The following is a 72,089-nucleotide window of genomic DNA, read 5'->3' as shown; positions in this document are numbered from 1 at the left end:
TTGAGAAGAGACTTTTTATTTTTTTCCCTTTCATTTTTAGCAGCAGTGGTATGCTGTTCCAATTGGAGCCACATTATGGTATAGGAGTTGGGCTTAGATACTAAGATGGGAAATATTTTCAGAGGCAAAGTTCAGATTTGCAAAGACTAGAAAAACAAGTCAACGACTGGGGCACCTGTGGTTGCCAGAGTAACTGATTTGCCAAAGGTCATTTAGTCAAGAAGGGAGGCTGGGTCATCCTACTTTGCCACACAAGGAAGACGGGTCCTGAAATGAGTGCAGCCAAGACTGTTCCCAACTGTGACCATGAACTGTGAGCTCAGACTGACAGGGAACTGGGAGTTACACAGGCTCTTGAGCTAAATATGAATAGATATGGGCCCTGGGTCAGATCGATGGAGTAAACAGCTCATTGTATTTATATTTTTTACATTATAGTGAGAGCAAGGTCCTGGAGAGGCCCACAGAGGGCTTGGCTCACAGAGGCCTGCATTAGAGAGCCCAGGCTTGAAGCATGTACACAACCCTGAGAATGAGGGTGAGAACTTCCTTAAATCTCGCATCCTCAGCATCCCTCTCCCCTTACCCTAGTGCCCTGGTCTATGACAGCGTAGTCTGGTAATGAAGCCTCAGCCTTTGGCGAGAATGAAACACAGTAGGAAGGAACTAGAGAAGCATTTAGAAGAAGCCCATCACAGAAACAAGTTTAAAATTTTAAGATAAGCATTTTTTCATTCCATCATAGTCACCTGTATTAGTATTTGGAGAAAAAAAAAAATCAACACTTCATATTCACCCACTGATAAGCCTCAAATAGGATCTCAAATAGGAGTTATTGGAAACAAGCTATTTCTAGGGAGCCTGGCGGTAGTGCAGCAGGTAAGTGCAGGTGACGCAAAGCTCAAGTACCAGCATCAGGATCCCAGTTCGAACCCCTGGACCGAGGCAGCACCTCTTTGCGACCTGCGGCAAGAGATGAGACCAAAGATCACCCCAAGGGGCTATGGCAGCGGGTAACCAGTCTATTGAGCAGCAGAACAGAGTTTTTAAAGGGGGGTAGGGGGATGCAAAGGGTGGTAGGAGGAAGCAGTTTGTTTATATGGTAAGGGTGAGGGTTTTTCCAGTAACTGCTGGGTGGTCTAGCCGGTTCAGGGGAGGAGGAAGTGAGATTATCAGCAGGCGCATGGAGAGAGAGGGAGGGGGGTCTTTTTGTGGGCAGGTGGTCAGAAGAACGGGAGACAGGGAAGAGGTCAAGGGGTTTCTAGTAGCTGAGTAAGCAGACTACCCGGTTTGAGAACAAGGAAGTGAACCAACCTTTGGGCTTAGAGAATGGGGGGCCCTTGTGGGGCAAGGGAGTCTGAGAGGGGGACAGAATCCTGGAGGCTGAGCCCCACCCTGCTCGGCCCCAGGTGGGGGAGTCTGACAGGGCGGCTGTACCACCAGGCACCTATTTCATAGGAGGTCCACACCTTGCTGAACCTCAGCCTCACGGTTCCCCACAGCTCTCCACCTCCAGGCGGGGCCGCTTCACAGGCGGTGAAGCAGGTCTGCAGGTGTCTGTCTTTCTCTCCCCCTCTCTGTCTCCCCCTCCTCCCTTCATTTCTCTCTGTCCTATCAACAATGATGACATCAACAACAATAATCATAACTACAACAACAATAAAAAACAACGAGGGTAACAAAAGGGAAAAAATAAAAAAATAAAAAGAAGGAAACAAGCTAATTCTCCGTGTAGACACAGGAAATGAGAGACAGAAGAGGTCGGCCTTGCCTGCCTCCTACCCTCTTCCTACTGCCTGCTTCCTACTTTGCTGATTTTTTTGTGTCTCTCAGAGTATATTCATCTTTTGAAATTTTCTTTTAAAAATATTGTATTTGGGAGTCGGGCGGTGGCGCAGCGGGTTAAGCGCACGTGGCGCAAAGCGCAGGGACCAGCGTAAGGATCCCGGTTCGAGCCCCCGGCTCCCCACCTGCAGGGGAGTCACTTCACAGGTGGTGAAGCAGGTCTGCAGGTGTCTGTCTTTCTCTCCCCTCTCTCTCTGTCTTCCCCTCCTCTCTCCATTTCTCTCTGTCCTATCCAACAACAAAGCAACGTCAACAATGGCAATAATGACCGCAACGAGGCTGCAACAACTAGGGCAACAAAAAGGGGGAAAAATGGCCTCCAGGAGCAGTGGATTCATAGTGCAGGCACCGAGCCCCAGCAATAACCCTGGAGGAAAAAAATATATATATATTGTATTTATGGGAGTTGGGCGGTAGCACAGCGGGTTAAGCGCACGTGGTGCAAAGCTCAAGGACCCGTGTAAGGATCCTGGTTCGAGCCCCCGGCTCCCCACCTGCAGGGGCGTCGGGTCACAGGCGGTGAAGCAGGTCTGCAGGTGTCTTTCTCTCCACCTCTCTGTCTTCCCCTCCTCTCTCCATTTCTCTCTGTCCTATCCAACAACAACATCAATAATAACTACAACAATAAAACAACAAGAGCAACAAAAGGGAATAAATAAAATAAAATAAATATTGTATTTATTTTGTATAGAGAGAAATTGAGAGGGAGGAGGGAGGAAGAGAGAGAGAGAGGGAGAGAGAGAGAGAGAGAGAGAGAGAGAGACCTGTAGCACAGTTTCACTGCTCATGAAGTTTCCCCAGGCAGGTCGGGGCTGGGAGCTTGAACTTTACCAGCTGTACCACCACCTGGCACCTTAATTTTTAAAAATTTCAACCTAGCTCATTCACTAGCTTTAGTTCTTTCTATTTCCATCATGTTTTGCCACTGGATAATTTTAGACAACTAACCTTACCCTGACTTATCATGCTGTTGGAATGTCAGCTTTCCTGAAGACCACAATTCTCCTAATGAACGTTTCTGACAACTATTTTCCTTCTGATCCTAACCTATGGGTTTCCTCGCCAGTCCATTTGTATCCTAAATTCTCATGGCTTTTGTCCTGCCACAAATCTGAGGGTCCCCTACTGTAGTTTGGCCACCTCATCCTAACTCCCAGCTTGGTGTGTGTCTACAATTCATGTTTCAGTTCTATACCATTTTTAATTTTTATAGAATGTTTTATTATTTTTTGATTTAAAAAATTCCCCAATATATTTAAAAAAATTTTTTATTTATAAAAAAGAAACATTGACAAAACCATAGGATAAGAGGGGTACAGCTTCGCACAGTTCCCACCACTAGACCTCCGTACCCCAGCCCCTCCCCTGATAGCTTTCCTATTCTTTAACCCTCTGGGAGTATGGACCCAAGATCATTGTGGGATGCAGAAGGTGGAAGGTCTGGCTTCTGTAATTGCTTCCCCGCTGAACATGGGCATTGACAGGTCGATCCATACTCCCATCCTGTCTCTCTCTTTCCCCAGTGGGGAAGGGCTCTGGGGAAGTGGAGCTCCAAGGCACTTTGGTGGGGTTGTCTGTCCAGGGAAGTCTGGTTGGCATCATGGTAGCATCTGGAACCTGGTGGCTGAAAAGAGAGTTAATATACAAAGCCAAGCAAACTGTTGACCAATCATGAACCTAAAGGCTGGAATAGTGCAGATGAAGCGTTGGGGATTCCTCCATTTTGTAGATAGATAGCTAGTAGGTATATTTTAGTTATATTTCAAAGGGCCTGTAGCTATACTAGTGTTTTTTTTTTTTTTTTTGCCTGAGCCTGAAATCTGATATGCAGGTGAATCCTAATTATTGTCTGGGGAGATGATGTTATGGCTGGGAAATATATATTTTTTTGATGATTTAAATCACAGGAGAGAAAGGTAGAGAGAAGCCAGAGTGCCGGGATAGCCTGAGGGTACTTCTTCCCAAGCTAGTGCTCTCTGGGTTGGAGAGAACTCAACTGGAGCCGATCTAGGCTGCTGCGTGGGAGAGGAATCAGGAACTCGTGCCGCACCAATTTTGCAGGAGATACACTCTGGAACTCTCGGAGCCGGAAAGCAATTTCCAAGTGTCTTTAATCAGAAGAGCAGCTGTTTTTATACTCTCCAAGTAGGGTGGAAACAGGATGTGATATAGAGAGGGTGGAGAGAAAAGTGACTGGTGAAAATCAGAGTGTGACAAAGAGGGGCCAGATTAGGCGAGAATCCTATCACTGAACCACAAATGCCCTGGAGGGAGGGTGGAACTTGTTAACAGTGGTTATGTAAATAGAATGAAGTGGCTATGTAAATAGAATAGTGTTAAGCAGGGGGGATTTAAACCAAATGAAACAGAAGGGGTCTCATGCATACCAACACCAGAGCACCACTGTGACATATGCAGCACTAGGGGTTAGTTAAACTGGGAACCTCAGGCATGCAAGTTCTGAACTCTACCAGCTAAGCTATTTCCTTACTCACTAGTATATATTAACTATCTGACAGAACTAGTTGTTGACCAACTCTCCAAGATTAACTTTTAAAGTTTTTGTATAAAATTGTATACAAAATGGGGCCAGGTGGTGGTGCACCTGGTCGAGAGCACAGGTTACATGGGTTTGAGTCCCCGGTCCCCACCTGCAGGGGGAAAGCTTTGCGAGTGTTGAAGCAGTGCTGCAGGTATCTCTCTGTCTCTTTCCCTCTCTGTCTCCCCCTTCCCCTCAACTTCTGGCTGTCTCTATCCAATAAATAAAGATGAAGGAAATTTAAAACAAGAAATTGTATACTAAGCAAGGAAGGAATTTCACTGGGATATTACTGAAAGGCAATATAACAATTATTTTTATTTATTAATTATTATTTTACTTTAATAAGAGATATACAGAGAAAAATACACATACAGAGGCCAGAGCACTGCTCAGCTCTGGCTTCTGGTGGTGCTGGGGATTGAACCTGGCATCTAAGAACCTCAAAGCCTTATGCTATCACCCCAGCCTAATGTAGCAGAAATTTTAGCTACACAGGTTTTCGTGTCAAACTTAATCCAGTCTTCACACTAACTGCCTGTTTGCCTTTAGTCAAGTTACTTAATATTCTAACCATCAATTTTATCCCCTGAAAAACAGGGATAATGATAGTATCAGTTATTGCAAGAGCTTCAAGGATAATAATTATATTGTCTCCATACATTAACTTATTGTAAGTTTATATTTCTGCTATTGTAACTTACTTATTCAGGTTTATGATCTGTGGGTATAATTAATAAGGCTCATTTATGCATAACTAAAAGGAGTTTTACTTATTTATTTTCATAAGAGACAGGGAGAAAGAGGGGGGAGGGGAGGGGGAGAGAGAGCAGAGTAGTACTTAGCTCTGGTATATGGTCTTGCAGGAGACTGACGCTCAGCCATGCAAGTCTAGCACACTACCCTGCTCATCTTCCCGGGTGTGGCATTCTTACCTCTGTCTCGTCTCTCTGTCTCAGTTTTTCTGTCTGAAAAACAGATCTGGAGCAGTGAACCCCCAATACCAACGACAAAAAAAAGTTTTAGAAAAATGGAAACATGGGATATTTTTCAAAATAAATTAATTGAAAAAAAAAGAAATTAATTGTAAGGCTTGAACTCTCAAGCATAAGACCTCGAGTTCAACCCCTGGTGCTACATGTGTCAGTCAGAGTGATGCTCTGCTTCTCTCTCTCCCGCTCATCAACAAAGAAAGAAATCTGAGAAAAAAAAAAAATCAATTGCAATACTACCTATTCCATATAGGTGCCCAGAGAAGTGATTTTCATATGATTAGCTTTTTGTTTTTCCTTTATAATGTTTATCCCTTCAGATAGATTTCATGTCTTATTGCATTACCCTGAATCTAAGTCTTAGCCACATAAACATCACTGTCTTGCCTTTCTTCTGTTCACCCCATTCGATTTATTTTTTATTCTTTATTATTTTTTTCTTTACTGGGAGGATTAATGGCTTACAGTTAACAGTAAAATACAGTAGTTGGCACATGTGTAACATTTCTCAGTTTTCCACATAAGAATCGAATCCTCCCCCCCATCTAGATCCTCCCACCTCATTAGACTTGTATAAAAGTTCAGTGAGGACCAAGTTTAACTTGGGGTTTTGAATTTTCTTTCAAAATAAACCACAATTTACTTCCAACCAAAGGAATAATATCCCCCGTCCTTCCCCCCCACCCCGTGCTTCATGATCCACGTATCTAAGTCTATATGGTGTGAACCACAATTTACTTCCAACCAAAGGAGTAACATCCCCCCTCCTCCCCCCCCCCCCCCCGTGCTTCATGATCCACGTATCTAAGTCTAGATGGCGAGAAGTAGTGTCTCCCAAAGGACCATTCTTGTGTTCTAGCATGAATATGTTTTTATTTCACTAAATGCAGTAGTATTTTGATTTCCAATTAAATTACTAATAAAATAACATTTTAAGTATTTTTCTTAAAAATAGAACAGTTTTGTGGGTTGGGAGGTGGTGCAGTGGCTAAGGCACTAGACTCTCAAGCATGAGGTCCTGAGTTCGATCCCCGGCAGCACATGTTTCAGAGTGATGGCTGGTTCTTTCTCTCCTCCTATCTTTCTCATGAATAAATAAATAAATTCTTTAAAAAATAGAACAGTTTTGAAATATCCCAAATGCATATCAAATGAAGATAAATGGAAGATGGTTGGAGCTCAGCAAACTAGTAGGCACATTACTCGGCCACTCCGCTGAATACCACCATCTGACTTTCTTTGACTACTAGACACTTTTGAGTCGTCTTTATGCTCAGTCATTATCATTCTGGGTGGGTCCTCTGAGGGTCACCAGCTGTCAATACTACCACTAAGATTCTAGACAATTTCACAATGTCACATCGTAAAGTAGGGATAAGGAAAGGGTGTAGGCTTTATTAAGAGAAGAAGTCTCATTAGCTTGTGGAGAGGTGAGTAGGGCCAAAGAGTCCTACACCTGCTATAGGTAATTATATTCTTGTGAAAGGACCTACTACCTATTTCTTTCCTTACCAAGAAAGGTAAGTCATCGAGATAAACAAGTATATCATGAGGTGCTCAGCACTTGGAGACTTTGGGAAGCACAGGTAGTACTTTGTGTCAGGATTGAGGAGGATGACACTTGTCCCATGGGCTAGCCCTTCTTCCCAGGAGTAGTGGAGATCTGGTCCCAGTTACCTCTGTCTAAATAATTCAGCTTCCAAGGCCACTTTGAGACAATCTGATTGCACCCAAAATTTGACTAGAATCTACCCACTTACTACTTGACGGCAGAAAGTGTACAGAACAGTGATAATGAAATGAAGAACATCAGTGAGGAACTAAAACATGATGATAAATGGATAAATTCACATTGGACTGACCTTCACCAGACTTGAAAGTTGCTTTCATCTGATAAAAGTCTTACTTGGTGTATCAAATTGTCCATAAAACTAAAGTTAAAAATAGAAAATACAGTGACAATTACATACAATTTGGCTTTTCATTTATTGAGAATGAACTCCTTTTCATTTATTGAGAAACTCTCCACACCTGCAACGTGTTATTTGTAGAGAAGTACTTGCAAATATCAGCCGGAAACCTTTTCTTGCATCTTATCATTTAGAATAACAATTATATGTTTTTTTTTTAAAAAATCAATGCAAATTTCAGAATTTTAAATATCAGTTCATAAAAGGAGTTTTTGTCTTTTTTTGATGCCTTGCAACACAGTCAGATGCTGTCCTGAAACAGACTTCTTTTCTTTCATAAATAATTTAAAGCTGTCAGCTTGACATCATGTTAAATGGGGACAAGTTAAAACTTGTTTTAATCATAGGAAGTGTGTCAAGATCTTTGTAACATACGCCTAAACAAAATAGTAGTATAACAGAAACTTTTCTAAAGAAGTCACTTATTTATTAATACTGAAATAACTGAATAATTCTCAGGGATTTGCAGTAGTGGCTAGTGTTGTGAGAACCTCTCCTCCCCACTCTGCCCTGCCATTACTAGTTCTTTGTCTTTGATTTCCCTCATATTTGTAAATGGGGACATGACACTTTTGAATGCTTTGTATGGATCAGGTTCTCATCCATGGATTGTTGTTATTGATTCATTCATTTACCACATTTATTTGAGCTCCAATATTCTGTTGGTGTGGAGTTACGTATCTGAGTTAAAAGAACAGTCAGAACGAAATCTCAACACTCTAAGGTTAAAGATTATCATATTGTGAAAAGTATGACTCTTGGGCATACATTTTTGCCTAATTGATAAGGAAAGTACAATTTTCCTGATAGACTTATGCTGATAATAGTGGCTAATATTTACTCAGTGCTTCTTATGTGTTCAGAACTGTGTTGAAGGCTTATCTCATACTGCTAGTTAATGCTTCCTATACATTTGCAAGTGTGGTTTTTTACAGTATTCTTATTATAATATCCATTCTCCAGATGTAGAAACTGAAACCCAGAGAAATTAAGTAATAAGAGGTGTAACTGATCATTGATTCCTGGGAATTTGACCCCAGATCCCACACATTGCCCATTGGTCTTAGGATATGTTAAAGGCTAAGAGACTGAGAATTCTGGATATGAGAGTGAAGATTACGGACGTGATTCAGGAACAGAAAGCTTAAGAGTGGGATAGAGCTGTTTTGTTTGGGATAATTAACTGGGAAGCTGATGATGGCAGAAGTAAACAAGGTAGGAGTTTGGGAAGGGAGAAGTAACATTGGCAATGTGAAAGTACTTTATGGAAAAGATAAAATTACACTACAGAACACCAGTTTGTGAGGGTGGTGGTGATGAGAGGACATACAGCTATTTGGAGAATCCTGGCAGGCTAACCCATGTACTCAGAGTAAACACTAGTAAACACACATGGACTTTTATCAAAATACTGATCTGAGATAGCAAAGAGACTGCCTCAAACAGAAACAATACAGAAGATAAGGGGTAACATGAACAGGCCCATCACAGCTAGTGATATTGAAACAGGTATCAAAAATCTCCCCAAAAATAAAAGTCCTGGACCAGATGGTTTTACAAATGAATTCTACAAAACCTTCAAAGAAGAACTAATACCTCTACTTTTAAAAGTCTTCAAGAAGATTGAAGACATTGGAATACTTTCTGCCAGCTTCTATGAAGCTAACATCACCCTGATACCAAAAGCAGACAGGGACACAACCAAAAAAGAAAACTACAGACCGATATCTCTGATGAACATAGATGCTAAAATACTGAACAAAATTCTAGCCAACCGGATACAGCAGTGTATCAAAAAGATTGCTCATCATGACCAAATGGGGTTTATCCCAGGCATGCAAGGTTGGTTTAATATGCGTAAATCAATCAATGTGATCCACCACATCAACAAAAGCAAGACCAAAAACCACATGGTCATATCAATAGATGCAGAGAAAGCCTTTGACAAAATCCAACACCCCTTTATGATCAAAACACTACAAAAAATGGGAATAGATGGAAAATTCCTGAAGATAGTGGAGTCTATATATAGCAAACCTACAGCCAACATCATACTCAATGGTGAAAAACTGGAAGCATTTCCACTCAGATCAGGTACTAGACAGGGCTGCCCACTATCACCATTACTATTCAACACAGTGTTGGAAGTTCTTGCCATAGCAATCAGGAAGGAGCAAGGAATTAAAGGGATACAGATTGGAAGAGAAGAAGTCAAACTCTCCCTATTTTCAGATGACATGATAGTATACACAGAAAAACCTAAGGAATCCAGCAAGAAGCTTTTGGAAATCATCAGGCAATACAGTAAGGTGTCAGGCTACAAAATTAACATTCAAAAGTCAGTGGCATTCCTCTATGCAAACACTAAGCTAGAAGAAATTGAAATTCAGAAATAAATTCCTTTTACTATAGCAACTAAAACAATAAAATATCTAGGAGTAAGCCTAACCAAAGAAGTGAAAGACTTGTATACTGAAAATTATGAGTCACTACTCAAGGAAATTGAAAAAGACACAAAGAAGTGGAAAGATATTCCATGTTCATGGGTTGGTAGAATTAACATCATCAAAATGAATATACTACCCAGAGCCATCTACAAATTTAATGCTATCCCCATCAAGATCCCAAGCACATTTTTAGGAGAATAGAACAAATGCTACAAATGTTTATCTGGAACCAGAAAAGACCTAGAATTGCCAAAACAATCTTGAGAAAAAAGAACAGAACTGGAGGCATCACACTCCCAGATCTCAAATTGTATTATAGGGCTATTGTCATCAAAACTGCTTGGTACTGGAACATGAATAGACACACTGACCAGTGGAATAGAATTGAGAGCCCAGAAGTGAGCCCCCACACCTATGGACATCTAATCTTTGACAAAGGGGCTCAGACAATTAAATGGAGAAAGCAGAGTCTCTTCAACAAATGGTGTTGGAAACAATGGAATGAAACATGCAGAAGAATGAAACTGAACCACTGTATTTCACCAAATACAAAAGTAAATTCCAAGTGGATCAAGGACTTGGATGTTAGACCACAAACTATCAGATACTTAGAAGAAAATATTGGCAGAACTCTTTTCCGCATAAATTTTAAAAGACATCTTCAATGAAACAAATCCAATTACAAAGAAAACTAAGGCAAGTATAAACCTATAGGACTACATCAAATTAAAAAGCTTCTTCACAGCAAAAGAAACCACTACCCAAACCAAGAGACCCCTCACAGAATGGGAGAAGATCTTTACATGCCATACATCAGACAAGAGTTTAATAACCAACATATATAAAGAGCTTGCCAAACTCAACAACAAGACAACAAATAACCCCATCCAAAAATGGAGGGAGGACATGGACAGAATATTCACCACAGAAGAGATCCAAAAGGCTGAGAAACACATGAAAAATGCTCCAAGTCTCTGATTGTCAGAGAAATGCAAATAAAGACAACAATGAGATACCACTTCACTCCTGTGAGAATGTCATACATCATAAAAGGTAACAGCAGCAAATGCTGGAGAGGGTGTGGGGTCAAAGGAACCCTCCTACACTGCTGGTGGGAATGTCAATTGGTCCAACCTCTGTGGAGAACAGTCTGGAGAACTCTCAGAAGGCTAGAAAAAAAAAAAAAAAAAGAAGGCTAGAAATGGACCTACCCTATGATCCTGCAATTCCTCTCCTGGGGATATATCCTAAGGAACCCAACATACCCATCCAAAAAGATCTGTGTACACATGTTCTTGGCAGCACAATTTGTAATAGCCAAAACCTGGAAGCAACCCAGGTGTCCAACAACAGATGAGTGGCTGAACAAGTTGTGGTCTATATACACAATGGAATACTACTCAGCTATAAAAAATGGTGACTTCACCGTTTTCAGCTCATCTTGGATGGACCTTGAAAAATTCATGTTATGTGAAATAAGTCAGAAACAGAAGGATGAATATGGGATGCTCTCACTCTCAGGCATAAGTTGAAAAACAAGATCAGAAAAGAAAACAGAAGTAGAACCTGAAATGGAATTGGCGTATCGCACCAAAGTAAAAAGGGTGGGTGGGGAGAATACAGGTCCAAGAAGGATTCAGAGGACCTAGTGGGGGTTGTATTGTGAAATGGGAAACTGGGGAATGTTATGCATGTACAAACTATTGTACTTACTGTTGAATTTAAAACATTAATTCCCCTATTAAAAAAAAAAGATAAGGGAAATAGCATAATGGTTATGCAAAGAGACTCAATGTCTGAAGCTCCACTATCCCAAGTGGTTCAGTTCCCCACACCAACATAAACCAGAGCTGATAAATGCTCTGGAAAACAACAACAAAAAAAGAAAACCAGAAAAATATGTATTGAAAATTAAATATCAGATAGGCAGATACAGGTAAAATTAGATGTGTTGAACTTGGGATGATGTTCCTCATTAAAAAGCAACTCAGTATATTCTTTTAAAGGTGAGTCCTATAGAAACCAGTGATTTTTGCACAAGATGGTGACTCAGAAAATATCTGATTGGATGATATGTTGGGTGTCACCATGTTCCTCAGAACACAGGACTGTGGAATCCTGAAATCTCACTCCTATCATCTGAAGTTGTGTAGTAAGACTGGTACAGAGTGAAAATGGAATAACCAGCTAGACAAATAGAAGTACCCCTTTAAGGAATGTCACATTGAAAGTCAAAGTTTGAGAGGCATAGGATAGTCAAATTGTGTGCAGTATCAGCCAGGATAAGAAAAAACTGGACTGGGAGGGTTATGTCATTACTGGAGTCACCTGCACTTAAGTCAGTGCACATGGCTTCTTTGCATTCAGTGCTGGGATCCTTGGCAGTCTTCAGTTTAATGGTTGTTTCTGTAGTCATTGAGAGGAATGTATCTTAATGAGGACTATTAGGTTGCAAACCACTGTAACACTAGCTCAAACTAGTTTAAATTTTAAAGGGGTGGGGGGGCACTTTTGGCTTACCAGTAAAGTTCTTTGGTTCTACTGTTTTTAGGTGTAACTGTATCCAAGAATTTAGACAGCGTTGTTAGGTCGTTTTCTCTTTCTCTCACTCTCTCCTGCTCTTTCTTCTCTCCACCTCTCTCTGTCTCCCTCTCTACCTCTCCTACTCTTTCTTCTCTCTGCCTCTCTCTCCCGCCTACTCTTTCTTCTCTCTGTCTCCCCCCCCCCTTTTTTTTTTTTTACAGAGCATTGCTCAGCTCTGGTTTATGGAAATTGAACCTGACTGATTTTGGAGCCTCAGGCATGATGAGCCTCTCTTTGCATTATGCTACCTGCTCCACCTTGTTTCAGTTTAAGGCAGTCTCTGGCCACTCAATACAGGGTGGGTTTTTTTGTTTTGTTTTTTTTTTTGCCTCCAGGGTTATTGCTGGTGCTCAGTGCCCAAATTATATTCCTCCATGAGGATAATTTCTGGAACCATCCGTTCCACCCCGGTTCCATGGCTGCCAGTTCTTAGCAACATCGCCCCGCCAGATATTCGTCGGGATGCGGCATCATCTAAGTTCATTTCCCACGTCTACGCTCGACCGGACCTGCCAATATACGCGGATATCTTCGCCCACCCTGTCCAACGCTTGATGTCCCGTCACCCAATCTGGTCCCCTACGCCTACACTGAACTTCTCTGTTCCAGACTCTTGGAAACAGAGTTGGCAGTCAGCTGAGGCAAAGAACAAACACCTCATCACAGACCCCTGCATGCGTCAACCCGGCTTTGACCTAGCACATTATGATTGGGCCCTCTTTAATGGCTATCGAACAAGCCATGGCCGGTGCGCCGCTATGTTCCATCGCTGGGGAGCCAGAGACGACCCGAACTGCCCCTGCGGCTCCAGACAGACTATGACCCACATAATCAACGACTGCCACCTCTCCAGATTCAAAGGAGGTCTTGAAACTTTACATCAGGCTCAACCTGACGCTGTTGACTGGCAATGGAAGAAGGGCAAACGCTAAAAGAAGAAGAAGTGCCCCTACAAGGAATCCACTGCTCCTGAAGGCCATTTTTTTCCATTTTGTTTCCCTTGTTGTAATTGTTATTATTGTTAGATAGGACAAAGAGAAATTGAGAGAGGAGGGGAAGACAGAGAGGGAGGAGAGAAAGATAGACACCTATAGACTTGCTTTGCTGCTTGCAAAGCAATCCCCTTGCAGGTGGGGAGTCGGGGGCTCAAACTGGGATCCTTACGCCCTTGCACTTTGTGCCATGTGCGCTTAACCTGCTGTGCTACAGTCCACCCCCCTTTTTTACTTGCATACCTTCAAGTTACTTAGTTACTGTTGTATTTATTGTCAATCCATTTTTTAAATTTCTGACTAATAATAATTTACAAGATTATAAAATTACAGAGTATAGAGTTCCACACCCAACCAAACACCAAAGTTCTGTGCCCTTTCCTTCCCAGTGTTCACCACCATAGGCCTCATAAAATCTTAGAAAATATTTGTTTACTTCTGATTTGTTTTTGCAAGATGCGGGGGGGGGGTGTCATATGTTTCAGTGCTCTAAATTCCACATGAGTGAAACCATCTACTATTCACTTATTTCTTTAAGCATGACAACTTCCAATTTCACCCATCTTATTTCAGAGGACACAATATCATCTTTTTGATTGCAGAGTAGTATTCCACGAAGTATATTCCCCAAAGACCTCTTTATGTAGTTACCTGATGATGGACATTTAGGCTGCTTCCATTCTTTGACTATCATGAAGGATGGAGGTGTGGACATAAGGCTGTGAGGAAGACAGCATGGCCTAGTCTTTGGCATCTAAGATCTTTGAAGGGAAGAAGAAGCATACCATCAACTGTGTGGACTCCTTTAGTTACTAATTCACCTCAGAACAATCACTTTGGTGAAATAGATTATAATGATTGCAATGTCTGGGCCCAGTAAGACAAGGCTGGTGAAGGAGGACGCAGAGTTTGATACCTCAATTGTCCAGCAGAAGTTGTCCTTAAGAGACTCGCCAGTGTTGGCATACATTTGCCCTTGTTTCCTCTGAGCCAGTGTTGGACCATCAGCTTTGATGTTACCAGGACTCATCTAATCAGGCCTTCTGAGGATTGAATACTGGAATCTCATTTTAACAGCATTCGTGCTGATTTAATTATGCTAAGGTCTGAAAAACATTTTCCCACTTAGAGGGCTCTTTTCCAGTCTCTATATCTACTTCCTCAGTGGTTTTGTGAAATGTGATTAAAGCTTAGGGAAGATGGCACTCATAATACTAAGGTGAGATTTTTGTTCCTGACTGCAACAAAGTCCCAGAAATCCCTAACTCAGAAGATGCCATCCATCCAAGAAGAATCTCTTGCTAAGTATTTTATCCTTTCATCTTGGCGACTGAGAAAGAGCAGGGCATTTAGTATTCTTGTCTGGTAACAGATATCACTTTAGAAATCCATTTTATAATCATTTAAACTGGTTTGCTTTGGGTCTATTTACATAATTCCGTGAGGTGCATGGAAAAAAAAATGAGGCAGGGTGTTATTTTTCTGTGGTCAAATACATGGAAAGCCTGCTTTCTAAGGTAATTACCACTTCAGTGCTCCTCACACAGTTAGAAGGCACTAGGGAAAGTGTGCCTTCTGGGCTCAGGGCCACTGAAGTGTGGAATGTGCTTTCTACCTGGAAAAGAGAAGCAACACACTGTGCGTGAAGCCTATTTGCTTCTATGCATAGTCTGCATGATGGGAGCTCATCTCGGAACAATTAAGGTACTTTCAAGACCATAAGGGGTAGTGTCCTGGGCAGGGAGCTGAGTAAGGATACCTGACCTCCTGTCAGTAGGAGTTGAAATATAAGTCACTTTTGCTGAGTACCACATCACAGAGTTTTCTTTCCCTGTGGATGCCAATAGGGGCACTTAAGGTAAGGGCTACTATTCCAGGTATCAGATGTGATGTGAAATTTGCATTAAAATCATTTGTAGGTTTGCAAGGGATTAGACACCGAGCTTTCTCTAGGAGTAGAGAGTGAAGAATTACCTTCTAATTCTTTGGAGGAAAACTTTGTTTTCTGTACTCAATCTAGGATTCTAGTAATCTCCCTTCCTTTTCTTATCACCATGCAGATTTCACCATTTTTTTTTCCTGGAGGCTTTTGGTTACTGATGACCCTAACTCTAGTCCTTAAAAAGGCCAAGGACACACAGGTCTGATATACTGTCCATATCTTGCTAGCATCTTGAACAATGCGTGTCTGTCCCTGGAATGTTCATTGTCCCCCTATCAAATACCAGGGAGGAGTGGTTGGACATCAATGATACCAAGCTGAATAAAACATCCACTTAAAGAGCACAATGACATGGTTCATTTTAACTTGTGGTCTTGAAATGAACATCCATGAACATCTAATCTAAAGCAGGAGTCTGTATAACCTGGGACTCACAGACCTTCAAGTGATCTGTAGATAAAAATTCAGAAATGGACCATAGTGAGGTCAGTCAGGAGAGGAATGATTGATTATCAGATGATCTAACTTACAGGTGGAACTTAAGACACTAGGAGAGAAAGGCAAAACACAGGGTGAAACTTGGACTGGAAGTGGCGTGTTACAGTAAGGCCAAGGACATGGGGCTGGCGGACGAGGGTTAAGAGGACATGGGAGACCCAGTGCATAATGATGGAAGAAGACTTGGTTTAGCAGTGGGAGTGGTGTGCAGCCCCCTGTCACAGAAAGATGAGAGATTTCACCCAGGTTACAACTGGCTTGTAAATCATTAATAAATGATGAAATAATAATAATAATAATTTTAAAAAAAGAATTCAGGCATGGGGCTGGGTGGTGGTACACTCATTAGTGTGTATACCTTACTATGAATGAGGACTTGGGTTCAAGTTCCAGTCCCCACCCGTGGGAGGGGAGCTTCATGAGTGGTATAGCAGCGCTACATGTCTCTCTCTCTCTTTTCCTATTTCTCACTATCTCTAATATGAAAAAAATTAAAAGGGGGAAAAGGTCATCAGGAACTGTGGAGTTGTGCAGGCACCAAAGCCCCAGTGGTAAACTTGGCAAAGAAAAAAAAAGAACTTAGGCATATGTAAAGATGAGAAATCACATGTTTATTTATTTTTTATATTTTATTTATTTATTATTGGATAGAAACAGAGAGAAATTGAGAAGGGGAGGAGGAGATAGAGAGGGAGAGAGACACTCGTGAAGCTTCCCCCCTGCAGGCAGGGACCAGGGGCTTGATCCAGGGTCCTTATGCACTGTAATGTGAGTGCTTAACCACTTGCACCACCGCCTGGTCCCCACTTGTTTCTTTTCACTTACCCTTTGTTCTGGTGGCCTTTCTTAGTGAGCTTTCTTATCTCTTTAATTTTTATTTCATTTCCAAACAGTGATTCACAATTAAACCAGTGGACGCCGGGGCTGCTTGCCGTCCTTACGTTACTCGTGGCCACGACCTTTTATCAAAACGCCATTCCTCCTCACCATTCTTCTCACTACAATTGCTACCACCCTAGCCCCTCACAACCACTTCTTCCTGTTGTTGGGGGGCTGCCAGATTTTCTTTTTGGGATTTCAAGTTCTTATTAGGAAAAGAATAAGGAAGTCTATTAGAAGAGTAGACTCTTCAGAAGGGAGAACAGGCAGTTTCTGAAGAGGAGAAATGTGTGCAGGTTTGGGCATTCCTGGTCTTTACAATTCTTTTCTCCTTCTTCTCCTCCTTCTCCTTCTCCTTCTCCTTCTCCTTCTCCTTCTCCTTCTCCTTCTCCTTCTCCTTCTTCTTCTTCTCCTTCTCCTTCTCCTCCTTCTCCTCCTTCTCCTTCCTCTCCTTCCTCTCCTTCCTTTTCTTCCTCTCCTTCTTCTCCTTCTTCTTCTTCTTCTTTTTTTTTACTTTATTGGAGGAGCTTAAGGGTTTTCAGTGTGGTTGTTGACACATGGGCCCATCAACTCCCCAAGACCCTTCACACTCGCCTAGCCCCCCTTCCCCCCTGAGAATCTGTGGCTTTGGTGTAGAACAGCCCACCTGGGCTTTATGATTTTATTAGCACCCACCTCCTCTCCCAGTGTCCCTGACTTGTCAGTTCCTATCTGTGCAAGCCAGTGTATTTGTTGGTCCCAAACAGGTAAAGGCGAGCGCACTTCTGTCTCCACGTGGTGGGTCACAGTTCTCAGGGTCCTAGTCAGTTTTCCAGGTAATCCTCTATTAGCTAGGCACACACTGCGTCAGCTGCGGTCTCCTGCTGCCTCCTTTTTCTGTCACCGCAATGCTCAGGATCATCTTCTTGTTACTCAGATCCATGCGTCCTATAATTTGGGTGTTAAGTCTCAACTGACCCTTTTGGACTTGCTCACATGCCTGATTTACAGAGCCTGCCTTTCCATGTTTGTATGGCCTCCACTAACCATCTTTTCCCTTGGATCCAGGTAGAAGCAAACATGGTCACACACTGCCTTGGCTTCTTAGCTGTGCTGCAGTGGGCTAATTGCTTAATTTTTTCATTTTCTTTGTTCGCAAAATGAGGACACTAACAGTAACTACCTCATGTGTTTTATAGTTTACATGAGATAATGTCCACCTGGTTATGAGTGGTTGTATTTATAATCATTGTTATTTGTTAAATGAGTTTGTTAGAACCATTATTGCTAATGATCTGAGATATTGGATACAATATTAGTAAATTAGTAACTGTCACTTGGATAAGCACTTCTGAGCAATACAATAGGTATGTGGTAAAAAAAAAAAATCAGGGGCCGGGTGGTAGAACAGTGGGTTGAGCACACGTGGCACAAAACGCAGGGGCCGGCATAAGGATCCCGCTTTTAGCCCCTGACTCCCCATCTGCCGGCGAGGGGTACGGGTGGAGGTGGGGGTGGGGTGGGGGTGGCTTCACAAGTGTGAAGCAGGTTTGCAGGTGTCTTTCTCTCCTCCTCTTTGTCTCCCATTCCTCTCTCCATTTCTCTCTGTCCTATCCAGCAAGAACGATGATAATCCTGGAGGCAAAAATAATAATAATAATAATAATAATGATAATAATCAAAGAGCAAACTAAGTGGACAATAAAATGAGTTTTGAGAAACACCACATTGTTGTGAGGGTAGAGAATGATGTGTGGTTTGGGGTGGGCTGGGGGCAGGGCACAGCCAGCTCAGGCTGTAATGTGCTTTGCCTGCAAACCCACAAAGGGGACATCACTAATAAGGCAGGCCATTGAGACCTGAGATTCCCTTTGTGATGGAGTGTCTGAGTGGTCTTTACCTGAGTTCAAGTGTGCAGGCTTTTGAGTTTTTAGCTGAAAAAAAGAAAAAACAAGATCATGAGCTCATATTGCTTCTTATTCTTTGCTGTAATTCTTTTTTAATGTTCGATGCTAACCCATAGTAGATGATAAAAGACACATGGAATTGATATTATGTCCTCTACAACCACCAGTCACCACCAGTCACCAGTCTCTTGCTTCCCTTTCTCTTCTTTCTTCTCCTCCTTTATTACCGTCTTTATGATCATAACCATCATCACTGTCACTGTTGTCATCTTCCTTGTCATCATTTCTTCAGTTTTCTTCCTTTTTTTCCCCTTTCTGCCTTCTGTTACTCCTCATTTCCCTCCTTTTAGTCCATTATCTTAATGGATACATCCCCCGCCCTGCCCGCCCCAAGTCTTGTATTAAAATTAATAAATAAAATGTATTTTATTAGCATTTCATAAATGGCATTTTTACCTTTATGGAGCATGACTCTTGAAAACATTTTATAAGATAAAATGTTTTCAACATCTTTCTAACAGGGAACATTTGCATTTTAACTCCCAAGTATCTATTTTCACCAGGGGTTAGATGGAGATGACAAACTTCATGTTTTTGTATATCTTTTGACCAGAAGCCAGAAATGATTTTCTTAGTAGCAGTCAGTGCAGCTTACGGCTGCCTTTGGCTATGTTTTTTAAAATTGTTAATGATAAAAAATACACAAGTAATTCATGACTATGTTCTTGTAAAAGATTTAAATGATCCTGATGTATATGTTAACGTGACTATTCATTTAAATACCTACACCTTTGAGTACATTCTATCCCCCAGAGGTAACTATTATTAAAAATTGATGAGTAGGTAAGACAATATAGCTCACTTGACTAGTGCTTGCATATAGCCTGGCCCCACCATGCTGAAAGAAGCTTTGGTGCTGTAGTCTCTGTCCCCCCTCTCTCTCCTCTATCTCTTTCTATCTTAAATGACAGATGAGTGCTCTTCCCAGCCCTGTTTTTGAAACACAGACATTTAAATAATCTACATATTTTAAAAACAATTTTATTGATGAGTAATTGACCCATTATAAATTAATTGCATATATTTAAAATATGTGACTTGGTTGGCTTTGACATTTGTAAGCACCTATGAATCTGTCACCATAATGCAGAAAACACATATGCCCATCATCTGTGACTTGGTTGGCTTTGACATTTGTAAGCACTTATGAATCTATCACCGTAATGCAGAAAACACATATGCCTATCATCTCTAGCTCCCTCCATGTGCCCTTTGGCAATCTCCTCTCTTGTGTTTTACCCCATCCCATCTCTGCCCAAGTAACCATCAATATACTGTCACTATATAGAAGTCTGGACTTTCTACAGTCTAATACAAAGTGTATTCTTTTTTATTTTGCTTCATTCACTCAATATAATTATTTTTGAGACTAATTCAACTTGTATTTGTTGCATGTATTATATTGCTAAAGTGATGAATGACTTTATTACTTTTGATTGCCAAAGAATATATCATTGTGTGGATATTTCAAAGTTTCTTTATTCATGCACCTATTAATGGACATTTGGGGTGTTCTGAATTTGAGCTCTTAATAAATAAAACTAGTATGATGATTTGCATACAAATATTTATGAGGGTGCATGCTTTTAAATGCTAAGAAATAGACTAGGTGGAAGATAAGGCACAGTTTTAGCTTATTTTATTTTATTTATTTTATTTTTGAGAGAGATGCAGACAGAGAGAGACATAGAGAGAAATACCGGAGCACTGCTCAGCTCTGGTGGTGTTGGGGATTGGACCTGGGACTTTGGAGCCTCAGGCATGAGAGTCTGTTTGCATAACTATTATGCTATCTCCCCCACCCTAGTTTTAGCTTTTTAAGAAACTGGCAAACTATTCCTTACTTAACCACTATATGTGATGTTAACTGGAGATTTTTTTTTTTTTTAAGATTCCCACAGTCAGATTAGGGGAACTTTATTCTATTCCTAGCTTTGCATTTTAATTAGCAAAGTTACATCTCAGAGTGTGGCACAGCATAGAGTGCCGGCTCACCTGACCTCTTCAGCCTTCACGGCTTCCCTCAGAATGTTCCCTGTTTTGCAAAGAAGTTGGTTTTTATTATTATTATTATCTTTATTTATTTATTGGATAGAAACAGCTAGAAGTTTAGAGTAAGCGGGAGACAGAGAGGGAAAGAGACAGAGAGATACAGCAGCACAGCTTCACCACTTGCAAAGCTTTCCCCCCGCAGGTGGGAACCAGGGACTCAAACCCAGGTCCTTGAGCTTTGCAGCATATGTGCTCAACCAGGTGCACTACCACCCACTCTGCTTCATTTATTTTATCCAGTAGCGGTGGTACTTTGATGACTAAGCAGATGCCTGCTTAAAGATCACTGGAACTTGATGGCTTATCGGAATAAAGGGAATGTGAAAAAAAAAAAATCAAATCACTTCAGTTTAGCCAAGTAATAATAATAACAATAATAATGGTGACAACAACAATAATTGGGTGGAGGAGATAGCGTAGTGGTTATACAAAGAGACTCATGCCTGAGGCTCCAAAGTCCCAGGTTCAGTCCCTGTATCACCATTAGCCAGAGCTAAGCAGGGCTCTTGTAAATAAATAAATAAATAAATTATTTTCATAAAAACAGAAAAATAAAATAAATAAAATTATTTACGAAAGAATCTATGACAAAGACAATGATGAGTTCATTATTGTCTAAAGTTGAGAAATCATCAGAAGAAATATTTGACATACAGTGAATTTAAGTAGCATACAGGCTTGAGGTGACAGTAGAAAGTTTAAAAACCTCATTAATATCTCTCATGCATCATGATTTTTTAAGAAGAGAAATGCAGAAGATGAAAACTAATGACAAAAGTAACAAAACAAAACTGTTAGAAGAGGAGGGCTCAGCACTTTCTGACAAAGACATTTTCTAAAGAGACGCATTTGCTATGAACATCGACTGCTGCGTCTTACTGATCATATTTAAAAGAGCAGAAGTGTTTGCAATTAATCTGCCCAGTAAATACCAGATCATAGCACTAGATAGGCATGTACATTGATACAATTACTTGCAGCTAATTAAACATTCTACACACACCCGTCAGTAATCTCAGTATAAATAATACATCTCTTCTTGACTCTTTAATGCGAGTCAACATGTAGAAGATCTTGATTTATATTCTGTAACATATATAGCTCTGCATACTTTTAGCATTCATGGAGAGATTCAATAAAGCATTTATAAAAATTGTTTAAAAAGTATGTCTACAATGATCTTTTCACTTCAGTTCCTATAGATGTACTTCTTTCCTTCCTAATGGCTACATGTTGTATCGCATGCTAGAATAACAAACTTATAGTTATAATTGGTTGGACTTATTATGTGAGTCATACTAAGGTGTAAAATGTGTCAATCCTCAAGAGAGTAAAAGTCAAAACAATAGCTAGCTCAGGAATTAAGATATCGCATGATTAAATTATGTACTGCCCTGCTCATGGACATTGCTATGCTCAGTCTTACTATTACCAACCAACATATTTATTATGAACATTTTTGTTCCTATGTGACAAAGTATTTGGAAGACATTTCCTAAAAATGAAATGTCTGGGTCAAATCATGTGCACAGTTCAAATTTTGATAGATCCTGCTAAATTGCCTTGTAATTTATACTCCAGATAACACCATGTGAGAATCTTTGTTTCATAAATCTTTATCAATGCTGGTTATTATTAATCTTTTAAAATATTTTTAGTCTGATGGGCAAAAACTAATACCTTGATAATCTCATTTGCATTTCAATGATAACGCAATTATATTTGACAGATTACATTTTTCCTCCTATTAAATTCCTGTTTGAATCCTTTGCTCATTTTATAATGTAGACGCTTTTCTTAGTGATTTGTCAGAACTCTTCATGTTCTCCATCTTTATCTTCCCTCTGGTTTCTGTACTGTAATTGATATCTAAGACTCTTGCCTGTCTTTTTTTTACTGTGTTTATACTTACCTTTGCCTTTAAGAAGTTTTTAATTTTTATGTAGTCAAAACAGTATATATTCCTTTAAGGACTTTGGATTTTATCCTTTGTTTAAGAAGACATTCTGGATTCCAAGGTTATAAATATATTCTTTAGTTCTATTTGATCTCTTAATACCTTTATTTTTCACACTGTGCTTTCATCTATCTGTTATATGTGTGTTTATGTGGTGTGATACATTTTTAACTTTTTTTTTTTTCCCAGAGGAGATGTAGTTGTACTAATATCATGGGTTAGATAGAAAACATTGCCTTAACCCAAACTGAATTTCTATGTCAAAAAGTGATCTTTTCCAAGATACTATTGAATTGCACTGATTTTTTTCATCAATAGCAAGTCGTTTAATTGTTAGGAATACATGGCATGTTTTCATATTAGTTAGCTTAGTCTGTCAATTGTCACTCATTGTTTGAGTACAGTGAATGTGATGTGTGGTGCTATAAAAGTCTGAAGAAGTATAATGTGGTCAAGATGTCACTTAGTGGACTAGAGTATTAACTGTGAAGCAGTGGGAAAGCGAGGCAGAGAAATGGATCTTCAAATAGGTATTATCGCATGCCAGTGGATTTTGAGAGTCGCTGATGGATGAGTGGATGCATCTGGGGACCATCTTGTTAGCTTCTCTTGTGGATGTTATTTATTTAGCAATGAAAGATTGGGTTCAGGGCTTAGATGGTGATATTTAAATACAAAGGAGGGGGGGCAAAGACTATGACAGTGCTGGAGAAATCTTATCAAAACAATCACAATATATATATATTTTTGGCTACATTATGTACATCACAGTCATTCCCTCCAAATAATAAATAATTAAAATTACAGCATAAAATTAAAAGACATCATTAAGCACTACTAGCTCTATGGCATGGCACTTTATGCTCACTGTTTTAAACAATTTCTATAATAATACTTTTGAGGTAAGCTTTCTTTTATTCTCTTCATTTTGTAAACGACTAAATATGATTTATATTTTATATTAAAAAACAATAGTAATTAAAACAGCATGGTACTGGAATAAAAATGGACACTGGGATCAATAAAACAGAACTGAAGGCCTGAAATAAACCCACACGACATATACATATTCAACTACCACATGACAGCAGGGCCAAAACCATTCAATGGGGAAAAGAAAGCCTCTTCAGCAAATGATGCTGGGACAGATGGATAGCCACATGTAGAAAAATAAAACTAGATCACCAACTAGACCACCGTGCACCAAAACAGATCAAAATGGATCAAAGATCTACATATTAGGCCCGAACTCTGACATATATTGAAGTAAATATCAGTGAAACACTGCAGGATCTTAACACCAACACGTTTTGAGATTCGAGTCCGTGGGCATGTGCAAAAACACTCAACTCTTCTATTCCTCTTCCCTTAGCTTTCTCTGACACAGGTGAGGAAGCCATGCAGGTGGCACTCATTTCACCCCCGAGTCACTATTTAAGATCAGAGAGTTCGGCCTGTTTCCCTAGGAGGACAATGTGTCAGCAGTTCCTGACACTTAATAATATAGTGACCAGTATGCTGTCATTCCTTGGTCAACACACTCAAGAACTTTTGAGGGCTATTTACACTTTAACTTGATTCTATCTGCATGTTTACTGGGAAAGCCCTCTCAATTCAACAGACTATGGAAAGTGCTTGAAAATTTTAGCACTAACTTTGGGAGACTTAAAGTGGAGGGGGTTCAAAAGATGAGATGCCAAGTATGGTGGTGAACTGACTTATAAAAGATAGCGGGGGCTGGGTGGTGGCGCAGCGGATTAAGCGCACGTGGCATGAAGCACAAGGACCGGCATAACTATGCTGGTTCAAGCCCCTGGTCCCCTACTTGCAGGGGAGTTGCTTCACAAACGGTGAAGCAGGTCTGCAGGTATCTATCTTTCTCTCCCCCTTTCTGTCTTCCCCTCCTCTCTCCTTTTCTTTCCGTCCTATCCAACAATGATGACATCAATAACTACAATAAAACAATAAAGGCAACAAAAGGTAAAATAAATATTTTTTTTTTAAAGATTTTATTTATTTATGAGAAAGATAGGGGAGAGAGAGAAAGAACCAGACATCACTCTGGTACATGTGCTGCCAGGGATTGAACTCAGGACCTCATGCTTGAGAGTCCAGTGCCTTAGCCACTGCGCCACCTCCTGGACCACAAATAAATATTTTTTTAAAAAAAGGATAGCAATGTAATTTATATATGTGTTTAAAATCTTTTGTAGTAGTAAAAGTTTCCTTCCTGCCCTTTGGGATTTGAATCTGAGGACTTCAAGTTGACCATGCAAAACGGCAAGTGGGCAATCAGCCTGGTTCTACTGGCCACATCTTCTTTCCCTGTAACTTTCTCTGAGAGAAGCAAGAGTTGCAAAGGTGGTGCTCATTTCCCTACCTTTAATCACAGCTGCAGATAAAAATCTTGGTCTAAATCCTTACCTAAATACTCCTAGTACACCGACCAATATGTTTCCATACATTGTTCAACACTCTCGAGGACTTTTGAATGACGTTTCTTACTTTTACTTTACTCTTTCTTGACTTTTACTAGAGAAACAGTCCTTGAAGTTCACTCTCCATGCAACAGACTATAGAAAGTGCTTGAAAGTTCCAACAGAATATCTAGGAAGACTTGCACTGCATTAGGTTAAAATATATGCACAGTGTAGTTATAAATCTTTTTTTTTTAAGTTAACTATGTCATTTATATGTGAATTAAAAATATTTGTAGTGTTTTGAAGAAGTGACACAGTATGCTGTTGCCTGATGTTCCTTAAACAGAGATCTAGTCTAGTGGGAAGGGAGGAGGGGGAGAATCACAAACGCCTTATCTTCCCAGACTGTTCCTGACAGTGGGAACTCTGCTGTTAGGTCAGTGTCACTTGCAACCGCAGGGCAATTTGACCTCACTCATCAGGGTCTCTACGGGGCTGTGGGGACACCTTTAAGTTTGTCTGTTTGGCTTCCCTGTTACCACAGTGATAGTTCCCCACTTCCTACCTAATGGTTCCGATAGTTCCCTGTGGTTCACTCAAGGAGCTGCAGCTTCCACAGCTCTAGACAGCAGTCCTGAGCTCCTTTTTGAAAGGTACTTGCTTCCAGGGTGGTACCACACAGGCCTCTGAAATATGCTGCAAGGATATGAAGCAACTGAAAATAGGGCACCCACTGACATCACACACCGTGTCTGTTTGCTGCTCGAGCCTTTTTCTCCCTCCCCTCCTGCTTTGCTATCTGTATGCAATCAGATTTCAGGTTCAAAGAAGTTAGAACAACTAAATTGCAGAGCAAGAATCTGAATTTTCTGATTTTTTTTTTTTTTTAGGGGAGAGAGAGAGATTGAGCAAGAAACCATAACACCAAAGCTTCCTTTACTGTGGTGGGGGGCTGAAGCTGGGTCATGCACATGGCAAAGCAGCATCCTATCCATGTGAGATATTTCTCTAGCCTGATTTTTCTTTGCTGATTTCACCCTTAACTCCTCCAGCACCTCTTGATTATTTAGCAGTCTCATGTCTGGTTGTTTTTCAGACATTAGAGTTTTCTTTCTCTGTCTCTTGTGAAAATAAAAAAAAAAGTTCTTATCAAAGAACATAAACTCAAAATGTACCTGCCTGAAAGCAGATAGGTTTGTAGAGTTCTTACATTAACCTCAATATATGTTTCTGAAGGCTTTCGCATACTTGAGAAACTTGGAATTTGACATTATTGAAAAGTGTCTTTTATTTATTTTTTTAATCCTGCTTCTGCTAGGGCTTATACATATAGTTAGATCTTTGACTGACTCACCTTTGATAGAAACTCACTGGATTCCATGATACTTATTATTTTAGCCAGAGCACTGTTCAGCCCTGACTAATAGTGGTGCCTGATATGGAACCTGAACTTCCTGACATGCAAGTCCTGTGAGCCACCACCATGTCATCTCCCAGGTGCCATGATCTTGACTTACATTTAACTTTAACAGTCTAATTTTAACACAGTCGATTTCCTAAATTATCATACCTGAATGCTGCGCTTCCTCTGTGTGTACCCTACCAACATGGAAATTTACTGTCAGGCATTTGACACCAGGAACCAACTTTATAGTGCCTAGTTTTCTCCACAAGTTATTAAAATGCTGAGTAGAAGACTTACAAATAACTTTTATTTGTAAGTTAATGAGATCTCAGAGCACTGACCAAAAGTAGAAGGAACTTTTCTAAAATCATCTGATTTAAATATAGAATTGAAGCAGTAAAGCTTGCCCCACCCCATCACCCCCATAGGACCTCTTCTTGGAGACTTCCTCTCCCCACTACCCCCTGCCGGCCTCAGGGTTGGAATCTAGGAGTCATTTTTTAATCATGCACTCCATGTTCTGTTCAAAGATGATTGAACCCACATATTAAACTTGACTCTAAAAGGAACAGTGATTTTAAATGGACCAATGATATTCTTCTTTACAAGGACTGAGACTTAGATTTAGAAATGTGATTTATTTTCTGATAGCTATTTGAAATAAAAATATGTAAATTCGGGAGTCGGGCTGTAGCACAGCGGGTTAAGCGCAGGTGGCGCAAAGCACAAGGACCGGCATAAGGATCCCGGTTCGAACCCCGGCTCCCCACCTGCAGGGGAGTCGCTTCACAGGCGGTGAAGCAGGTCTGCAGGTGTCTATCTTTCTCTCCTCCTCTCTGTCTTCCCCTCCTCTCTCCATTTCTCTCTGTCCTATCCAACAACAACAACAACAATAATAACTACAACAATAAGACAACAAGGGCAACAAAAGGGAATAAATAAATAAAATAAATATTAAAAGAAAAAAATGTAAATTCAGGAGTTGTGGAAGAATTAGATTTGACCATTTGCTCTTTAAATCAGGTAAAGCTAGTCCAAGAAAAAGAATAAAGTGGACATGCAGAAGTAGAGATGAAAGGCCATCTGGTTCCATAAAGGGAATAAGGAAGGGATTAGTGAAAGGTAAAAAAGAGGGTGTGGGGTGGTAGCGCAGCTGGTTAAGCATCTGTGGTGCAAAGTGTCCGTGTCACTGTAAGGATCCCAGTTCGAGCCCCCGGCTCCCCACTTGCAGGAGGGTCACTTCATAAGAGGTGAAGCAAGTCTGCAGCTGTCTGTCTTTCTCTTCCCCTCTGTCTCCCCTCCTCTCTCGATTTCTCTCTGTCCTATACAACAACATCATCAATGGCAACAATAACAAGGGTAACAACAAGGGCAACAAAATGGGAAAAAATGGCCTCCAGGAGCAGTGGGGTTGTAGTGCAGGCACTGAGCCCCAGCAATAACCCTGGAGGAAAATAAATGGCTAGATAGATAGATAGATAGATAGATAGATAGATAGATAGATAGATAGAAAGAAAGGTAAGAAAGAGGGGAACTACAGTGAAGACACACACACAGAGAAGGGGGAGGGGGACTCTGTGGGTTTCTGACCACTTTCCAGCTCCTGTTTCAGTCTCTTGTTGGGAGGCTTGGTTGTACTCTCTGGCCTCTAGTTTCAAGTCATGCCACCTGTATTATTTTCATTTTCCAGTCTTGGTCTGAGATAACAAACAGAATCTTGAGTAAGACACACTTGCTCATTGGCACCTCTCCAGTGGTGGAATAGCAAATAAAAGTTTGTGAAAATGCTGAGCAATCATTGGCTATGGGGAGAGGGAGGGGGGGGGGAGGGGCCTCACACAAGTGCTTACCCTAGGACTGTTGACATCAGGGCATGAGTATGCAGATAGACTTTGTAAAAATATGTGCTAGGAAGTCTCTTGATCCCCACAGAAAGATGTAGCATCTGCCCATCAGAATTTCAGGTGTCGGGCTGTCAGGCCCGCAGGGAAAGAGGAGCTAGGACTGGTGTAAAGCTCTGGCACTGGAGGTGGTGGCGGGGGTGCTGTTTAGATCAGCCAAACGTGATTTTGTGTCAGGATTCAGATGCTGGGGATTGACCTTGGGAGCTCAGCTCAGAACCCCAGGCATGAAAGTCCCTTTGCGTACCCATTATGCTGCATCTCTAGCCCTAAGGAGATAATTTATGGTATTTTGTAGGCAGTGTCTTATATTTTTTCAGAGAGAAGACTACTTTTTAGCCCAGGTGCTAGGTATGAAATGAACTACTTTCTTCTGTTTCTACACTCATGTCTGCGGAATGTTGCTCATCACACAAATATTTTTTTAAAAAAAATTTGTATTTATTTATTTTCCCTTTTATTGCCCTTGTTTTTTATTGTTGTTGTAGTTATTATTGTTGTTGTTATTGATGTCATCGTTGTTGGATAAGACAAAGAGAAATGGAGAGAGGAGGGGAAGACAGAGAGGGGGAGAGAAAGACAGACACCTGCAGACCTGCTTCACCACCTGTGAAGTGACCTCCTACAGGTGGGGAGCCGGGGGGCTTGAACTGGGATCCTTACACCAGTCCTCGCTCTTTGTGCCATGTGCACTTAACCTGCTGCACTACCGCCAGACTCTCCATCACACAAATATTTTATCTAGCAAAGTGACCAAGCCCAAAGAAGTTTTTTTTAAGTGAAAATTAAATAAATAAGATCTACATAAACTCTCACATTTTATGTTGCACTGGCTACTATCACTACAGCTAATGTAATTTTGTATTTACATCCTTTTATTACCTTTTCAAACAAGAAGAAACTCTAGATTTTTCTCTTTTGCTCTTCAACTAAACCCTATGTGACTGACTGAATACTAATTCCACCAGGAGTGGACTCTTTGTGGAGTACCCCTCACCATGTCCCCTTATGTGGTGTGGTTCCTATAGGTGACACCTGTACAGAATCCCTGCACAGAATCATGTTAGTAAGACAGGGTTGCTAGAGGTTCCTTCCATGTGAGAACTAGCATCTCCTCTAAACTTCCCTGCTAAATATTCACCTCACTTACTCTCCCTCACTTTCTGGGATAGAGACCTTTCTCCTCAGCGCTGGCTAGTCCGGTGTTGGGTGCCTTTGATCGTTTCCAGCAGCTTGAAGTATGTACGCTTCACTGGAGTTGGAATCTGCAGCCTCTGGAAGCTCACAGAATAAATACGTTCTTTCTCCCAACAGGAGTCAGTTCATACTGGTCTGAGTCTACCTTGTGTGGCTTCCCACTCTTGTTCTTTCAACCATCCAATTTCTAGCATATTTTTTTCAGACATTAATATCTTGCTCATTCTTCCTTGGACTTGCTCCAGCATAGCCATTATTGAAAGATAGGTTGCTGAAAATTGTGCAGTTACTTCCTGAGCTGCTCAGATAGCACAGAACAAGTATGATTCTCACTTAATCAGAACTCTGCTTTATTTATGTTAATGTGATCTAAGTTTGAGGTAGCTTTTTTATTCCTTTGAAGTCATGTAGCATGCTGGCTCAATGAAAACTCTGAAATGCATTTCACATAAAATATATCATTCCATTTCCTCAACCCTGTGCAGTAGATCTTTTGAACCTATGCACATCAACCTAGTTGTTTCCATTATAAATGGACATTTCTTTTGTCACCCAAAGTCTGTTAAAAGTTTCACGTGAAAAAGGTCTAGTGACTCTGTTGCTTTGAGTGATAGAGAATTGCTCTCATAATTGAATGCTGGCATTGTGACCTAAGGCTCCTGCTCCTCCTACACTTTAGCCATTCTAAAATATCGACCGGTCACCAAGCACATTCTTCATCAGACTGCTTTATCATTGCACATACTGTTCCTTCTGCGTAGAATATATTTGCTCCCCTTAAATGCTGAGTGGACACTTACTTAGCCTTGAGACCTCAGTACAGGCGCCATTTCTTTCTTTCTTTCTCCTTTTCTTTCTTTTTAAATTTTTATTTATAAAATGGAAACACTGACAAAACCATAGGATAAGAGGGGTACAATTGCACATAATCCCCACCACCAGAACCCCGTATTCCATCCTCTACCCTGATAGTTTCCTATTCTTTATCCCTCTGGGAGCATGGACCCAGGGTCATTTTGGGGTGCAGAAGGTGTAAGGTCTGGCTTCTTTAATTGCTTTCCAGCTGAACATGGTTGTTGGCAGGTCGATCCATACTCCTAGCCTCTCTTTTTCCTTAGTGGGGTAGAGCTCTGGGGAAGCGGGGCTCCAGGACACATTGGTGGGGTCATCTGCTCTGGGAAGTCAGGTTGGCATCATGGTAGCATCTGGAACCTGGTGGCTGAAAAAGAGTGAAGATAGAAAGCAGAGCAAATTGTTGACTGATCATGAACCTAAAGGCTGGAATATTGCAGATGAAGATTTGGGGTCTTAGTTTTGGAAAAAGCTAGTAGGTCTATTTTAGGTCTATTCCAAGGGGCCCGTGACCCAACTAGTTTTTGCCTGAGCCTGACATCTAATATGCATGTGACCTAAGTTATTGTCTAGGGTGATGGTGTCATAGTTGGAAAAGGGACCAGAGAGCTGGATCAGGGAAGAGAGTAGCTCCCAAATATGGAGAAAGTATATGAATATTATTAACTGTAAACCCCATGGATTTGATCTGGGGCCCATATTCAGCACAGGAGCCTGTGTAACCTCTGCATCCCTGTAGGTCTGAGTTTACATTCAGTGGTCATGGCTAGGAACATTCCAGACTGCACCAATTTCAGGACCCATCATCCTCAGGTGAAAGGCCGAGTATGCTATCCAACCTCCCTTTGGAGAATGGAACATTCCTTACCATTGTTGATTCACATTGAGGGCCAGGTCTGGTAGGGGCCCACAAAGGGGTCCCTTATGTTATTTCTGATGTAACAATGACACAGTGACAGTGGTGCGAGGGATCTGTTAGAGGTCTAGGTCTAGGTGTAGGAATCCCAGGACTCCCTGACTAAGGCCCCAGGTGATGGTGGCCTAGTAGTAACTAAAGAGTCATCATTAAAGTATGCCGGTCTCTTGTCATTATCCAGCTTTTGTAGTCCTTAATTTGTCTGACAAGGTTAGCTTTGGAGTGATTGAGGGACATGCATCAGAAGGTAGATGAGGAGAGTATCTGGGTCTAAGTAGAAACTATTTGACTAGGTACTTTATGGTGTCTTTTTAGGCCTTTTCTGCTTGCTTGCTACCTTTATTGACTCACTGCAAACTAGCAGAACAAGCTAAAAAAATAACTAAACTGAAGAAGGAAGGTGAGGGTAGGGAAAGCAGATAAACAGAAGCAGAAAACATAATTAGCCAAACAGAGGATGAGTTAGAAAAATCTAAGAAGGAGGTAAAAGAACTAAAAAAGAGACTGAAAGACACTGCTAAGTACAACAGGGATATATGGGATGATCTCAAGAAGTGTCATTTCTTCCCCAGACCTTCCATCATTTCACCCTCTGCTTTTCCCAGGAAGTATATAGATGCAGTGACTTCCTCTTCAGCAGACAGTTAGGATCACAGCCAGATTCCTGTGTGGAAGAAAACAATTTTCCTAGATTTAAAACTTTCTAGAAATAATCGTCTCAGCTACTACTATTGAGTGTTTTATCTGTCTGTACTATTATTCTTTTGACTTTATTCAGTGAAGTGTAGCCTGGTGTACCCCATGTGCACATGATTTCTTATTGAAAGTATCTGTGGCTCTGGGCTTGAGGGCTTTGGCCTCCAGGGGGATAGATGCTCAGTCAGTATTGTTGAGGGCAAGCCTGAAGTGGCAGGGTGTTAACACCCCAGAACAGCTCACAATCAGTAATGAACAGCAGTTGGTGGAGACACATCCCAAATCCTTGCCTCTGGGGAACAGTCTACGCCACCTCCCAGAGGTTCCCAGAGAGATGGAGCACTGAGTGCCCAATGAGGACCTGCTCATGAATATCCTGCAAGGTGAATGGAAGGTTTCAGTTATGTTGGCAAAAACCAACTAGAACACCCATAGTTTTGCTTAATTTTTAATTAGTGATTTAATATTGATTTACAAAATTATAAGATAACGGGTATAATTTCACACCGTTCCCACCACCAGAGATCTGTGTCCCCATTTCTTCCGTTGGAAACTACAGTAGTTCTCCCAAGATCACAGATATGGGTTGACTATTATTTCTGTAACTATCTAGCTATATTTATATATATTTGCCCATTTTTTTTCTACGGTCCTGCCTTTTCTTCCTTTCTAAGTCACACCTACTACTTCTGAGTATCCTTTGTTTGTTTGTTTTTGTTTTTTCTCTCTCCTGGTCGGTCCTGATGGAATTGGAGTGCAGAGCCCTCTGGTTTATCCCCTAATGTTTTCCTCCCTCTGGGAGTATGGAGCAAAATTATTTGTGGGGTGCAGAAGGTGGAAGGTCTGGCTTCTGTAATTGACTCCCTCTGTACATGGACATTGGCAGATTGATTCACATCCCTAGCCTGTTTCTTTCCCTAGTGGAGTAGGGCTCTGGAGAGGTGAGGTTCTGGGACACTTTGGTGAGGTCATCTTCCCAGGCAGTTCAGGATGGAATCATAGTAACATCTGAAACTTGATGGCTTAAAGATGGTAAGATATAAAGCAGGACAAAATGTTTAATAAATAGGAGCTATATAGTAGAAATAGAGCAGATGAGAATAGGGATCTTAGGGTGAAAAGAAGCTAGGAAGTCTATTTTAGGTATGTTCCTAGGAGCCCATGACTTTGGTAATTTTTGCTTGAGCTTGATAGCTAACATGGAGGTGGTCTAAAAATATTGTTGGGATATATGGTGTCAGAGTTGAGAATAGAACTAGAAAGCTGGATCAAGGCAAAGAATAGCTCCCAAACTTGAAGAAAATATATAAAAACAACCAACTGTTTACCACATCAATCTGACTTGGGGCCCATATGCTCATATTTAGCACTGGAGCATGTATAACAGTTGAGTCCCTGTCAGTCTGTGTTCATAGTCCATGGTCACAGCTGGAGTGTTCTAGGCTGAACTCATTTCAGGACCAGTTTTCCTCAAGTGATAGAGCAGGATGACCCAGTCTCCCTTTGGAGAGTGGGACAGTTCCTACCATTGGTAGTTCATAGTGAGAATACAGTCTTGAAGAAGCCCACAAAAGGGCTTATAGTGATGTTCCTGATGGAAGTGACCAGTGATGGAGAGAGGGGTCTATTAGAGGTGTAGGCCCATTAATACAGAAAATTCTTGAAGGAGTTTAATTGTAAATAGAAATAAAAATGTCTGTGTACACTTATGTTCATGGAAGCACAATTACAAATAGCCCACACTTGGAGCAACCCAGTTGTCCATCAACAGATGAGTGACTAAGAAAGTTGTGGTATATACACATAATGCACTACTGCTCAGCTGTTAAAAATGATGAAGCCGGGAGTCGGGCAGTAGTGTAGCGGGTTAAGTGCACATGGCGCAAAGCACAAGGACTGGCGTAAGGATGCTGGTTCGAGCCTCCGACTCTGCACCTGCAGGGGAGTCACTTCATAAGCGGTAAAGCAGGTCTGCTGGTGTCTATCTTTCTCTCCCCCCTCTGTCTTTCCCTCCTCTCTTGATTTCTCTCTGTCTTATCCAACAACGACACCAATAACAACAACAGTAATAACCACAACAATAAAACAACAAGGACAACAAAAAGGCATAAATAAATAAATATATATTTTTTTAAATGATGAAGCCATCTCCTTTTACCTCATCTTGCATGGAATATGAAGGAATCATGTTAAGTGAGATAAGTCAGAAAAAAAAAAAGTACTGGATGATTTCACTTGTTGAGGAAACTTAAGAAACCAGAATAGAAAGGGAAATCACAAAATGAAATCATGACTGGGTGTGGTATATGCTGCAAAGCAAAGGATTATGGGGGAGGAAGGGTTTAGAGGAGGTGGGAAGGGCGTTTGGGTCCTGGTTCATGATGATGGAAAAGAATCTAAGTTGGAGATGAGAATATTTTGCAGAAGGGACCAGGTCATGGTGCACCTGTTTAAGTGCACACATTACAGTGTACCAGGTCGCAGGTTCAAGCCCCTGGTCCACACCTGCAGGAGTGGTGAAGGAGGGCTTCAAGTACCTCTCTGTCTCTATCTCCCTCACCCCTTTCAATTTCTGTCTGTATCCAATAATAAACAAATAAAAACATTTTTAAAAAGGAATGTTTTACAGATATCACAGGGAAATGAGAAATTGTAGCTATGTATCAACAAATACATTTTAAATTATTAATGCCCCAATAAAATGATAAAAAATTAAAGAAATAGGGTCAGCTGAATGAGAACTTCTTGGTTGGTGGTATACTAATCCCTGCTTATTCCTATCCACTTCTCACTGCCTCATTGCTCTACCAGTGTCTGCTAGTCTCACCTCCCAAAGTAATTATCTGCACCCAGATTCTACTCTTGTGGTCTACTTTAGGAAGGGCCCAAAGTAAAGTAGTTGTATTTGTCAGAGAAGGAAACTGAATCTCTCAAAGGTTAAATGACCTACACTATTCAAATCCCCCGTGCAAATAACTGGCAGAGTCACAATGAAAGTTCAGCTAAGTCGAAAGTCCACATCATATTTTCTCCTCCTGAGACCTGTGAGGAGAAGGAGTTTGGGCAAGTTGGATCTCAGCAATATCTCTGAGGAAAAATATTCATAGACTTGAATTCCAGACAAGACTACCTATCTCTGCCTTTATCCACCACTTGAAAATGAGCCAGTGCACAAGTCTCCGAAGGGCAGTAAAGTGACACTGAATAATTGAATTCTGAATAAGCCAGACTAATGCAAATATCTGACAAATTGATTTAATTGCATTCACATACAATAAAGCTAAGCTCTAAAAGGTCATCTAGAAAATGGGAAAGGACCCCTGGGAGCTTCTGGGGAGAGGCTGAGTTTAATACACATTCATCACATTTTATCATCTAATTAGTCCACACAATGCCACACTGATAGACAGAGACCTAAGCCAGTGTATTGATTGATCATTTGCTTGGCATCTATCATATCACCTTAAGGCCGTCACTGACATGGGCAGGCAGAAGTTATTTAGTGGCTCAGCAAAAATGGTTGTGCATTTGGAGAAATTGTTTTTCTATAAGGGATTTGAGGCTCCAGAAACATTCTATCCAGGCACTGAGGCTGCCTCTGAAGGTTTCTATTGAATAGTTTGTGACAAAAGCAGCCACTGGAAACCAACTTTCTTTTGCTTCCTCCTTTCTGCAGAATGAGTATTTATAAATTGTGTAGTATAGAAAACCCTTTTGGGCTGTAAAATACTTAATTCACATAATTAACGAGTATCAGCCTTGCATGTAAATACCTGGGCAGAGAAGATGTTCTGGAGAACTTAATGGGAAGCCAGTAGGATTATGCAGTTTTATGACACTGGAAATAAAAATACAAATTTCAGTGCAACATTTACATGGTGAGTTTGGGCTTAGGTGAAATGTTTTCTATCTTTTTCTCTCTACAAACATACTGAAACTGGAACTTGCTTGAGATGGAATTGCACTTAATATTTAATATGTGGTCAAAATGATACCTCTAAGATAATTTTTTTCTTTCTTATGATCTCTGGGAACTTTTTTCATTGTTATCTCTGAGCCTTTGTTACCTTTTCGGTAAAACTGAGATGCTTTAACAAGGTGAATTTGAAATGGGATTTTCAACACAACAGCTCCTTTGAATGAAATTTCTACATAAATGTGAATTATTATCATGATAAAGTAATCTGAAGTTCTGGCACGAATGTTTCTCTGTACAATTCCATCACCTTATTGATCTTTACAATCAAAGTCCTTTGAGAGCCTTCTGTGTTTACCAAACCAACCTTGAAGTTTTTCACATCTCAGCTCTTTGATGTTGGACTTCTGCTTCCACCTTTACTCCCCTCATCAGGTTGGCCAGTGACTAACCCATGTCACCTGTGAAGAGCTCCTACAAACTGGTCAGCCTCCTTGAATGCATCTTCCTTTTGGAATCACTCTCTGCCTTCACAACACTGCTTCATTTTCCTCTCACAAAATTCTCTAATATTTGTTTTTCATTTTCCTTTGTAGGGATCTCTTTTTATTCCAAAGAGTAAGATTCCCCAACGGCCCAGTATTGGTTCGCATCTCCTCTGGGAAGTCTCTCTCCAAACCCTACATCTTTTCCTGTCTTCTCAACTCCCAACCCTGTGACCTTTCACAGACTTTATTACTTCTCTTTGCATAAAGTCATCAGGTTTCTTAGTGGTTTTCCTCTTGCCAGTTGTGAGTCACTTCCTGTTGCTTATAACCGTCCCAGTGATCTTTGTAAAATATCAACCTAGATTTTCCAAAAATCTTCTTCAAATTAAGTATGATCATAAATTAAACCCACTTCCTTTCCAATCAACCGAAGGGGAAAAAAATGAAAGAGAATTCTGCATTCAACAAATCTAGGGAATATGTAATTCTAAACCACAATCTACAGTGACTATACAGAAAATATAGTTAAAGGGGAGAAATCAAGGGAATTCATTTAGAGCAGATGTACTTCTACAGACGCATAGTTCTCTAAAGTGTCACAATTCCATCTACAAAGATTAGGAATACAGTTGGACAGCAGAAACATCCATGAACTTAATCAAATGCCATGCAGTGGGTGATGGCAATTTAGAAAACGGTGCAAAAATATGATGTGAACAAGGATCAAGATGATTGGCATAGAAAAGAGAGGAGAGAGAAAGAGAGGAGAAAGAAAGAGAGGAGAGATAGTTGTTGGGGGATGTGGGGGGAACAGAAGGCCAACACTTGCTTCCTCCTACCCCCATTCCCAAAGTTCATCACGCCCATCTCAACAAAGAATTGGTAGAAAAGCATGACTATTCAGGTAAATTAAACGATTGAAAACAACACCTGTTAGGGAAAGAAAGAGAGAGCCTGTCCAGAGCGTTGTCCTTTTGTTCAGTTTCTACAAAGTGATCCCCATTACATAAAGATCAAGAACATTCAGAAGATCAAACAAAAGAAATATATTGAATATTTAGTATAGCTTAGACGAATTATGTAGTAGATTAGAGAAAAATTATACAAAGACATTAAACAAAATCAAGTAAGACATATAATGGTTCAAAGAAAACATATTAAGACAAGAAAAGAAGAAACGTGACTTATTAGAACTCATAAATAAACAAGAGGGAGGCAGGCCAGGTGGTGGTGCACTTGGTAGGGCACACATGCTACAGTGCACAATATCTTGGCTCAAACCTCAGATCTCCACCTGCAAAGGGGAAGTTTCGTGAGTGGTGAAATAGTGCAGGTATCTCTCTCTCTCTCTGTCTGTCTCAAACTCCCCCTCCCCTCTGAGTTTCTCTTTGTCTCTGTCCAAAAATAAAAATAAATAAATAAATAAGTAAATACATAATGAAAAAAATTAATTCATAAAACAAAAGTCACAGTAGTCTCATAAGTGCACACATTACAATGTACAAGGACACAGGTTCAAACCCCCGGTCCCCACCTGCAGGGGAAAGCTTCATGAGTGGTGAAGCAGGGCTGCAGGTGTCTCTCTCCCTATTTCCCCTTCCTCTCTCAATTTCTGTCTCTATCCAATAGTAAATAAGCTAATAAAAAAGTAAAAAAAAAAATAAGGAGAGTTAACATTATTCAAAATATTGTTAGGAACATAGAAAACAGGTTTCAGAAGTTGAATTTTCATTAACTAAAAAGAACAGTCTTAATGAGTTAGAAATATCTGAAGGGCTTGGGGGTTGGGCGGTAGCGCAGCAGGTTAAGCACACATGGCACAAAGCTCAAAGACCGGCATAAGGATCCTGATTCGAACCCCCGGCTCCTCACCTGCAAGCAGGTCTGCAGGTGTCTATCTTTCTCTCCCTCTTTCTGTCTTCCCCTCCTCTCTCCATTTCTCTCTGTCCTATCCAACAACAATGACATCAATAACAACAACAACAATAATAACAACCACAACAATGATAAAACAACAAGGGCAACAAAAAGGAAAAAAGTAGCCTCCAGGAGCAATGGATTTGTGGGGCAGGCACCGAGCCCCAGCAATAACCCTGGAGGCAAATATATATATATGAGAAATGTCTGAAGGGCAAAGGAGCCACATGTATAATTGGTTACTCTGAAACAGGAGAACATAACAAGTGAGTCAAAAGCAACCATATCACAGAAAGACATTTCTGGAGAAAGGAGAATCCACATTTTTCCTAATGGAAATGATACGACATGAAATAAGAAATAATGTCAAATGACCATCACACATTCTTGTAAGATTACTGTATATTAATGGTGAAGAAAGAAATCATAAAGATCTGTAAGCATAAGAAAATACCCCTATTATACTCTGAATATATATATATATATATATATATATATATATATATATTCTGTGGAAACAACTATAATCTGACAAGCTTGTAAAGCATGCTTAACTCACTAACAAAATATTGTTTTGAGACAGAACAAAACACCTAGTAACTGAGAAGAGTTGAACTCTTACTATCAGCCTTCCAGAATAAGATTTGAAAGACATCGTTTAGAGACATCAAGGGGATTGGCTGATGGTGCACTGGCAAGAGTAACCACATCACCATGCTCAAAGACCGGGGTTCAAGTCCCTGCTCCCCACCTGTGGGAGCAGGGAGGGAAGAATTTCATGAGCAGTGCTGCAAGTGTCTCTCTTTCTGTATTTCTCTCTTCCCCTCATTTACTTCTGTTTCTATAAGAAAATAAGAATTTTTTTTTAAGGCCACTGGGAATAATAGAGTCCTCATGCAGGCACTGAACCCCAGTGGTAATCCTGGTGGCAAAAAGGACAAATAAAATAATAAAAAAAAGAAGCATCCTAGTAGAGAGATGTGGAACCCAAGAATAACATATTCACCATATTTGATGACAAAATTCATATCTGTTTAGATCTCTTACCATACAAATCTTCTTAAGAAGGAATATAAGGCTTTAAGTCGAAGATATAAAAGAACAGTAAGTATAAGCAAAATATTTTAGAAGTTTCATTTACTCAAAGTGCAAATATGCTTGTATCCTACAAAACTAAAGGCTGAAAGTAACATGATGAGACCTCAGTGAAGAATCTGTGAGAAACTCAGAAATGAAGCACCATCTCAGAAACTATGAACTTGTTCCAGTAAAAAGATCACAACCTGAGATTCTCTACAGCCAGTTTTCTGACCCTGACTTTAGTTGAGAGTTGAAGAACTTTAGATTGCTATTGTGTTTTCCATTTCACAGAAGAAAATGGAAACAACTAGAAATAAAATGGTAATAAACGAATATTAAACAATAGGTGATGACTGTGAGGGACAAAGGTCATGCGTCTACGCACTGGGTAATTTCCAGTCATCCAAGACAGGGCACACATAAATGCAGTTCAGAAATATTTAAAACTGGCGAAGACTGAATCGAGTGTCATCGAGATATAAGATTGAAAAGATGTTGTCAGAGGCAGGACCCTTGCAGCTGCATTGCTAATGAGGATTTTGGAAAGGCTTGGCCACTGAGACCGCACCAGTGATGCACTGTCACGTTGGCTACTCTACAGGTTCCCTGGGGCCCAACACTCTCACTCTAGATGTATGTCCAAAAAAGTTACCCCTCAGGTTTCTAAGGTAACAGCTGGGAAGATGTTCATCCAAACAGTGTCATTGGTAGTGGAGATCTGAAGGGAATCTAGGCTTATCCATGAGGCATGGGTAAGCAAAAGCCTGGTGTGTATACCATGCAGTGCCAGCCATATTGAAAATAACATACCAGAAGTACACAGAGTGACAATGTGGTGCCCAGTATAAAAATGGAAGAAGCCAAAGAGGTTCACAGCACAATAACATTTATATGAATTAAAAATATGGAGGCACAAAGCAAAACTGCACTGCTACATTGCTTCACATCTGTTAATGGTTTCTGGCGTCAAAAATGCAAGGGATACACGTGTTGATGAGGATATGGATTAAAGGGAACGCTTAGACTATATCAGTGGAGATGTATTTGAAAGCTTTAAGAAGACAAGTCCCAGTTATGTAATGACATGGGTGTGTTTCACTAAAAGTAAACCAACAACCCCCACAAAGAATCTATCCATTTCATGTCTATTTGAATTAAAGTCAGTAAATCTTAGAGAAAGATATTTAGACCTAAAGGACTGGCATAAAGTGATAGAATCAATTGAACATAGAGTTCAGATATACAATTATTGTCAAATAACAGCATGCAAATGTGAATAAACCTTGAGTGATTCCCATCATAAAATAGCAATATTTTGAAAATAAGAACTACAGTTTAAAATTTCAGATCACAACTAACCGAGAGAAAGAAGGGAGAGCAATAAAAACAAAGTATACTATTTTTCTCATCTGGATACTGGATATTCTGTATTTTTAATAACTGAAGAAATAGATATTCAATTTTTAAAACTGAACTGGGGCATGCCTTCTAAATGACTGATGAAAGAGAAGGCCACAGAGAAGTTCTTGTGAACACAAAGCGATCTGTAGGGTTGAAGTAGAAAGGCAGCCATTTTGCAGCTTGCAGGCTTTTTCTGATCTGCTAGCCCACATCCTTGGCTGAGGGACCGTCTGATCTTCCTTTTAGCTTGCCCACTCCTGAGCTCTGTGTATGCTGTAAATTCAGGATGAAGAACTTCCTTCATCCCCTGTAAGACATCCACACCACTGAGGTCAGAGAGAACAAGAACCAACATGGTTTCCATCTGTCCCCGTGGGATCCAGCTTAGAGTTCTTTTTGAACTTCAAACTCCAGAATCAGACGCGAAGAGAATAGCCTCAAAGAATCTGTCTGACTGTTTCAGTTATATGTGATTGGGTTCTTACTTAAAAATTCATATGTGTTCTAGTGATTCTACTTCTCTGAGCAAAGCAACCCCAGATTAAAAGCAATTCCAACTCTGATATGTGTATATGCCATATTTGGGGTCCAGGTTCATTGGGGTAATAATCTTCACTTGCTAATTCTAGACTTGACTCTGTCTTTGATCTCATGAGATACAAATTCTACTATTTTGTGACTCCCAGTCTCCTCATCTGTGGAATAATGCATTGGTATGTCTAGTTTCTGGATTGTTTCTCTTTTAAACTGTTTTGAGATAGTGGCATCATTCTAGTGGGTAGTTACCAGCATCGTAAAACTTTGAATTAATAAATTTAAATAATAAATTAATAATTAAAATAATACATTCATAAAACTTGAATAGAAAGTGTCAAAATGTACTATGTGTAGTAAAGGTGATATTTTTATTTCAAGTAGGCAGATAAAATGTACAGTAGGCAAATAAAATGTAGGCAGTCAATGTACTTCTTACTGCAAGTCTGGTTGGAAGAGCTTGAGAAAATGTTTCCTTTTGTAATGATCAAAGCAATTCTTCCCCAGATCTAAAACAATGTGCTTCCTTTAGTCTGGAAAATTCTAGTAGGATTGGCACAGAACACCACAGATTTCATTCTCCAGCTACTGTGACTGGTTGTTTCATTTTATCTGTTTTTGTCTTCATCTGCTTTCCGATGTTTTCTGCTTTCATGTATGAGCTGCACAGCATATTGATTGATTTGATTTATTGATTGATTAATCGATAGAGAGGGAAAAGAGAGACCAGAGAAGCATTTACGTAGTATGAGTGGAGTGGGGCCTGATGGGAGGAGGACTACTGCACAGCATTCTAATCTTGAATTATGTATTACCATCAAAATTTTTACAGAATTCAGCATTCTAGCTTCTCTTGAGAAAAATGCAGAATGGCTATCATATTGGGGAGATTGTTCTCTGGTGACAATTAGCTAGAAATGCATAGACTTGCTTCCATATACATGAACATGTTTCCAAATTTAAGATTTTATTTATCATTGTCCAGATATAGTGGAAACACACAGGTCAGGACACAACTATCATCAAAAGGAGTTTGTTGCACTTTATAAGAGATGGGGACATGTCACATCACACCCAGATTGGGAGCACCCTTGGAGTCACCAGGAGTGTTCAGGAAGCAGAAGGAAGGTGTGAAATTCTGGCAAGAATTTGTTATAGTATCTATAGGCAAAAGCAAGGCAAGGCAGAGCAAGTAGGTTAAAATGAACTAGTTTAAATAACTTCAGTAGGCTTGCAGTGTGAGGAGCTGTTCCTAGCTGTCTGGTAACTGACCTCAGGTGAACAGTACAAGGAACTAGTGACCCAGAGCATCGGAGTCCTTGATGATGAGATGAAGGAATGGCTGGAATTGGCTGGGGTGTGAGCTCTAGATTGGCTGGCGTGAAGGCAGGCTAGTAGTACACTATCCCTAGAAGCTGGCTAGCCTGTGCCTGGCTGGCTATGTCCCAAGATGTCTGAGCATCAGGAATGCAAAAATAGTTTACTTGGATGAGTGTGCTGCTTTGCCATATGCTGGACCCAAGTTTGTGCCCATTCCCCACTGTATTGAAGGAAGCTTTAGTGCTCTGGTCTTTTCCTCTCTCTGTCTCTCTCTGCCTTTCTCCAAAGGGAAGAAAGAAAGACAGGAAGAAAGAAAGAAAGAGAGAAAGAGAGAAAGGAAGGAAGAAAGAAAGAAAAGAGGGAAGGAGGGAGGGAAGGAAGGGAAAAAATAAAATAAATAAAGGGAATGATTAGTACAAAATGTGAGCTATAATTTTTTCTAGTCCCTATTCATTCATTTAAAAAATTTAATATTTATTTATTTTCCCTTTTGTTGCCCTGTTGTTTTATTGTTGTAGTTATTGTTGTTGTTGTTATTGATGTCACTGTTGGATAGGACAGAGAGAAATGGAGAGAGGAGGGGAAGACAGAGAGGGGGAGAGAAAGACAGACACCTGCAGACCTGCTTCACCACCTGTGAAGCGACTCCCCTGCAGGTGGGGAGCCAGGGGCTCAAACTAGGATCCTTAATGCTGGTTCTTGTGCTTCATGCCACGTGCGCTTAACCCACTGAGCTACTGCCCGACTCCCCTCATCTTTTTTTTTTAACTTTAGAGCTTTATTGAGTAATGGTTTACAACATAGTTTTTAAAAAACTTTTTATTTATAAAAAGGAAACATTGACTAAACCATAGGATAAGAGGAGTACAGCTTCGCATAATTCCCACCACCGGACTTCCGTATACCATCCCCTCCACTGATAGCTTTCCTATTCTTTAACCCTCTGGGAGTATGGACCCAAGATCATTGTGGGATGCAGAAAGTGGAAGGTCTGGCTTCTGTAATTGCTTCCCCGCTGAACATGGGCATTGACAGGTCGATCCTTACTCCCATCCTGTTTTTTTCTCTTTCCCTAATGGGGCAGGGCTCTGGGGAAGCAGAGCTCCAAGGCACATTGGTGGGGTTGTCTGTCCAGGAAAGTCTGGTCACATCCTGCTAGCGTTTGGAACCTGGTGGCTGAAAAGAGAGTTAATATACAAAGCCAAACAAACTGTTGGACAATTATGGACCTAAAGGCTGGAATAGTGCAGGTGAAGTATTGGGGGGTCCTCCATTTTGCAGATAGCTAGTGGGCATATTTTAGTTATATTTCAAAGGACCTGTGCTATACTAGTGTTTTTGTTTGTTTGTTTTTGTTTTTGCCTGAGCCTGAAATCTGATATGCAGGTGGACCCCAATTATTGTCTGGGGAGATGATGTCATGGCTGGGAAAAGGACCAGAAAGTGGATCAGGGAAGAGAGTAGTTCCCTAATATGGTAAAGGGATCTAAATATTACTGTATACTCCATTGATTTGATGTGAGCTGGGGCCCATAATTAGCTTAGGAGCCTGTGTGACCTCTACATCCCTGTAGATCTGAGCTCACATGCTGTGGTCATGAGTAGGAACATTCCCAGCTGCCCCAGTATCGACCCATCTTCCTCAGGTATAGCATAGAGTATGTTGTCCATCCTCCCTTTGGAGGATGGAGCATTCTCTACCATTCATTGTTTGTCGTTTTTGCCGGGCTGGCTTCGCGGGCAGGAGACAGAGACGACCAGAGACTCATGGCTGAGCTGAGAACGCGGTTCAATCTTTATTCATGAGCAGGGACGCGGTTCAACAAACTAATCTAATCTAATCACAGCCCAATCTGTCCTCCATCTCTCCTCCAGCGCAAGAGTCAGGAACAAAGCAAATGTATATGATAGGGGGCGGGGAGAAGAAAGAAGCAGGAACCAGCGAGGACTAAACCAAATGTCCCAGAGGCAGGGGGGAGACCAAACCAATATCCCGGAGGCAGGGGGGTGCCCAGCCAACAGTGGACATGCAAACAGAACACATAGCAAGCAACACAAGAGAACCCAATGTGATGATAAAAACAGAAGGCTTCACAAACAGAATCCAGAAGCATACCAACAATTGTTGATCCAGGTTGGGGGAAAGATTCTATGGGTTACCCCGGCCCCCCACCTGCAGGGGAGTCGCTTCACAGGCGGTGAAGCAGGTCTGCAGGTGTCTATCTTTCTCTCCTCCTCTCTGTCTTCCCCTCCTCTCTCCATTTCTCTCTGTCCTATCCAACAACAACAACAACAACAACAACAATAACTACAACAAGGGCAACAAAAGGGAATAAATAAAATAAATATTAAAAAAAAATTAAAAAAAAATTCTATGGGGGCCCACAAAGGGGTCTATTTTGTTGTTCCTGATAGAAATGACCAACAATGGAGACAGGTTTATTTGAGTTCTAGGCCTATAAAGTCTGTTTGGGAATCTCAGGACTCCCCAATTAGGGCCCCAACTGGTGGAATGGCCTGGTAGTGACTAACGAGTCATCGTTAAAGTATGCCAGTCTCTTGCCCTTATTCAGCTTTTGCTGTCTTTCCTTTGATGAGGTTAGCTTTGGAGTGAGATAACTGTAATAGGAAGTAGGTGAGGAGGGTATCTAAGTCTAAGTAGACACTATTTCATTATGAACTGGGTACTGACTCACTACAGACTATTGTGTATTTTTGCTTTCAGGTATATATTTTGACCTAATTTATGGATACATGTGAACATACAGGACCTGGCCTATATCTAGGTTTTGGGATTTTGTTAGGAAGTGAACCTCCTGGAATGGAATTAGAGAATACCATGAAAGGAAAGGTCTCACCCGAGTGATGAGGGTGAAGGGTTGGCAAAATACACATCCATGCCTGACGTCTCTGTACACAGTCTGAGGTGAAGCATGCTGAGGTGGTACTCATTGCATTGATTAGGTTGGAATCAGCAGATGCAATATCATTTGGCCTGACTTGAGAGAAGCATGCAGGGAAGTGAGCCCCACCCCAGAGGTTCCAGGATTGGGAGAAACATAGGCTCTATAGAGGAAGCAGGAGATTCCTGTTGTCTTAGGGTTCAAGAAGATAATAGATAGTTATTGCAATAATCACATTGTTTGGCAGTTGGGTTAACTTTGAAAAATCCCTTTGTTAGGATTTGCTGTATCATATACACCCTCACCATATTTTATGTCCTTTGACATTATTTGCATATAGCTATGCCACTGGTTGCCTTTGTTCTCCCTGGACTAAGCTTTTAAGAGAGTCAACATATCAAAGATTCAGCCTATGTATTAAAAAGACTCAGTCTGTGCTTTAAAAAGTTTGAAACATTCAATCAATTTTTCCTCTCTCTTATTAATTGAATAGTGATTTATCTGACTACAAATTGATAGGAGTGTACATAAACATCATTCCCGCCACCAAAAGACTGTGTCCCATCCCCCCACCCCCCATCCCATGAAGCTGAACATCCACCCTCACCCTCCACCCAGGGTTTTAATTTTGATGCCCTAACAACATAGTCTTTTTTTTTTTTTCACTACTCCCATCACCAAAAGTCTGTGTCCCTATCCCCACCCCTTAGGTAACTGCTATAGTTCTCCCACAGTTTAGATAGAGGTTAAACTTTTTGTTTTTGTTTTTCCCTTTTGTTGCCGTTGTTTTATTGTTGTTATAGTTATTATTGTTGTCGTCGTAGTTGGATAAGACAGAGAGAAATCGAGAGGGGTGGGGAAGACAGAGAGGGGGAGAGAAAGATAGACACCTGCAGACCTGTTTCACCACCTGTGAAGCGACCCCCCAGCAGGTGGGGAACTGGGGGCTTGAACCAGGATCCTTACGTCGGTCCTTGAGCTTTGTGCCATGTGTGCTTAATGCGCTGCACTACTGCCTGACACCCAGTTGAACATTTTTTTTTACATTCGTATATTCAATTCTCTATATTCTGCATATGAGTGGAACCATTCTGTAGTTATCCATCTCCTTACTTGCTTCACTAAGTATAATCTTCTCCAATTCCATCCACTTTATCCCAAAGGACACAATATCATCTTTTTTATTGATGAATAATACTCCTCACCCATTTGTTATAAGTGTTTAAATTTGTGACTTTTTTTTAGTCTAGGAAATACTTGCATGCCAATCATTGCCCTTGGTCAGTGCCATCTAGGGTATTACTCAGATGTTGTATTTTGAAATGTCTAGATTAGGATCAATATTTAGGATCATCTTTCCCACCGAGATCAATGCCATTGGGGACTAGAGAAGAAGTTAGTGTTGTAGGACTTTGTTCACAGTATGGAGACAGCATGCCAAAAGGCTTCTTGTCTCTGGAAGCCTTGGTGCCCTTTGCAGGCATTATATTAGATCCTGAGTAACATAACTAAAATCTTCTTTTCCCCTTTGATTCTAATTCAGCATAATCTAATTTTAAGAATCATATTTTTCAGTTATGCACTCTGAGTCTAGTGTCACAAAGATACGGATTCAAATCCCAGCTTTCATCCGTTCTTACTGTACCATTTCATTCTACTTAGCTTCTACTAGTCTGTTCTTTATCTCCAAAATCGGTAAAGAGAGATCTGTATAGGTCAACTTAGTAAATCATCTCAATTAAAGTACTTAAAACCATGCCTGGCACAAATGGGCTATAATTTCACTAGTATTCATCAAATAAACAGGCATGGTGCTGGCTTACAAAGATGATGTAATCCAGTATGGTGTATCCTATATACTAGGAAGGCGCAGAGTCTTCATGAAGAAGAAGCTCATCTAGGAGGACATTAAAGAGCAGATCCAGGCAGAAAGGCCAAAGTGAGTGGCCTGAAATTAGTATCATGGTTGTCTCTCTTGCCTCATCTTAGCCCTTGCCCTAGAAAGTGTTATTATAGTGGACATCAAAGTGTTAGGAGAAGAGGGCTGGATGAATATCCTAAACACATAGGAAGGCATCTGTAAAAGCAGATGGCAAGAGAATAGAAGATCATTTTGATGTGATTCATATTGAATGAAACATAGTTCAGCACCAGAAAGAGAGAAAGGGGTTAGAAAGGAAGGTAGGGGTCAGATGGTAAAGGACATGCTCAGACATGGAGTAACTTGACATTTACCCCTGGCAATGGGGCACCTCTGCAAATAAATTAATAATCACTTATTAAGAAACACTCATGACCTAGAGAAACAAATGTAAAAATAATCTTGAGCGGCATGAAAGAAGTCTTGAATGAATGGAGAAACCGAGTTGATTCTGCGTTTCTGACAACATGGAGACTCAATGTAAAATCTCTAAACTGTACGATCAACAGAATTCTTTTTTTCCTTTTTTTATTTCTATTGGAGAATTAATGTTTTACAGTGCGGTTGCTGACACAGAGGTATAATTTCTCATCTCCCCAAGCATTAAGCAACAGGGCCATAAGTTCTCTCCCCCACCTTCCTCCTCCTTTGCTTCCTCCTTTGCTTCCTCCTTTGCTTCCTCCTTTGCTTTGGTGCAATACTCCACACCCAGTCCACGATTCACTTTGTGATTTCTCTTTTTGTCCTTCTTTTTCTTTTCTTTTTTTAAAACTAATTTTGTATATTTATTTTTTGGATCGAAATAGAGAGAAGTTGGGAGGATATGTGGAGATAGGGAGGGAAAGAATGAGAGACACCTGCAGACCTGCTTCACCACTCATGAAGATTCCTCTCTACAGGTGGGGCTGGGGGCTTGAGCCCTGGTCCTTGCATACTGTGATGTGTGTGCTCAGCCAGGGCCCTCTGTCTTTATTTCATAAATTCTACCTACAAGTGACAGTATTTACTATTTGTCCTTATCTTTTGTTTTTTTTTTAACTTATTTCACTTAATCTGTCTTCAAGTTTCATCCAAGATGAGGAACAGCTGAGTTATATTCCATTGTGTATATACATCATAATTTTCTCTTTTTAAAATTTGTATTTATAAAATGGAAATATTGACAAGACCGTAGGATAAAAGGGGTATAATTCCCACCACCAGAACTTCATATCCCATCCCCTCCCTTGAAAGCTTTCCTATTCTTTATTCTTTTGGGAGTATGGACCCAGGATCATTATGGGGTGCAGAAGGTGGACGGTCTGGCTTCTGTAATTGCTTTCCCACTGAACATACACCACAATTTTCTTAGCTATTCACCTGTCATTGGACATCTGGGTTGCTTCCAAGTTTGGATTATTAAAAATTGTGCTGCTATGCACATAGGTATACAAAGATATCTTCTAAAAGGTGTTTTGTTTTCTTTGGGTAAACTCCAGGAGAGAAATTGCTGGGTAGGACCATTTCTAGTGTTCTGAGGAATGTAAAGACTATTTTCCATAGAGATTTGGCCAATTTACATTCCCTACTAGCAGTGCAGAAGTGTCCCTTAATTTCTATGTCCTCTCCAACATTTGTTGTTTTTGTCCTTTCTAATGTATGACGTCCTCACAGATGTAAAGTGGTGTCTCATTGTTGTAGTTATTTGTATTTTTCTCATCATCAGTGACTTTGAGCAGTTTGTTATGTGTCCAGCACACAGTTCTTAAGACAGACACATCTATCATTCAGAGACATTTCTTGTGACCTAAGTCAAATGCTGGCCGAGGTCAGTTCACAGAAAGTGAAACCTTCTATTGACTAGCTTGATTTCTGACCCTACCACATTTGCAACCATCCTGATGGGGTTTCTGGGGTTCTGGAGTAGAAAAGGAACAAGAGACAAATGGGGACTTCCTTGCCCCCTCTCTCAACTGTCTGATGAAATATGATTTTTATATGAAACCGTTATTAGGGTGGAGACCTAATTGAGCCAAAATGACTGTGTCATTGCTTTAGCACTTGGAAGCCTGGGGCTGTAATTAATTTGCTTAAAAATAAAGAAAGAAACAAATTTTTTTGGTGGGGGAGACAGCATAATAGTTATGCAAACAAACTCTCATGCTTAGGGTCCCAGATTCTAGGTCCCAGGTTCAATCCCCCTCACCACTGTAAGCCAGAGCTGAGCAGTGCTCTGAGGGGAAAAAATATTTCTTGCTTCATATGCTATAAAGGAAAGTTCTTTGGAATTCAGAGAAGTTCTTTACCATAAAGAATTAACAATCTTCTTTTTTTTTTCTTTTTTTCAGTAAGCCCATTCAATTATAATGACTACATTTAGGGAAGGAACTGTGCTCACCAATTGCCAATTATGTGTAGCAACATTTTAATATAACAAACTATCCATATTGTAGAAGTTTAGTATATCTAGAGTTTATTTTATGCTTGTTTTTCCACAGATTGGCTGACATTGTACTTTGCTAGGTTGGTGCTTCATGTTTCTGGATGCAGGCTGGGTTCAGACCTTTTCCTCATGTCTTTCCGTTTTCTTTGAATTGATCTTTCCCTCCTTTTGGTGGGAGGTCACGTGAGTGAAGGAAGAGAGTGGAAACACTGCATTTTTGTAGGCCTTGGCTTAACTCACACCCACAGTCTATGAAGTAAGCCAATCTAACCGACAAGTCCCAGATATATTCTGACTTAAGGGAGGGTGCTGGCGAGTCACTCAGTCTTTCACAGTCACCTAACAGGACTATTGGATTTGCTCCCCAGTCAGATGGCACAAGCTCCTCAGTCTCCTGTTCTTTGGTAAGACATTTCCAAGGATGGTATCAGTCTACCTTCCAAGCTGATTTTGAAACTCCATTGGCACTGAAGTGTTCTGTAAAAACCAAAATACCTGAAATGTGTTTTTTGTAATTGTTAGAATGATAACAAAATCAAACTTGTCTGTGAATTGTCAGTTTGAACTTCCTGCTTAGGACAGTGATTTTGTAAGGCCTGATGGCTCTGGGGACAGCTTCATGCTGCCCCTGCTGGTAGGAACAGGGTAGGTCACACTGTCAGTGCTACTCTGGAGGTTTGGGAAGGCAGGATGATGACAGAGCATGCTCTGAAAATGCATGCGGGGTCTCTCCCAGCTTTTAACATGGGTCTAATTCCATTTCATGACCTGCTTTCCATTGTGTTAGAGAAAGCCTGAAACTGCAGTTTTTCTTAGAAATCTCATTTGCTTGTCCAGCATGAACAAGGATCCTGCACACAGCCCCGACCCTCAGCACTGACCTCGGTAAATCTGGTCCTTGTCAGTGGTACCGTGGATGGGAGCAAGTCACCTGCAAACATGCAGGAATGAAGCTGAGGTTGAGATGCAGGGTGCTCTGTGTCTCCAGAGTTGGCACTGTCACTTTTCCTTCTATTTCCTCATCTGTAAAAGGGAGATAATAATAACTGTTCCACTTTCTCACATGGTGGCTGTGAAGACGAAATGAGAAAATCATGTTGCCGAATAAGAAACACTATTCAAATGCAAGACAATTTTAGATTCTTCGATTCCTCTCTAAATTAATAATACACCCTCACACTTGTACAGTACTTCTTGTTTTTCACAGCACTTCCATTCGCATTATCTCATCTTGGCGGCATCACAGTCCTCAATATTTTAGGGAGGAAATGGAGGGCTGGAGCCATCCTGCGGCTTGCGAAGGATCCTCCTGTAGCAGGAATGAGGGAGCAGCTGGCTTCTCCAGTGACAGTCCTGTACATTGTCCCCCTGGAACCCACTGCTTCATCTTTTCTGTTTAAGTCCTTCAGGCTAGTGCTGCTGGTGGTTTGCGGGCAGGCAGCATATGGGGAAAAACAACAACAAAAACTTCCTCTTGGGAATGTGAGTTTAGGGATACTGTGAGTAACTCCAGACCTCCCCAGTAGTGGGCAAGATTGCTGAGCCTTCTCGTCCAAGCCTTTGGGTGACTGACAGGTTGCACCCTCATCTCATTCCACCAGCTTCTATCTAAATGGTGGGGAGATGGCCCCTAACAAAGATATCCTTAATTCCCCGCTGAGTTGAGGTTAAATCCTCATAGAACTGCCTACTTACTTAAACTGGAAAGGGACCCGTTTTATTCCATGCTCATTCTAGAATATTCTAGAGTATGGTAGAAGGTTACAGAGAGGTGGAAAACTGTTCATGGGTTAAGAATGGGTTTTGGATTCCTGCAGGCCTGGGGATCCACTCTCAGCTCTGCCACTTACTGATTAGAAGCCAGGATGGTAGGGGAGGATCCATGGGATAAATGTATTTAAAAAGCTGAACACATAGCAGACACTACAACAGTAAAGTCTGAATCAATCGATGTGCTTAGTTACAAACAACAGGACTCACTTAGCTAGTGAAAACGGATCTATTTAATAGGTTATCAAGTAGCTCCTTCACAGAATCCTCAAGAGGCCTGAGTCAGAACTGGGGACTGTAGGGCCAAGAACAAAGCCTTTATCAAACACTCTTCAAAGCACCCCTGGTAGTCTCATCAGAAAATGGTTTCCAGGCCAAATTTTCCTAGAATTTCTCTCAGCCAAGCTAAATTCCACGAGCGAGGATTTATAGAGTCAGCAGAGTCCAGGGGACATGACTGCCACAGTTGCTAGGGTGGTTGAGGAAAGTTGGTTCTTGAAACTTTCAGCTTGGGGAGAAGATGTTTATGGTGCGGAAAATTCTCTAAACATAGGGATGGTTTCAAAAGAATATGGACAGCTTGAAATATCTATATCTATATCTATCTATATATCTGAATTTTCCTAGAGCTCTCCTTGTCTCTGTACCTAACTTGCCTTTATGCCTCCAGATTGCTACCCATTCCTTTCTAACACTCTGTCTCTTCAGCCTGCCCTCTGAACTGGCTCAGGTAAGTTCATTTAAGGCATTCACCACTTGGTGAATTTCCAGCGAAGAACCCACTCTTCTATTGCTGTTCCAACACTACAGTGTAAGCATTTTTCTCATACCACTCATATTCTCTTCAATTTGAGTTTACTATTTACATAGAATTTCAAAGTGTGGGCATATCAAAATGTATTTAAACAATTACAAGTTGTGTGTTAAGGCTGTTGACTACTTTCCTCCATACCACAAGTAGTCTAGTTATGAAGACTCTGGTGCAAATATCTCTTTGTGGACTTCTGATTCTTTCTTTAGGTTACTTTTCTAGAAATAGAATAAGGTCAAATGATCTTAAAGACTCTTGATATTTACGACAAACTGGACTCCAAAGGAATGAAAGAAACTTTTATATGCCTAATTATTTTAACAACACAAATTTGATCATACCCTTGCAGATGTTGACTACTGTCATTCTTTAATTTAGATAACTTTGTAGGTGAAAAAATGCTTCTCATTACAATTTATGTATAAATATTATTGATTATTAATAATACTAAATATTGGGACCAGGTGGTGGTACACCTGGCTAAGTGCACACACTACAGTGTGCAAGGATCTGGGTTCAGCCCCTCGTCCCCACCTGCAGTGGGAAAGCTTCACAAGCAGTGGAGTGGGGCTACAGGTGTCTCTCTGTCTCTTCCCCTTCCTATCTCCCCCTCTTCTCTTAATTTCTTTCTGTCTCTATCCAATAACAAAAATAAAATAAAATGAATAATACTATTTACTTTAATTTTATGTTTTGCTAAATGAAGTTTGTAATTACTACGTAGTCAAATTCATGAAAACTTAAAGCTGGCCTCTCCATTCCCCTTCCCTACTAGCCTTCCTGAAACTTTCCTCCCTATATGACTATCTTTCATGATAGCTGCTGCCATTTGGTGACTAGTATTAATCAGCACAAATTTGTTTTAACAGAATAAGGCAATATACTAGAATGAATAACAGAATTATGAAGAGAGAATTTTGGTGAAAGATGTGAGATGGGTATTTGTATTTAAGAATATTTTGTGAATAATATTTTGTTATTAGAAATTAAATCACTTGAACCAAAGTTAGAGGGATGGCACTTTTTGGCAGTCATGACAAATAGGAGGATTTGGGGTGTGTGTTTGTGTGTGTGTGTGTTTACATTCTGGTGACCACAAAAGCAAGAGAAGAACTGAGGGGATTTGAAAGACATTTGTGTATAGCATAGTAACCTAGACTATATGGACATGGCTTGATTGTGAAACAAAAAAGGTCATTTCTGGGCCAGGTGGTGGCATACCTGGTCAAGTGAACACATCACAGTGAGCAAGGACCTAGGCTCAAGCCTCTGATGTCTACCTGCAGAGGGAAAGCTTCACAGATGGTGAAGTCAGGCTGCAGGTGGCTCTCTGTCTCCTCCCTATTTCCCCTGCCCCTCTCAATTTCTCTATCCAATAATAAATAAAAAATATTTTTAAAAGCTCATTGCCCTTCATATGGTGCCTTGTTTATGTTTTTTTTTCTCTTGAGCCAAAACATCAGTATTTTTAGAAATTTATTAATAACGGATGTAAGTAATATGATCTTATGGGAGGTGATTTCTAATGTTACCTGATCAATACCTAAAGAAAAAAGTAGCACTTATGGATTTAAGCATATAACAGCCAGAAATTGCTATATATAAAATAATGTATCAGTAAAGTTAAAAAATAGAAATCTGGGAAAATATTTGTAATATGTATGAAAAATAGTTAAGTCTATATATATATATATGTATGTATGAATACCACCAAAATAGATAGTAAGATATATACATATGTATATGTGTAAACATAAAAGACATCCAAGACAATAAAGGACAAAGACTTCGACAGAAATCTGAGCATAAGATGTGAATAAACAATTATCTAAAAAGAAACAGAGATAATAAACATACATATGCTAGTAGCAAAGTAAATAAAAAAGTAAGCAAAGGGACAAAATTTTATTGACAAAATATGAGCTGTGGGGGTTGGGCAGTAGTGCAGTGGGTTAAGCATAGGAGCGCAAGGACCGGAGTTAGGATCCTGGTTTGAGCCCCCGGCTCCCCACCTGCAGGGGAGTCGCTTCACAGGCGGTGAAGCAGGTCTGCAGGTGTCTATCTTTCTCTCCCCCTCTCTGTCTTCCCCTCCTCTCTCCATTTCTCTCTGTCCTACCCAACAAAGAACAACATTAACAACAACAATAATGACCACAAAAGGCTACAACAACAAGGGCAACAAAAGGGCTTCCAGAAATGGCCTCCAGGAGCAGTGGCTTCATGGTGCAGGCACTGAGCCCCAGCAATAACCCCAGAGGGAAAAAAATATAGACGAGCTGTAAAATAGCATGGTTTAAGATTTACTTAGTCATACATATGTAAAATTCTGAGAGAAAACATACATAGCTTCCTCCCATACTCATAGTGGCATTTTTCCCTGAGCTATGAGAACATGAGTGATTATAGGTAATTTTTGTATTATGTCAGTTAAAATTTTCTTATAATAATAACCAGTCGTTTCTGAAACTTATATTTTTAGTGAAAGTACCGGTGCTATCATGGTTGTGAGGCAGTGGGTGTTCTCACGAGGGTGTGGACAAGTTCAACATTTGGGGGAAAGTAACTTGTCAGGAGAATAAGCTGCAAAATGCACACACTCTTCAATGTGACAAGTCTGCTTTATGAGATCTGTATCAGGCTCTGTGAAGGGCATCAGATATTTTTACCAAGAATATTCGTCACAACATGTATATCTGTAGGAACAGGTTGTGACGAATCACACAGTAGAGAAGATGGGGCTGGAATACATAGCAGAACCTCAGAAAAAGCAGTGGTGATGAAGAGGGAGCTCACCAGGTGGGGCGTGTGCCTCGCCAGACATGCAGCCCTGCCAGGGTCGAGCTCAACACAGCAGTGCAGGTGCCATGGCACTGCGGGAGCTTTGGTGCTTCGGTGCTGCTTCCTCTCTATCAGAATGAAAAGTTGACCTGGAGTGCTGAAGTCTCACATGGGTGAGGTCTCAACAAATAAGTGAACAGAGAGAATCAGGCTCAAATACAGTTGAGGGACACCATACAGAGCAAAGTCAGCTATCTTGTTTTAGTCCTAGGATTTTCAGAGACTTGAATAGCTAGTATGATTATAACAGTTAAACTATTTTTATAAACTTATTTTGTCACAGAGTTTATTTTTTTCTTCTCAACATATCTTTTAGTATCATGTTCTTGAACACCAGTTTTGGAAATAGTGCTCTATTCAGTCATTCAAATGGTATTGAAGGCAGAGTAAACATGGAAAGTATACTCAGAGCACATAAAATGGTAAAACAGGCCACAGCAGAGTATACCTGACATGATCCCATCAATGGAAGAGTGTGGGCCCCCTGAAAAGAAACTGGACAAAAACCAAGAACAGCAGTGCAACACAAGTAGTATGTCAAGGTAACGGGAAAATAGGTCATTGAATTTTCAGCAGGTACACATTTTGTTTATATACATTTAGTAAGATTTCACGATGAATATATATCACCATAAAATAAGGAAAATTATAAAATTTATAAAAATCATGTAGAAGGATTTGCAATACATTTTTAAATTTTTTTTTATTTAAGAAAGGATTAATTAACGAAACCATAGGGTAGGAGGGGTACAACTCCACACAATTCCCACCACCCAATCTCCATATCCCACCCCTTCCCCTCATAGCTTTCCCATTCTCTATCCCTCTGGGAGCATGGACCCAGGGTCGTTGAGGGTTGCAGAAGGTGGAAGGTCTGGCTTCTGTAATTGCTTCCCCGCTGAACATGGGCGTTGACTGGTCGGTCCATACTCCCAGTCTGCCTCTCTCTTTCCCTATTAGGGTGGGTCTCTGGGGAAGCTGAGCTCCAGGACACATTGGTGGGGTCTTCAATCCAGGGAAGCCTGGCCAGCATCCTGATGGCATCTGGAACCTGGTGATTGAGAAGAGAGTTAACATACGAAGCCAAACAAATTGTTGAGCAATCATGGACCCAAAGCTTGGAATAGTGGAGAGGAAGTCTTAGGGAGGTACTCACTGCAGAATCTAGTGTACTTCTGCTTTCAGGTATATATTTTGCAGTAGTTTATGGATACGTGTGAACATAAGCTCTCTCTCACAGAAACTGGTGTATATCTAGGTTTTGGGACTTTGTTAGAAAGTGAACCACCTGAGATGAAATTAGAGTGTACTATAAAAGTAAAGGTCTCACCCGAGTAATGAAGCTGAAGGGTTGTCATTCCACAAGTAAAGTCTCTGGACACAGTCTGAGGTGAAGCATGTTGAGGTGGCAATCGTTGCGTTGGTTAGGTTGTGATCGGTGGATGCAATATTATTTGGTATGGATTGGGAGAGGCATATGGGAAAGTGGGCCCTATCCAAGGGTTCCAGGACTGGGGGAAGAAGGGGCTCTATAGTGGAGATGTGAGGTTCCTGGTGTAATTTGATCAGGTCCTGCTTTTAGTTTCCCTTTCAGATCTTCTTAGTCAACTTCTGTTGATGAGTGGGATCATCCCATACTCATCTTTATCTTTCTGACTTAGCTCACTTAACATAATTCCTTCTAGTTCTGTCCAAGATGGGTCAGAGAAGGTGGGTTCATTGTTCTTGATAGCTGCATAGTATTCCATTGTGTATATATACCACAGCTTTCTCAGCCACTTATCTGTTCTTGGGCACCTGGGTTGCTTCCAGGTTTTAGCTATTATGAATTGTGCTGCTATGAACATAGGAGTACACACCTCTTTTTGGTTGGGGGTTATGGAGTCCTTGGGGTATAACCCCAGGAGAGGAATTACTGGATCATATGGAAGGTCCATGTCTAGCCTTCTGAGAGTTTTCCAGACTGCTCTCCACAGAGGCTGTACCAATTTACATTCCCACCAGCAATGTAAAAGGGTTCCTCTGTCCCCACATCCTCTCCAGCATTTGTTGCTGCTGTCCTTTTTGATGTATGCCATTCTTACAGGTGTGAGGTAGTATCTTAGTGTTGTCTTAATTTGCATTTCTCTGACAATCAGTGACCTAGAGCAGTTTTTCATATGTTTGTTAGCCTTTTGGATCTCCTCTGTAGTGAATGTTTTGTTCATATCCTCTGCCCATTTTTGGATGGGGTCATTTGCTTTTTTGGTGCTAAGTTTGCTGAGCTCTTTATATATTTTGGTGATTAGTTTCTTGTCTGATGTCTGGCATGTGAAGATCTTCTCCCATTCTGTGAGGGGTCTGTTTGTTTAATAGTTTCTTTGGATGTGCAGAAGCTTTTCAATTTGATGTAGTCCCATTGGTTTGTTTCTGCTTTAGTCTTCCTTGCAATTGGGTTTGATTCATCAAAGATGTCCTTGAGGTGTAGGTGGGAAAGTCTTTTACCAATGTTTTCCTCTAAGTATTTGATTGTTTATGGTCTGACATCTAGGTCTTTGATCCATTTGGAGTTGATTTTTGTTTCTGGTGAGATAAAGTGGTTCAATTTCATTCTTCTGCATGTTATAACCCAGTTTTCCCAGCACCATTTATTGAAGAGAGCCTACTTTTTCCATTTAATCCTTTGGGCCCCCTTATCAAAGATTAGCTGTCCATAGGTGTAGGGATTTGTTTCTGGGCTTTCAATTCTGTTCCACTGGTCTGTGTGCCTATTTTTGTTCAAGTACCATGCTGTTTTGATGATGATGGCTTTATAATAGAGTTTAAAGTCTGGGAGTGTGATGCCTCCATTTCTGTTTCTTTTCCTCAAGATGGTTTTGGCAATTCTAAGTGTTTTCAGGTTCCAGATAAATGATTGTAGTGTTTGTTCTATTCTCTTAAAGAAGCTTGGTGGAACTTTGATGGGTATTGCATTAAATTTCTATATGGCTCTGGGGAGAATATTCATTTTGATGATATTTATTCTTCCAATCCATGAGCATGGGATATCTTTCCATTTCTTGGTATCCGTTTCTGTTTCCTTGAGTAGCAATTCATAGTTTTCAGCATACAAGTCTTTCACTTCTTTGGTCAACTTTATTCCTAGGAATTTGATTGATTTTGCTGATTTCTGTATGTCTTCTTCATCAGATTTAGTGTTTGCATAAAGAAATGCCACTGATTTTTGTACATTGATTTTGAAACCTGATACCTTGCTGTATTGCCTAATAACTTCCAGCAATTTTCTGCTGGATTCTTTAGGTCTTTCTATGTATACTATCATATCATCAGCAAATAGTGAGAGCTTGACTTCTTCCCTTCCAATCTGTATTCCTCTGATTTCTTTCTCTTGCCTGATTGCTATGGCAAGAACTTCCAATACTATGTTGAAGAATAATGGTGACAATGGACAGCCCTGTCTAGTCCCCGATCTGAGGGGGAATGCTTTCAGCTTCTGTCCATTGAGTATGATGTTGGCTGTAGGTTTGCTATATATAGACTCCACTATCTTGAGGAATTTCCCATCCATTCCCATTTTTTGTAGAGTTTTGATCATGAATGGGTGTTGGATCTTTTCAAAGACTTTCTCTGCATCTATTGAGATAATCATGTGGTTTTTGGCTTTGCTTTTATTGATGTGGTGAGTGACATTGATTGACTTACGGATGTTGAACCAGCCTTGCATTCCTGGGATGAATCCCACTTGGTCGTGATGAACAATCTTTTTGATATGTTGCTGTATCCAGTTGGCCAAGATCTTGTTTAATATTTTGGCATCTATGTTCATCAGAGATATCGGTCTGTAGTTTTCCTTTTTTGTTCTGTCCCTATCAGCTTTTGGTATCAGGGTGATGTTGGCTTCATAGAAGGTGGAAGGGAGTATTCCTGTTTCTTCAATCTTATGGAATAGCTTAAGAAGTATGGGTATTAACTGTTTCCTGAAAGTTTTGTAGAATTCGTTTGTGAAGCCATCTGGTCCAGGACTTTTGTTGTTGGGGAGATTCTTAATAACGGTTTCAATTTCTTTGTCTGTGATTGGTGCATTTAAATCTTGTAGTTCTTATTGGTTCAGTTTTGGAAGGGCATATGTTTCTAGGAATTGTTCCATTTCTTCCAGATTCTCTAGCTTGGTGGCATATAGTTCTTTATAGAAGTTTCACAGGATTCTCTGGATTTCTGTGGTGTCAGTTGTGATATCTCCTCCATCGTTTACAATTTTATTAATTTGAGTCTTCTCTCTTTTTTGTTTGGTGAGTCTGGCTAGGGGTTTGTCAGTTTTGTTTAATCTTTCAAAGAACCAACATTTGGCTTCATTGATCTTTTGTATGGTTCTTTTATTTTCGATGTTGTTTATTTCTGCTCTAACTTTAGTGATTTCTGTCCTTCTGGTTGCTTTAGGGTTCCTTTGTTCCTCTTCCTCTAAGTCCTTGAGGAGTGCAGTAAGGTTGTTCATTTGAGCTTCTTCTTGGTGTTTAATATGTGATTGTATGGCTATAAGTTTCCCTCTCAGTACTGCTTTCACTGTGTCCCATATATTTTGATAGGTTGTGTCTTCATTTTCATTTGTTTCCAGGAACATTTGAATTTCCTGCTTGAGTAAGTTTCTGACCCAGTAAGTATGTTAAGGAGTATGTTGTTTAGTTTCCAAAATCTGTGACTTTTAATGATTTTCTGTTTGTTGTTAAATGTTAGTTTTACTCCACTGTGGTCTGAGAAGATACTTGGGATGATTTCAATGCTCTTGAATTTATTGATGCTGTCTTTGTGGCCTAACATGTGGTCTATCCTTGAGTATGTGTTATGTGGATTTGAAAAGAAGGTGTATTCCAGTTTTTTGGGGTGAAGGACTCTGAAAATGTCCAAGAAATCTAGTCTGTCAATCTCTTCCTTCAATTCTCTTGTATCTTTATTGATTTTCTGCTTTATTGATCTGTCTAAGTGGATAGATATTGAGAGTGGGATATTGAAGTCTCCCACTATTATTGTATTACTATTGATGTATTTTTGAAATTCTTTCAGTAGGTGCTTAATGTATTTAGATGGTCCCTCGTTGGGTGCATAGATGTTAATAATTGTTAAGTCTTCTTGGCTGATTGATCCTCTAATCATTATGTAATATCCTTGCCTATCTTTTATTACTTTATTTAATTTAAAATCTATTGTGTCTGAGATGAGAATGGCTGTTCCTGCCCTTTTTTGTGGTCCGTTAGCCTGTATGATAGTTTTCCATCCTTTCACTTTAAGTCTGTGTTTATCTTGTTGTGACAGATGGGATTCTTGCAAGCAGCATATGGTTGGGTTATGTTTTCTGAGGCCACCCTGTGCCTTTTGATGGGTGAGTTTAAGCCATTGACATTTATTGATATTATGGATTTAATGTATTGTAGTGCCATTGTTCAAAAAAAAATTTTGTTCGCTCTGATATATTGCAAGTATTATAGTGATGTTCTTGTTTATAAGAGGTCTTTTAGAACCTCTTTCAGGGCCGGCTTGGTGATGGTTGCCTCCTTTAACTGTTGTTTGTCTAAGAAGGTTTTGATCCCTCCATCTAGTTTGAATGAAAGTCTAGCAGGATATATTATCCTTGGTTGAAACCCTTTTTCATTCAGGGCTTGATAGATATCTTGCCATTCCCTTCTGGCTTTTAGAGTTTGAGTGGAGAAGTATGCAGATAATCTTATGGGTTTTCCCTTGTATGTGACTTTTAGTTTCTCTCTTGCAGCCTTTAGGATCCTTTCTTTATCCTTACTTCTTCTCATTGTGACTATGATGTGTCTTGGTGTCTTCAGGTCTGGGTTGATTCTGTTTGGTACTCTCTGGGCCTCTTGAATCTTGATGTCCTTTCTGTTATTCAGGTCTGGGAAGTTTTCTTCTATTATTTCCTCTAGAATGTTTGCTTCCCCTTCCTCTCTTTCTTCCTCTGGCAGGCCAATTATACGAATGTTACTTCTTTTGAGATCATCCCATATGTCTCTGTTGTTGTTTTCAGTGTTTCTCAATCTCATTTTAAGCTCTTTCACCTCTTTCTTAGTTTTCTCTAACTCATCCTCTGTCTGACTAATTCTGTTTTCTGCTTCTGTTAGTCTGCTTTCCCTTGCCTCAGCTTCTTTCTTCATTACAGCTATTTCAGCTTTCAGTTCTCTAATTGCCTCAAGATAATCAGTATTTTCCTTGGGGGTCTCAACTGTTGTTTCCCTAATACTGCCATTCCTTTCCTCCAATGTTGTTTTCATTTCTGTGATTAATAATTTTATTATTGCTTGCATACTTTTCTTATCTATGGTTACTTCTGGCTGATTTGTAGTTTCTTCTGGGCTCTTGTCTTCATTCATTGGAGTAGCAGTTTTATTTGTTTTTGATCTACCCATTTTTTTGATTTATGTGTTTCTTTTTTTTATGCTCTGTTGTTCCTTAGTTGTTGTGTCTTGATTACAAGTAACACTGTACTAAATACCTTTATGACAATTGCACTCACCAACCTCAGCAATTACAGTAGCAACTGAAGCAAGTATTGAAGTAGTTTAATCGTTACCAGTTAGACAAACAATTTCTCCAGTCCGTGAAAAAATAGTAACCAAATCCCAGTGAAGAAAGAGAAAAGAAAGAAAGGATAGCAAGAATAGACAGTTATGCAAATCTACTATCCACCGTATATTCTAGGGGTAACAAGAGGGGAAAGGGAACTAGAGCAGAGATACACACATAGAGAGTCCACTCTGAGTCTGATTTCTTCCCCAAAATAATTCACAAAAAAAGAGAGAGAGACAAGAGAGAGAAAAGGGGAAAGATAAGAAAAAGAGCTGTAATTAAAGAGCAGTGAAAGGAAATTCCCAAATGTGTATCAGTGAATTCAAAAAAGCACACTGTTTGGTGGTGTGGGGGCTTGGGGCTGTGACTTTGGAAGCTGTAGGATTAAGGAAGAAAGGATGACAAGAATGAGAAAAAGAAAAATAAAAAAAAGAGAGAGAAAAGAAAAAGAACAGTCATAAAAGGGCAGTGAAAGGAAAGGGTTTTTTATGTATTTATTTTTAATTATTTAATTAGCTATGCAAGGTGAGGTGGGGGGGTTGGCTACTTAGAAAGAAAAAAGGCCAGAGGTTTCAGAAGGGTATAGACTTAGAATTAATGATACTCCCTGGTGGGACAGGAATTTGGTAAAGAAAAGGAGCTCCTAGCAGGGGATCCTGCTAGGAGCTGGTCCCCAGGGACTGGTTATGGGGGTGGGGGGGCAGGGAAGGAGGTATGCTTGAAAATTAAAAGGAAGAAAAAAAATTTTTCCCCCTTTTTTCCCTACTCTAATTCTTAACCCAAATTAAGTTATAGTCACCTCCTTGGTGTCACCGCTAGGACCCCTTATTGGCTGGCCTGCTAAAGGCAGAAAATCCTACCGTTTCCAGGAGATGTGGTCAGAGCTCAGCCACTAGCAGCTTCTCAGTCTGCCATCTTCTGGGAAAACCTGCAATACATTTTTACAATATTCTCTGTGAGGAAAGATTACAAAGCAGGTTGTCCATTATCATTTTCTATTTAAAAATAGTATGTATAGGTATAGTTGTTCAGAGAAATGAGAAATTTATAGAGGTGTTAACATTCATAATCTTGAAGTTATTCCCAAGGTGACAGATAATTTTATGTGAACATATTTCCCTTTCTGGTTGAAGCTTGCTCCTAAGAATGTGGCTCAAACCTCTTCATCTTGTAAAGGTTTGGATCTCTAGAGAGGGTGTGAAATATATTAGATCACATATTTATTTGTCTTACATATTAGATCACATATTTATTTGTATTACATATTTATTTGTCTAAATTTCTGCTATTGTGTGTCATAATGTACAATATATATTAGAATAATAGTACATCATTTTAATCACCACCTGCATCATCATCATCACCATAGTAACGCAAACAATGTATATATGTATGCACACATACAGAAGTGGTACATTCTCCAAATTTTCATGATAAAAATTTTTGTTTCTGCTTTTTTTTTTTGGTCAGGGGGAGTCCTTACTTGTTTACAGTACAGTTATTGGCACATGGGTACAATTTTTCATCTTGACATGATAGATAATCTGGAGAACACTCTCACCTTTAGTTTAGCTCCTTTCCCATCAGCCTCTGTTCTTATCCTCCTTCCCAGAGTCCTTTGCTTTGCTGCCATCCACAGAGAGAGGGAAGACACAAAGAGGGCAGGGGAGACAGAAAGGAAGAGGGAAATGTAGACACCTGCAGACCTTCACCACTCATGAAGCGTCCTCCCTGTAGGTGCAGAGCTGGGGCTGGAACCTGGATCTTAGTGCATGGTGACATGTGCACTTAACCTAGTGCACCACTGCCTGGCCCCAGTTTGTGTTTTTTCTGTCGTTGCTGAGTTCTTTGTACATTTTGGCTTTTAATCTGATATGGCATAAAACCATCTCCCATTTCATAAGGAGCCTGTCTATTTGGGTAGTGGTTTGTTTTGCTATGCAGAAGCTTTCCAGTTTGATTTAATCCTATTGGTCTTTTTTTTTTTCTTTTCTTTCCTTGAGAATGGACTTGAGTCATTGAAGACACTGTTAAAATTTTGATTTAAATCAAAAAGCGTTCTGCCAATGTTCTCCTTTAAATATTTGATGGTTTCTCGTTTGCCATCCGAATCCTTGATCCATTTGGAGTTTACTTTTGTGTGTGATGAGATGAAGCGGCTCAGTTTCATGCTTATGCATGTTTCAACCCAATTTATTCCCAACACGATTTGCTGAAGAGACTCTCCTTTCTCCATTTACCATTTTGCCCCCCAAATCAAAAATTAGATGTCCATAGATGTGGGGACTTATTTTGGGGCTCTCGATTCTTTTTCATTGGCTACTATATCTATTTTTGTTCCATAAAAATGTTTCTTAATTGCTCTGCTAAAGCTGTGAAACACTAACCATGGCTAGCCAGTCTTCTAAATAAAAAACATTACCCTGACAGCGTGTGTACAAGTTTAGTAGTGTAACTGCTCAGATCTTCTCTCTGGATATGCTGACTAAGCAGTCTAAAGATTCCAGTTTTTCATTCTGCTCAGATTCCCAAGTCTGCTTACAGGACATGGTGGGGAAAACATTATTACTAGAGAATCCAGTAATACTAAACACTAAATATTTCTGACTCTCAGTCATCTGCATTCATGATGGTGATACTTACGTTATATGTCCAGCTATGGTCAGTGAGATGTGGTTTATAGAGTCATGTGCTCGTATTTTACTGCTACTGTGGGACCCTCCTTTTCACCATGAGGACCCCATGTCTGATATTATGGATTCTCCAGGAGGATTGGCCCTAGAAAGAGGACCATGGTTACAGAGAGCAGAATTTCCAACTGAGTGAGAAGTAAGCCCTGTCTATCAAAGGATGAATGGTTAAAGAAAATGTGTATGTTTGTGTATATGTATATATATTAAATTATACACACATATAATTGTATTTTACATTTAAATATAATTAATAATTATATCTTTTTAATATATGCTTATTTATTTATTTTCCTTTTTGTTGCCCTTGTTGTTTTATTGTTGTAGTTATTATTGTTGTTATTGATGTCGTTGTTGGATAGGACAGAAAGAAATGGAGAGAGGAGGGGAAGACAGAGAGGGGGAGAGAAAGAGAGACACCTGCACACCTGCTTCACCGCTTGTGAAGTGACTCCCCTGCAAGTGGGGACCGGGGGCTCGAACCAGGATCCTTAAGCCAGTTCTTGTGCTTTGCGCCATGTGCAATTAACCCACTGAATAATTATATCTTTATATAAGTATATTACACATTATATATTACATATTATATATCACATGTATAATGCATTCTAATATGTCTAATTGGATATTCTTCTGTTATCAAACAAGAACCACTGCTATTTGTAAGAGTATGAATAAAACTGTAGGTCCTTATATTTAGTAGAATAAGTCAGACACAGGTAGATCAATACCATGTAATTCACTTATACGAGAAATCTAAAAAATTGAACCCAGAGAACTAGAAAGAAGGACAGTGATTGTCTCAGGTTGGGAGATAGGGAAATAAGAGTTGCTGGCCAAGAGTACAAACTTCCAGTTATATGCTGAATAAATTTTGGAGATCTAATGTATAGAGCAAAGGCTATGGTTAATGATGGTGAATAATATATTTAAAATTTGCTAAGATAATAAGTCACAAGTGCTGTCATAAACAACAAGGTAGGCATGGAGATGATGATTGTTAATTATAATAATCATTTCATTATATATAATTGTCATGTTACATTCTATAAGTATATCCAGTTTCCATCTGCCAATTCTACCTCAATAAAGCTGGGATAAATAAATCCTTATGTTTTAAGCCCCTGAAATTTTAGGGATACTTGTTACTATACACAATCAAATCTGTATTCACTTTGAGATCAGAGTTCACTGGTTAATCTCAAGCATTCAACCCCATTCACTATTAAAATGCCATTTCTGTTTCTTATGAATAAATACAAAATAATCACATAGATTTTATTTCTTGGTGTTACTGAAGGCTACCTCTAGGGGTGTAGTAGGCATTTGATTATTTTTGTTTATAGAAACAAAAGTAAGTTACTAGGTTTTTCTGCAGACTTTAATTCATTATTCTACAAAGACATTTTCTTTCATCCTCAGCCCATCTCCACAATGGGTTCCCTCTAAGTTCCATTCCTAATTCCTGCTTGGTGGTGAAGGGATTACAGTAGAGTCATAGCTTATTTAGGAGTGAGATTTTGAAGTCAGTGAGCAGAAAACAATAACTAAAAATAGTTCATTTCAGTTTTTTTCAGAGGTTTTTATGATTTAACAAAAGTGTTGATTACAGCTTTAAATTCCTTGAACATTTATCGAATTGTTTATAAACAATAGTGCGAGTGATTTTCTGTAGGCAAGCTTACATATATGCATAAATATCAGCATGCACAGTAATCTAAAATATACAATAAAGATGATGTAAATTTTTGGAGATGCACATGCTAAAATTATTCTTAGTATAGCAAATTCTTGCACTGTGAGAGACTCACGCAGACTGAGCTTGATGTGAGGACGGTGGATTAATGTCATCAAGCTGACACACATGAGCAGAAGCCTATGGAGTATGTGGTGAGCAGAGTTACTTGAGTTAATTAAACAGGTTCTCTTTTCTCCTTTGACCACCCCTACAACATATTTGAATTTTTGGGTGTTAAGTGCATAAATAGTGTGGTTATGCTGTACTTCCTAATACAGCATTTGTGCCATTTATTTCTCTTCTATGCATTGTGGATCAATTTCTTCCCCTTTATGTACAGCAAAGCTAATACATCCATTCCACCATTACTTACTAAAAATGATTTCCTATTTCAGTCAAATAAGTGCTTGTTTGCCTCTGGAAAACTAAATAAATAATACAATGCATGTCAATCTCACTTTGGGCCTCTGGTAAATGGACCTGACTTCTTTCTGAGTTGGCTAGTCTCTCTATCTGTATAGAATGGCTCTCCTGCCTGGCCAGTGCCCTGGGGGCTGCATTGCCCAGGTGCCCTGGACTATGGCTGGTTGTGTTAGGCCAGTGAGAAGCACCAGCAGGAGATGGGGAGCTGCGAAGAGAGATGTTGAAAGTGGGTGGTATTGTGGCCTATCTGCAGAGGTCATGGCTCTTGCTCAGGACACAGTTCTCAGCAGGTGTCCTTAGGCACCTGCTCTCTTTGCTTCTTCAGAACCAGCAGTGCTAATGACATCTTGTTAGTACTGCTCTCAGGTGCTATACCCTTATCTCTGCCCACTGCTTTCTCAGTATAATAATAGCCCTTGACTTCAGTGATAGTTTTTTGGCAATAGTGTTGTTAGGTAGAACATAGTAAGAAATTATCTATACCATAAGATAACTCCTGTCAACAAGGAAATAAGGTACTGGTTCTGGGCTGTGGTTTACTTGGTTAAGTGCACATGTAACAATATGCAAGGACCTGGGTTTAAGCCTCCTGTCCCCACTTGCAAGGGGGTAATGCCTTGGGTAGCAAAGCAGGGCTGTCTGTGTCTCCCTTTCTCTCTCTCTCTCTCTCTCTCTCTCTGTCTCTCTCTCTCTACCTTCCCTCTCAATTTCTGTCTGTCTCTAGCCAATAATAAATTAATCTAAAAAATAAAGAACTTCCCATGGCATATTTTGGGTCACAAAAGCATCTTAAACTTCTAAGTAAAAAAACTAAAGCATTAGGGGAGTTGGGTGATAGCGCAGCAGGTTAAGCGCACGTGGCGCAAAGTGCAAGGACCTGCATAAGGATCCTGGTTCGAGCCCCCGGCTCCCCACCTGCAGGGGAGTTGCTTCACAGGCAGTGAAGCAGGTCTGCAGGTGTCTATCTTTCTCTCCGCCTCTCTGTCTTCTCCTCCTCTCTCCATTTCTCTCTGTCCTATCCAACTACAACAACAATAAAACAAGGGCAACAAAAGGGAAAATAAATAAATATTTAAAAAAATATAAAAAAAACAAAAAAACTAAAGCATTTATTTTTTTATAAAATGGTTTATGTTACTAGTGATTTAACAGTGGTTGACATAATTACAAAGTTTCAGGGATATAGTTTCACATTTATGTATGTGTGTGTGTGTGTGTGTGTTTATGTGTCACCATACCAACTAACAAAGTTCTTTATTTATTTTTATTTATAAAATGGAAATATTGACAAGGCCATAGGATAAGAGGTGTATACTTTCACAAAATTCCCACCACCAGAACTCTGTATCCAATGCCTTCCCTTGATAGCTTTCCTATTCTTTATCCCTCTGGGAGCATGGGGTGCAGAAAGTGGAAGGTCTGGTTTCTATAATTGCTTCCCCACTGAACATGGGTGTTGGCAGGTAGATCCATACTCCCAGCCTGCCTCTTTCTGGGAGTATGGATCTGGGGAGGTGGAGCTCCAGGACACATTGGTGGGGTCGTCTGCCCAGCAAAGTCAGGTTGGTATCATGATAGCATCTGGAACCTGATGACTGAAAAGAGTTAAGATATTAAAGCAGAACAAATTGTTGACTAATCATGAATCTAAAGACAAGAATATTGCAGATGAAGATTTGGGGTCTCTGTTTTCGAAAAAGCTAGTAGGTCTATTTTAGGTCTATTCCAAGGGGCCCGTGACCCTACTAGTTTTTGCTAGTTGAGCCTGACATAGTTCTTATGCCCCACCCCTTCCCTCTGATAACCACAGTAGTTGTCACCATGTTGAAGAGACAATTTTGTTACTTACTTTTCCTCCATCATCTTTTTCCTCCTCCCTTCCTTCCTCCTATCTATCATCTATCTATCTATCTATTAGTCCTATCTTTCTTTCTTCCCACCAAGCTTGTCACTTGGGCTCGGTGCCAGCATAACAAATTTGTTGCTCCTGGTGACCAATTTTTCCTTTTCTTTCTATCTTTTATTAAAAGAAACAAAGAAAAAATGAAAGGGAAGGGGGAGAGAAAGCTCATGAAGCTTTCTACCTGCAGGTGGGGACCAGAGGCCTGAACCTGGGTCCTTATGCATAGTGACACGCATACTCTACTGGGTTTGCCAGCACCTACCCCCGTGTATTCTTTTTTTTTTCTTTCTGTTTTTGCAGGTTCATTTGCCCTAAAACACATCTAATATTACATAATAATTGGTATTCATTCATTGATCAATTTATTCATCTTCTCAACCATTCATTCCAGTTCAGACCAGCCTATCTGAGCATCTCAGGGTGCAGGATGGGGGTGGGGGCAGCAACCTGGGCAAAATACCCTTCCATCTCAGGGCACATACACCTAGACCTGGACAGTTTATACCTGCTATTAATCTCTGCGTACATCTTTGGAGTGTGGGAGAAAACCACAGTACCTGTGGAAAACCCACACGTGTGGGGAGAACATGTAAACTCCTCACAGTGACCTGGACTTGGAAGTAACATTTTCCTCAGCATTTTTACACTGAAATGGTGTCAAACTGTTTTTCTCAAAAACTGGGTGTTTTTGTTTTTCTAGCACCTGTATGTTCAGTAAATTCCCCTGTCAGAATTGATAAAATGAGAGTTGATTAAAAAAAACAACAAGACAACAGGCTTGAAATGGAGTCACTTAGGCTATGTCTTGTGTCACCAAACGGAGACTTAATTTGCAGTTTGGCAGTTAATTATGGTTTTGGCTCTCTTTCAAATGAAATCTTAAACCAGTTAGTCAAGAATTGCCTGATCAGAACCATGTAGGTTTTCTTCCTGATAGACCTCTGCCAGAGAGTGACCTTGCTGCAACCCATCTGCTTTTAACTAATTTAATTTTCTTTTAAAAATATTTATTTGTTTATTCCCTTTTGTTGCCCTTCTTGTTTTATTGTTGTAGTTACTATTGTCGTCATTGTTGGATAGGACAGAGAGAAATGGAGAGAGGAGGGGAAGACAGAGAGGGGGAGAGAAAGACAGACACCTTCAGACCTGCTTCACCACTTGTGAAGCGACTCCCCTGCAGGTGGGAAGCCGGAGGCTCAAACCAGGATCCTTACACCGGTCCTTGTGCTTTGTGCCATGTGCACTTAACCCACTGTGCTACCGCCCAACTCCCCTAATTTAATTTTCTTATTTCAGTTTCCTTCTGCCTATAAAAGTCATTTCATTCTGTACAGCTCCTCCGAGCTCTTTTCAGTCTGCTAGATTAGATGCTGCCCCATTCATGAATGGTTGAATAAAGCAAATAAAATCGCTAAGATTTACTCTGTTGAATTTTTTTATGTTTCCTGCTGAGATCCTGTCCCCACCCCCATCCCATTCTTGGACTTGTGGGAGCTTGGCTATCATTAGTAAGTTGAAACTATGATTCTCAAAAAAAAAAAAGTGTTAGCCTTTGGGGGAAAAATGCTTCCCTGTTCTTAAAAAAAGCATCTAGTAGTTAACAATTAAGACATAAAGACATGCAAGGAATGACACAAATAATCCCCATGCATCTAAAGAAATAAAACCATCAATATTGAAGAAGATTTGTATAATCTCCTCTGAAGTATATCCCTGTAGTACTTTGGAGGCTGAGAATCCAGGCCAAGACCTACCTTGCTCACAAGAGGACAGATTTCAACGTGAGATAATGCCATCTGTGGCATTTTGAAAAGTAAATGTTGAATTTGTGAGTGAGCGTATGTGTGTGTGTGTGTGTGTGTGTGTGTGTGTGTGTGTGGCTGAGAGAAAAAATATTTGAAATAGGCTTTCAGGAATAATACACTGACCCAGCAAGAATTCTGTTTAAGCAATTGCTTTCTCCTGGGCCAGCAGGTTGAAAGCACCAGCTCCTGAACAAAGTAGGTCTGCATCTAACTCTTGACTCTCTTTCACTCCCCGTGTGACCTTGGAGAAGACATTCCAAAGGACCTCCATGGAAACAGTGTCTGCTGTGTATAGTGGCCTGCCAAGGAGTTTTCATCCTACACTGGCCTTTTGTCTAGCAGAGGGGATGAGATATGCAGACTGATAATGTAATTCATGTAGCCATAAAGTGGTGGGATATTAAAACTGGACCATTCTGTTTGCTATCCAGGGTACTGAAGAAAGCATCTTAGAACTTAGCCTGTGAGGATCCCTTATGCAGATAAGGAAACTGTCAAGACCACACAAGTACTGGCTCGGGTCTGACTCCTGACACCCACGTCCACTGTCATCTCTCAACTGACTGCATTGCCTCTCAGATTCATTCCAGCTCAAAGTGGCAGTCTGATTTGAGGTGTAATAGATAGCAGCACAGTTTCCTTGTCCTCTGTCTAAAATTAGGCCCATAAGGATAAGGATAAAGCCCATGTAAGCCAACAGGTGTATTGTTAGACTGCCATGATGAGTAGTTTTTGTTTGTTTGTTTTCCTGTACTCTTTCACTCACTGGGTAAAATAGATAAAAAAAAAAAAAAGGGTTCCAGAATGTTCTGGAGTTTCAAAGATTTTCTCCATGACCAAACTCTTGTCAGACTGTTGAGAATTTTATTTCTGACTAAACCTTGCCTTTGAGATCTGTCCTTAAACCTATTTAGGCCAGTTGCGTCAAGAACTGATGGGTTTGTCTTAAAGAAAATCCTGTGTCTTTGATGTCTGATAAAATGTCCAAACCCTTCCCACCCCCAATAGATTATCACTCAAAATTCAGAAAAACCCTTGTCAAGTGTGTTTAGCCAGAATTTCCCCCCTCACTATCACCAATGTGTCTGTCTAGGGTTGTTCTGCCTAGGACATGGCAATGCTCACTACTCTGTAGCTGTCACTGTTTTTCCTGCTGGACTGTAAGTTCCTGAAGTAAACTTGCAGTCTATTTACTTTAGTCTTTTGGTATCTCCAGTGCCTAGGAAAGTGTCAGTGGTAGGATTCCAGTAAATATTTGTTAAATGAATAAATTAATGCATGAACTTCATTAACGTGTTGAGTTGGGTGGCTTGGCAAAGATTCTTCTACAAAATCTGCTGTCCTTTTCCTCTATTCAGTAGTCAGTTAAGGACGGAGAGCAGTTTAGATGTGTACACTATTTTATTAATTTAACAATGTCTAATGCTAGCAAGTGATGGAGATAAAAATAATGCCTAAGACTCTGAGTAAGGGCACAGAAAGATTGGATTCTATGCCATTTCAAGCATGATTTCAGTGCTGCATCAGTTACTGCTGCATCCAGGGCAAAGCATATGTTGGCAGAAGGGTAAAGGTGGAGAAGTAGGCAAGTGCCATACATGAACGACTTTCCAGACTGTCTTGGGGTAGGTTTC

This window comes from Erinaceus europaeus, chromosome 15, assembly GCF_950295315.1.
Source record: "Erinaceus europaeus chromosome 15, mEriEur2.1, whole genome shotgun sequence".
Lineage (NCBI taxonomy): Eukaryota > Metazoa > Chordata > Mammalia > Eulipotyphla > Erinaceidae > Erinaceus > Erinaceus europaeus.
Note: the sequence above shows the minus strand (reverse complement) of the source record.